General features: G+C 40.9%; 4 protein-coding genes across 4 annotated transcripts; all 4 read left to right on the plus strand.

Annotated features, from left to right (window-relative positions):
- The first annotated feature begins 3901 nt into the window (after positions 1-3901).
- LOC135474763 (uncharacterized) lies at positions 3902-35630 on the plus strand. The gene is made up of 31 exons (XM_064754352.1): positions 3902-3975; positions 6665-6880; positions 7373-7462; positions 7863-8528; positions 9735-9853; positions 10281-10615; positions 11424-12119; positions 13190-13305; positions 15367-15559; positions 15806-15941; positions 16307-16522; positions 17427-17737; positions 18407-18518; positions 18860-19033; positions 19527-19656; positions 20550-20716; positions 21563-21816; positions 23566-23729; positions 24006-24153; positions 24488-24722; positions 25499-25620; positions 26162-26328; positions 27180-27444; positions 28241-28405; positions 29222-29456; positions 30041-30106; positions 30329-30512; positions 31782-32057; positions 32898-33200; positions 34464-34708; positions 35379-35630. The coding sequence occupies exons 1-31, from the start codon at positions 3951-3953 to the stop codon at positions 35499-35501; spliced, it is 6654 nt and encodes a 2217-aa protein (XP_064610422.1). The 5' UTR covers positions 3902-3950; the 3' UTR covers positions 35502-35630.
- LOC135475705 (protocadherin-19-like) lies at positions 35567-37008 on the plus strand. The gene is made up of 2 exons (XM_064755637.1): positions 35567-35624; positions 35732-37008. The coding sequence occupies exons 1-2, from the start codon at positions 35567-35569 to the stop codon at positions 37006-37008; spliced, it is 1335 nt and encodes a 444-aa protein (XP_064611707.1).
- On the plus strand, positions 36901-50466 carry LOC135474764 (protocadherin Fat 4-like). Its single transcript, XM_064754353.1, has 9 exons — positions 36901-37807; positions 39067-39296; positions 39844-40143; positions 41613-41864; positions 43137-43500; positions 46260-46448; positions 48253-48374; positions 48769-48920; positions 50291-50466. Exons 1-9 carry the CDS (start codon positions 37372-37374, stop codon positions 50373-50375), a joined length of 2130 nt encoding a protein of 709 aa, XP_064610423.1. The 5' UTR covers positions 36901-37371; the 3' UTR covers positions 50376-50466.
- A 5033-nt stretch (positions 50467-55499) lies between these two features.
- On the plus strand, positions 55500-60505 carry LOC135475871 (cell death regulator Aven-like). Its single transcript, XM_064755817.1, has 6 exons — positions 55500-55739; positions 56151-56295; positions 57228-57409; positions 57751-58237; positions 58788-58865; positions 60127-60505. The coding sequence occupies exons 1-6, from the start codon at positions 55527-55529 to the stop codon at positions 60183-60185; spliced, it is 1164 nt and encodes a 387-aa protein (XP_064611887.1). The 5' UTR covers positions 55500-55526; the 3' UTR covers positions 60186-60505.
- The last annotated feature ends 443 nt before the right edge of the window (positions 60506-60948 follow it).

Below are 60948 nucleotides of genomic sequence, written 5' to 3' on the forward strand. Positions count from 1 at the left end.
CTAAACATTCACAGCACAGGCGCTTTACTGCCGTCCTCTCTTTACTGACATGTTGCTGGAGTCACCATTTGAACTGTGTTGTTGTCGACGCACAAAGCGAGCGATTGTTCGATTGACCTCACCATGACGTCATGATTCTCTGCAACATAGACCAACGTCAAGTTAGAAAGAATGGCAGACTCGAGAACGAGTTATACAGATGGTTGTTTTCTTCGTTTTCTTCTGTGACGTTGCAGTGCGTGTGTACTGCATATATGTTTTATGAGCACACGTACACCGATAATTGTGACATAATAAAGGAAAGAACAAATGCGTTCACAGCCTTGGGCCGTCTTGATACAGGCGGGTAGGAGTTTCACGAGTTCCCCATTTTGTTTACGACCTCATGGAAGGCCAATAATTTTTCTTATTCTTTCTCCTCATAATTACACAGCATAGATAAACTTAGCGTGGTTTAAAAGAGTAGTCGTCCTTGGGCTTGTAATTCAATTATGTACATGCTATAGTTAAAACAGACTGTTCTCACGCCTCCACAGCTGATATCAGCTGTTAAAAATGTGTAATTAACGTTCTACGTAGTGAAATCCTATTTACTTTGCATTAAAATGAAACGGGCATTAAGATTTAACAACAGGCCCCAGTCTTCCGGGACCTTGTTCTTGTGATTACATCGTTCAGCAAGGTTCGTGCAAAAGCATAAGAGTACCACAAGAAGCTGAACTTGGGACGTGATTTTAGTCATAATGAACTTGATCTGGCTTGAACAGTGTGACGTCACAGTGAGTGTGTATAACAATATACGTCATAGATGAAACTGTAGTACGCCATGGTTTACCCACTGTGGTGAGAGGAAAATCCGCTGGTACCCCATTGTGACGCTGCGACGTCACATAAAGCCTGAACCTGTGTAATCCATGCTGGCGTGGAACTTTGATTGACCTATTTAAAACAGTAATCTTCACTGTGTGACATCATTAAAAGGAGGCCTCTTTCCATCCATTGCCATTTCATTTTCCATTTCCAGCATACCATGAATTGTATTTTTGGTTGAGGGCTTCAGAAACACATTCTCGAGTGGCTCGAGTCTTTGTGCCTAGCTAAAATGGTGAGAGCATCGTAATGACCCAGGAGCCTCTCGCCCAATGCGGTCACTGTGAGTTCAAGTTCAGCTCATGCTGGCTTCCTCTCAGCAGCCTGCGGATGGTCGTGGGCTCTGCCCGGTTTCCTCCCACACAATGCTGGTCGCCGTCGTATAAGTGAAATATTCTTGAGTACGGCGTGAAACACCAATCAAATAAATAAATAAATAAATAAATACAATGGGTGAGACAGTGGTCGAATATTGGACTCAACGATATACTCGCTTAGGAGATGCCTAACCATCCAGAGGCATTACCTAACACGTGACAGAGAAAATCAGACTGACAACGTAGACCCGCATATATTGGCTGTGTTGAGCTTTCATTGGAAATGTGCCATATTTCACCCATGGATGCATATTGATTATGATATTCGAAAACGTGTTTAATAATTCTTCCCTTAACTCATGTTAACCACTAAAAATGTGAAGTCAGTACATGATACGAATTATTAATCAAACACCTTATCACATATGCCAATTCGATTGTAATCAGCGCATTTTATTTCCGGGCAAAATAAGCATGACAAGTCAAAACGACAAACCGTTATGGTGAACGCCCAGCTTCAATAACTTTGGAAAATATTTCTTTCATTTTTTTCAAATTCATGAAAAAAAAAATACTTGGAAGAGTTTACAAAACTCCATAGCTTCATATCAAATATGTATAAATATGTTTTGCTGTCGTAATTGTGGTTTTATTACAATTTGATTTCATAAACTAGGTCTTAAAAGGCTTTTGACCTTACATTTGACCTCTGATTGACAATTGTACTTTAGATTTACGTTTACCCTATTTCTGCAATGAAAAAAATTACCCCCCACTACTGCACCGCCCTTGGATATTTTCCTATCTATACAGTTACGAGAGGTTCTTCCACAACAAATTCATATAAGTCATATAAGCTAAAAATTTCGACATGAATGTGATAACCTTGATCCATCTTGATCCATGTATTTAAGTACAGAATTATATGTTCCCGCGTATTCATCGCTACAATAGTAGGATAGCTGCGCAGTGACATCGAACAGTCAGTCGAGCGAGAGACTCGGAGTGAGCTGGTTGCACGTCCATGTACTGTGAGGAACTCTAATGTATATGGGTCACAATATAATACGGGATCAGAAAACTTTATGATGTTTTCCCTCTGCATACTTTCCTATGTGCTATGACATGAGAACATATAATCGACATATAATGAACACACGGCAATCCCAGTAACATGACTTCACAAAATACATTCTTCTCGAGGATGATATTATTGCCCTTGCTCAGGTGTCGTTTTCCTTTTCATGTCAAACTATAAATACCCACAAGACAAAAGTCACGTTCTTGATAACGTTACACTTTATGTTGACATACATAGCTAGTGATGATTACTGTACCGAAATTCATATCTGAGAAATTTGATATGGTAAGGAAACAACGTAAATGGTAAGGTCTAGAAGGCCTGTTCTGTTCTCCACAGAGTGGCGGCGTGGTGAGTTCCAACGAAGGGACAGTACTCTGCTAAGCACTATTGCAAGGTAAAAAAATGCATTTGTACTGTATATTGCAACACGGGAGAATCATTTGATGCTGGATCATCACCAAAATGTAATGATCATAATTTGTGCTTTTCTCAGGGCCAAGTTGTGTAAAAAAATTCTTTCAACTTACTGACAGACTGCTAGACAAATGAAGCCTAGCTAACAACATAATAGCCTTCGTAATGAATAAATATCAACAAGTGGCCTCCATAGGCTCTAAGTCTGCTTAGCAAACCCTCACAACGTAACGCCATATGCATGCAAGTGTGCTGAACCACGTCTTCCAAATGAGTAAGATGTAGAAGTAATCAGTGTAAATTCTATCATAACTGGTCAATTTATAAAGAGCAAAAAGTGACTATGCTTTCTCGCTGAAAAACACTATCACACTAAGCCTGATTTCCCAGTTATTAGTAAACAGCTTTTCTACTGGAGCTTTCAGACACAGCTGTACAATTGGCTTCATTCAAATGGAATCTGTTTTATGATTTTTGCGCATTACAAAGGGGACAGTAGCTTTGATAATGTTGAGAGTAGGCTTCTAGCAAGTCGTTTTGACATTAACCTGTTTAGTAATCTGCTTAATAATAATAGGAAGTCTGTTGTCTCATTGATGCTAGAATGTGTTCTGTTATTATAACATAATATTCTGTCGTACTCAACATAGTGTCCTGTTAGTCTAATATAATCTTTATGTTGAATTAATAGAACATGTGTGTTATGTTTAACAGAACAATCTGTTGTTATAACGGAATACATTCTAGCATCACTCAGACAACAGACTGTCTGTTAAAATTAACAGAATAATTTTTTGAGTGTATACGTATGTGCAAAGCAATGGTGTATATTTCCAATTCTTTTTGTATTCTATTTTGTATATATACACAGCGAATAGTTACTCAAACGGCTTGATATATAGACTGGCCTCATTTGAAACAGGATGTTTAGTATCTCTTGCTCCTTATTTCGGGCTAAATGGAGAGGTCATGGAGATGAATTTGAAACCAAGTACCAAGTATCTGGTAAGCTGATACCTCCAGCGTAAGCTTTTGTGTGGTCATTATATTGGTACTGCTCCATTTCTTCGCTCGTAACCTCACATCACAAGCCACTAGACAACTTTATTTAGCGTGACCAGAACTGTTAAAGGTGCCTGAATACGGAACACTTCTCAAAATTTTGTTTTTTTTGCAGGGTGGGTTAGTTGTATTTCTTTGACGGGATTCGTATTATTTCTATTCACCACTGAAGTGAAATAGTTCAGTGTGGATTTGCCCTCACAATGGTGGCCTTGCTGTTTACTCTGGGTAAGTGTTATTCTTAGTTTAAAGTCTATTATTTCCTGAAGAATGCTTTTAGCAGCTTTGTAGGAATTCCACACAACACTCACGCTGCTCCACTCACACAACCGCCTGCTCCACCCCTGTGTAACGTTTCCGCTAGAGGCAACAAGTACAAATTTAGCTGATAATTACGATGTGATTGGTTTATTCTTTTCCTTGACCAATTTGTTGCTACACAAACGTAGGAAAAATCTAATGGTAGGCTACCAGTTGCGCGCGCGATGATGTAAATGGTACGGACACGTCTGTCTATGAAACGGGATGTAGATTTTGTTGAAAATAATCACTAAATCCACAAACAAAATGGTGCTCTCGTCCGGCATCTTTTCTCGTTGACTGGCATACATAGGAATGTTATAGGACTCTGTAGTATGCTACTATACCCCATTCGTTAAGAAACAGTGGCTTGCATCGCATGTAAACCCTAACTGACGTAGCTTGACAAAAATCTGATTCCAACAGGTCACAGATGAGGCTTCACTCGCCATTCTGCAGTCTTTTACATTAACACGAAGGCCTCGCTATTTAGAAATACTATGTCAGGATCTCCCAACGTTGTTTCTCAGGCTGCGCTTTTGATCTAAAATAACAACTTTTTTACTGGCACTCATTACCAGGGACCGATTCCACAAAGACATTTCTGACTTCAATCCGAATTTTAAAGATTATCACAATGCTTAGTTTTTGGTTTTAGAAGTTCTTGGAATTTCCACACATTCATCTTAACGTGACATTGATGAGGTGGCCAAAAGTTTAATTTACAAAGATTGAAAATAAGCTCTAAAATCATATTTCCAATTTTGACTTAAGTCAAAACTAGCTTTGTGGGATGCCTCCCTGATCCTGATATAATACCATTAATGCAGTACAATATACTGTTATCACATCATCTCTCGATCTGGTAGTTTAGTACTTTGTGCGTTGTCTTCTTGACATATATTACACCGTGTTACGTTTAGAGAATGTCCGTGTTAATAAGACACTGTATTTTTATTTTATCTGTTTCTGCTCAAGCCATGGTGATAGGGGGCGTGTAATTTGCTACTATTTAAGCATTTACACGAACAGTTAGAATAAAACCGTAACTGAGGTAAACTGACAAGAGACCGTATTTCACTGGTTACGTGTGACCATTTTCTAGATATCACGCTTTTGTAGCTGCTCTGGTTTTACTCTCCATGCTATACGTCTTTAAAATTATATAGCTTGTGTGTAAAGTTCCTTTCTGTGAGAGGATCTTGTGATTATATGGGAATATTCATCCAATAAGTAAAATCTAAGTAACTCTCTTTTGTACATAATACTTATTACATAAGGTAAGCCTAATACCTGCAGAACAAAAACAAAACGAATGTTCTTCAAGTGATGTACATTGTCAAAACTGAGCTCGAAAACAACAATAACGTGGCACTTCCATAATCCTGGAATTCTTGGTAGGTGTTTATACGCTTGAAACCAACTAGTTCCAGAACTCTTTTGAGTTAAGCAAGCGCAGATTCGATATATAAACACGTAGCTGCGACATCCCACAAAGTGTTACCATGCGCCCACTGAACACCTTATAACTGAATGACTGATACTAAAAGATAGTACATCACAATTTTTCCTACGGACTGACGGACGGACGGCATACCGACCGATCAACAAGCCGACAGATAGGCAAACCGGCCGATGGAGCAATTTATAGAGTTGCTTGTCCCAGCTAATAACAACTTTTTTGCTTCTGTAAACTTCTACTCAAAAATTATATCATAGTCTATTTCTTTTAACCAGGCGCCTATATCCAGCTGTGAGTAAAATCAGTCATTATCGCTACCAAATGGCATTTCCGTAGTGACACTTAACACCACACAGTTTACACACCGATATGTTGTACGCCTATATTATTACATGGAAGATGCATCTAGAATACTTTTCCTAATTCACAGCTTCATTTCCTGAGCAAGGATATGGGTTTCCAACATATCTCTGCGTAGAGCGTGTGTTGTTACGTGTCAATGACTAAAGACAATTTTAGTAGCGAGTATGACTGATTTTACACACAGTTGAATATAGGCGACTGGTGAAAGGAAATAGACTAGGTAAAACCATTTTGTCATACTTTTCATGTGGCAGTGACAAAGTAATATATGTATATGCAGTGCTCTAACGGTTGAGGGTCTTTCAGTAGGCATCTACATGGACTGGGTACCTCCTTCCCGCACTGGCGACTTTTATCCCTGCTGAGCTGACCACTCTTCTCTTGGCATGAATGGGTAATACATTACCAGTGTGCCCACAAAATGTCATCGCCAAGGCTGTAATGAGCACAAGACTACACAGTTTTTGACCGAAATATTTTAGGCCACAAAGTTTCCGCATTAGATGTTACAATAATAAAGTCGATCTGTTAATTTTAACAGAAAGTTTGTTGTTTGAGTGATGGTAGAAAATATTCTGTTCATACAACATAATGCCGTGTTATGTGCAACATAATATCCCATTATTTAATATAATCTCTATGTTGAATTAATAGAATATATGTGTTATATTTAACAGAATATATGTGTTATGTTTAACAGAATAATCTGTTACTATAGCAGAATACATTCTATCATCACCCAGCCAATAGACTTTCTGAGTGTAATATCCTATTCATACTTAATGTTATCAGCAGTCTTCCTCGGTAGAGCAGTCCGAGTGTGGTCGCAGGCTCAGGACATCCAGTTGTTGGGTGGGGATGTTTTAACTGGAATGAACTTCTTAAATGCTGAGGATGGAGCAATTGTCAGAGTTCTTGGCCCTGTCACAGTCGCCGACACCGGAAGTCTGACAATCGGACCAGGGATAGAGCTTCATTTTCCAAAGGCAGGGGAGATAACCGTTCTAGGTGAGATAACATTCTGCTTTCGGTGAATTTTAAAAATAGGATCAACGTGGCATCCATAAAACATGCAACAATTGCTTTCTTTACCTGGTGGGCAAATCTGACAGGTGGATTGTGGAATCCTTTATTTAGGTCGAAACACGGGACAAAAGAAACCGTTACATTTACGTTGTGAACTATCTCAAGACACATGGAAACGGTCGAGACGTATGAATTATTAGTGTAAAAGTCGCCGAGAGCCCAATGGCATATGCGCTGTACATTATTGTATTCTGAATTCGCAAGCACTAACGTGTGTGAATTGTTTATTCAACGTTGTTCAATCTAGCGATCTGTTGCCCAAATACTAACAGAGTTTAATATAAAAGATACAGAAAAAACCTCCTAAACAATCAATCAGTACAACCTCCAGCCAGTCAGTCAGTTGTGTTCTGTCAGCGTATCAGAGTAACTACAAGTAGTTGACCAGGCTTAGAGTCTTGTTCTCGTCATCAGGAACCTTAAGAGTAGAGGGTACAGAGGAGAACCCTGTGCTGTTTAAGACGGAAAAAGCCGGAGACGTATGGGAAGGAATACATGTAACAGGTAAACCATAAGTTAGCAAAACACACCAAACTACATGTTTTTTCTTGTTAACATCTGTTTTGTGTGTTCACCGGCTTGGATCTTTATTTTCATTGTGACAACATTAGTCCACCAAATATGTGCAAGTCTTGGACACTGCGTTTCATCGAAACCGTTGTTTATTCGCAATTCAAGATTTAAGAACTCTGTATTTCAACATTTCAAATAGTTTTCAAGGCTTTCAGATTCATTTTAAAATGTGTAAACTGATTGTATTGACAACGGCAGTCATGCAGATTTCGCTATACATACTTGACGTTAATGTCAGTATTGATTCTGCCACAGTGGTTTGTACATTGTCCAGTTACCGGTGAGTTAGGACAACACTGAATCGACGGCAATTCTCTTAATTGTGTTCTAGGCCCAGCTTCACGGCGATCCGTACTTCGATATTTAACCTTGGAAAACACAGACACAGGGGTAAAGGTCACAACGGGGGCAACGATGACGGCACGTAGAGTGACAGTTACGTCGCCGAAGACGTCAGGCATGGTTTTTGAAGAGAGCATTGACATAAAGATGTACGATATTAGTATCGTATCAGCGCCACAAACATCCTGCGCCATTTGTGTGATACTTGGGCGAAACTTTCTGTTGGATGGTTGTGACGTAGACCGAGGGGAGGGTCACGTAATCGGAATACAGGCTAGAAACACGAAGGATATCACAGTTAGCAATTGTAAGATCTCTGCTGGGAGTGCACGGGGCTTCGAATTCACAGACGTACACGGAAACGTTACCGTGACGTCATCAACGTTTACCACTAACTACGGCGGTTCTTTAATACAGACCAACGCGGATCGCAGGGCACGTGTCCGTGTGGAAAGTATTCGCTTCACCAGCGTGAGTTTCTCCGGTCACTGTGTGAAGATCGAGTGTCCGGGATTCCGACCAGGGGAGGTCATCGTGAGAAAAGCCGTAATATACGGCTGTGACAGAGCACTGGATATCACACTCAACAACCAGTCTCTTATTCTTGCGGACAGTCAGTTATACTTCAGTCACCAGGCTCTCAACTTAAAACTCAGTAAGTGCACGTCTTCTGGCAAACAGCATTTTATCATATTGTGTTGAGATTATGGTATTTGTTGATGAATAAATGCATGTGGGAGTTTCAAATATCCATATGCCTCTTGTGACGTAGCTCAGAAGCTGCAGATTTGAACCTGCGGTCTCTGGGTCGTGACTCCACGCTTCTACTACTACACACTAGACCAAAGGGAAATTCCCTGCAGACTGGAGGTAGACAGCTGTTATATATATCACCATGTTGTACTATTATTATATGAACAAACGGGTTGGAAAAGTTCGGGACTTTTATATATGAACACTGATATGTATCTAGAAGTTACTTTGTACAGGAATACCTTTGGTCAACCACAAACAGACTTTCAAATCTCTGTACCAATCGAGTGAACAGATATTCCCTTTTTAAGCTGAAAACTCCAACATCATTCATTTTAAGCAATTTGAATATACAAACAGTATCAGCAAACCAGTTTACTGGGGAAAAATCCAAAAAAGAATCCGTTTAATTTTTTGCGGAAGTATGTGAGTGATGCTAGAATGTTTTCTGTTATTGCAGCAGATTATTATGTTAAATATAACACACATAGTTTATTAATTCAAAATAAAGATTCTATTAGACTGACAGGATATGATGTTGAATATGACACAATATTATGTTCTAATAGCAGAATACATTCTAGCATCTTTGAGACAACAGAATCTCTCTTAAATTTTGAGTGAATATTAATCAGAACACAACACAATGGATCAACCAGGTAAATTTCTACCTCGTTGACGTGGGATAATCGTAGACCCAACGTTCTTATACAGCAGCCATTGCAGGCATTCCCACGATCATTGGCACACTGATCTATCAACCTGAATGTTGGAAACACCTTTCTTTGGCTTCCTTGAATCTCCGAAACTAATAGTTTGAACGATAAATGAATAATGAATTATCTCGGTTAATTCAGGCACTTTTATTGTCTCGTAAGCAGTTCCATTTCAACATTCCAAGCCAAAAAATATAAGGAAACAGAAGGTGTGTCCGCCAAACTCAGGAATGGTCAATAAAGTTTGGCCGATGAATTTCCTTGATCTTGTGTGTCGTGTATTCGGTCAACTCAACAACGATCAGCAAGACACAACAAACTGTGTTCACTGAGGATGTGTACATATAGGTGTAACGTTTGATCCGGCCTTTATGTCTTCCCTACTCTTCCAGGTCACCAAAACAGCCAAGCTATCCTCCAGGGAAATCTGTTCTACTACAATTCCAACTCGGACAGATTGCCAGCTGTGGGCATTACCATTGAACCCTCAGATTTTAACGGAGTTCTGCGGGTAACGTCTATTTAGACCTGTTTCAGACGAAGCGTTCTAGTTTTAGAGTTCTACTTCGCTTTCCAAGCTTGTTAACTTAGAGACGTTTTTTACGCTGTTGTAAAATGTTGGGCGGCTTTATATATGTGCGGAATTTCTATGGCAAACAGCTCTACAATGTCTTACTCAAGAATATTTCACTTATATTACTGCCGCCAGCATTATGGAGGGAGGAAACCGGGTCAACCTGGGGGAAACCTACGACCATCCACAGGTTGCTGCAAGACTTTCTCATGTACGGCCCAAAGGATTGAGCTCACCGATGTTGTGAAATTAAGATCAGATTAAGACAGTCTTAAAATATAGGTGATTCAAATAAGTATTCAACAGCAAAATTTGCGAAGCTGATTAACCATTCATTTCATCCAAAACTTTTATTCTCTTGCAGATATTCAACAACCTGTTCCAGCAGAACCTGTGCGCCTTTTCTCTACGCATTTTACACATGTCGCCAAGTAAAGCTAACGATGCCAAAGTTGAATTGTTTTGGAACCAGTTCCTCACAAATAACGTTAGCCAGAGCGGTGCAGGAGATAAGTCTGTAGTAATGCTGAAATTTTTCGATTTACCCGCACATTTTATATTTCAAAACAATTCCATGAACAACCCAGTAGTTGAGTATGACCTGGCCGTGGGCGCAACATCTTACGAAAGAGGATATGTCGTGGACGTTTCCAGAAACTCATGGGCATCAAAGAGGACTAGACTACAAATAGAAGGAAGGTAAGAACAAATGTTAACTGTTTTTTTTTCCATAAAGAGCAGCTGCAATCAGAAGTGAAGCGATTATTGGAAGATTTATACAAAACAGAATTTGCCAAAATACGCATCATGGTCAATTTTCATGAAACTTTCGAAATGCCATATACGCTATACATATGCTGCGTTGTATAGTCGCACACAACGAAGCCATTTACGGAGAAAGATATTGGCGCAAAGCTTTGTAAAAATGGCCGATGTATGCCAAAGAAATACATGTATATGGCATTGGACATCTTTTTAAAAACCTAATATTTCGGAATTTATTATACCTTGCTGTTATGATATGATAAATGTCAAAATGCTGTATCAGAATGAAGCTTTAAGGTATCAGTGAAAAGGCTCAGTTTATACTGTCCTGCTGCAGGATTACCCGATATGTAATGTTATTAATGTTATTACAGACGGTTGTACTGTGAAGCACAGCCGTTTTGTAAAGGATATCCGATACCTTATTTTGGCATACATATGGAGCCATTGTTTTTTCTTTTCTTCGCAAGGCCGATAATAGACAATCAAATACAATCGTTGTGTATTATGTAAAATTGATCAGTGGAAGTGCAAGTTTCTCGCAAACAACGCTCTAATGTGGATATGGATAGCTTTATCTGTATACGTAAGCGTTATTCGTGCTTCAGGTGTGGTATACTTTCACAATTATTTTCACATCATTCAGAGTAATACCTGCATATCAAAATTTGTGTATCTTTCATACGCAAAAGCTTCTGTCTGTTCCTTTGGTGTGCCTTCTATTATCTGTTCCGTCTTGTAGGATTTTGGCTCATCACTGGGATCCTGGCAGAGCCGAGGTTCTCATTGAGCCATTTGTGATTAGTTTTGAGCCATATGTCTTGTGCGAGGAGAAGGTATGTTATTGTCCATCTGGATACCAAGGCAGGCACTGTGAAGATCACAGCTGTCATGAACTGAACAATTGTACGGGTAATGGCAACTGTATGGGACCGAATGTGTGCCAGTGTCAAGACGGTTGGGAAGGGATTTCCTGTGACCAGCCGATTTGCCCACAAAACTGCTCACTGCGTGGGGACTGTCTAGCTCCCGACACGTGTAACTGCATGGAAGGTTTCACGGGAAAAATTTGTGACATTGTCGTATGCCCAGGCAATTGTTCGCGCCATGGAAATTGTATGGAGAACGGCGAGTGCCTGTGTGACGACGGCTGGTCTGGGGAAGCTTGCGACGTAAGTCTAGGAGGTGTGGGGAACAACTGTTCCGGGCACGGAACCGTCGTAAGTGAGAAGAAATGTAACTGTACGGACGACTGGACAGGTGACGATTGCTCTGTAGCAACATGTGCTTCATTGCAATACTGTAATGAGAGAGGGAATTGCAGCATTTCGGGTAGTTGTCTGTGCCTCGAGGGCTGGCATGGGGATAGATGCTCCCTGGCGAATTGTTCTGAAGTTAACGACTGTTCTAAACATGGGGAATGCACGCAGCCTAATGTGTGAGTTTTAATTTATGAGCTGTAGAGTATACCACTGTACACAAGAATATTTTCACTTATATTGACGACGTTTACCTTTATTGGAAGCCGGACAGAACCCAGCGAAACCACTACCATTTGACCTGGCAAACATCCTAACCTTTTACGGTAGCCATTCAGAGAGAGCTACAGCTTCAAACCCGCTACGTCATTTTACCAAGCTTGGGGAGTTGTGAACTTGTCAATGTTATACTCGGCAATTGGAGATGCACATTTAGTTACACATGTAATACGTACACAATTTTACGAACATTTACCCAAGGTACTAATGAACACTGTTTCGGACTTCCCTGCTGTAATATGAACTTCAGTTCCTGTTTTAGTGTTTTCTAAATGATTCCTATTTGATTGATAATTGTTTTTTCGCCATACTCACCCAGTTCTAAGGGTGGAAGAAATTATATCTTCATTATTTATTGTACATTCCACTGGGAACTTGTGTTTTTGGGTTATCATGGAAATAAAGCTTTCGGTTATCTACTTGGATCGTCCAGTCATGATTTAGAAGTTGTATATGAAGTCGGACGTGACGCTTTGATTCAGACCATCAGATGATCATAACGATGATAACAATCTGTCAGACTACTGTCATAAAATCGATCTTCCAGCTGAAACACATGAACGATTAGCACAATTCTAAAACTTTTTCTTCATATCACTTTAAAAAAAAAATAATATAGTAATCTGATAATTTTCACAGAAACTGTCTTTTCTGGGTGAAGCTAGAATGCATTCTGTTATTGCAGCAGATTATTCTATCATTCCAGCACCGGTAGATTATTCTGTTTCATATTTCACACATAATCTATTGATACATCGTAAAGATTGCAATAAACTAAAATGGTAGTATGTTATAGTATAGGACCCCGGATAATGCTCACTCAGACAACAGACAGGTTTTTATTGGTGTATAGATCTCGTGCATGTGTCGACCGCGTACTCCACAGCTTGGCTGGATAGGATTCAGCAATGCTGTGGATATTTTGGGTGACATCACTTGAGTATACATTTCCTGTACATTTACTTTGCAGATGTGCCTGTGACGTTGGTCGATCCGGGCCAAGCTGTGAGAACTGTTCTGTTGGTTTCTGGGGACGGGATTGTCTCCCTTGTCTTGACTGTGACCATGGAACCTGTAACGATAAAGGTAGATAGCATTTAGTCGCATACATGCGGTTATAGCTCTGAGATCAGATGGCAATCTTTCACATTAACCGCTCTGAATCGATATGTTTACGCACCTGGAACTGGGTCCTGTCGCCTGCGTATCCCGTGATCTTAAAGTAATTCTAAATTCATATCACCTCACTATATGGAAATAATGACGACCTTAAGGTCGCAATTAGCACAAATGTATTCGACGCACTCAATCGGACAGTTTCAAAACTTCGCAAACCGCCCTTTTCAAATCACGTAACTCCGTTGCTATGGTGTACTCCGCTACTCTTCCCAAACTTCCTTTCTGTTAATTATTATGTACCAATTAAAGCAAAGGCTCTCAATCTTTGTCAATCACCCTTTAAATGGTGTATTTCATTGGTTTCAATCCATTAATTATGTGAGTTGATCTTTTTCCCGAATTATGCCGAGTGCGGCCGACTCGGTTAGCAAAATTTGGATTGCTGTCGATGCGCCAGGTGCATTTGTTATAATTGTGACACTATTGTCTTTATTATACACAAATAACTAGATGCTATGAAGTCAGAATTGCTACAAGATTAGAGATCACATGTCTTTGTAGCGTACAGCTTTGGCATATTGAGGACAATAATGAGGAGTTCTAGTGGCTCTACTCTACTAATATGACCATGTACTTGCATGCTGAACCATACGGACCAGAACTGTGTCATTCGGAAGCAGACATACGGGTTTTAAACACTGTTATTTTGCTCTGGCTCATTAAACTGGTTCATATATGAACACACGACGCAAGGAATGCTTCCAAACCAAAACGCACAGAGCCCACACCAATATCTACAGTGAAACCGAACGATATCGGCACGATCTGCCTAGCTTCACTTGATCGGGTTGATTTCCCACCGCCACGTGACCTGTCGATTCTGTCTGGAAATATCTAGATTTCTGGATTTCGTGTCAAACATGCCGGAATCACACAGACACGAAAGGGCTTTCCTCACAAAAGTGGATGTAATCTAAATGTTTCCCGGAAGATACAAACTGAAGGCGCATGAACCTGCTGACAATGATTATCTGATCATCTATTCATAAATCTACCTGGTAAGGGTGATAGTTAAGATTTTGTGATCTTCCTGCCAGTTTATTCTGACTCATACCAGGGTTGAGTCAATCTATGTGTTGGAACAGACATTCGTATTCCAGCCATCAATCGGAATGGACGTTTCAGGTCAATAATTACAAGGCCAATTACCAAAACGACGATTAACACGAACCAAAAAGAGCTAAGAAATTATATAAAATGAGACGGAATCATGCATAGAGAAGCAGCCAATAGTTTTCATTGTTATTGGGAAGACTCAAAGTATGTCATAGGCGAGTGACTGAAATCCGTATTCACATCCTGTAACATGCTAGTATATAGGTTATCGATGACAAAATATGTATCTCACTTGCGCTTTGATTGCAACTATATATCTAGCGTGGCGATTTATTTCAATACGATGAAAACACAGCCCCTAGGCCCGGGTTCAACGGAATTAGACACGATCATGAAGTGGAGTACAGAATGAAACTGACTAGCTTTGTGCGCTAGTATATTGCTCTGTCGAGTGTCAGCTTTACTGGTGGAACTAGATAACACTAAACAAATTACTACAAAAAAGGTAAATTGTCAGGGGCTTTGCAGTTTAACTTGGTTTGTCTTTATCCTTCTAAAAGAGGGCAAAAGAAAATTTCTCCTTCATCGATTAAGCCCATCGGCATTCTCAGAGTAAAACATCAGCCTTCAGAAGTAGTTATGTACCGGTATGTATTGCTGGTGGCGTGCAAATTATTTCCAGTGAACTTCTGTACTACAGCCTAACCTGTGGTTGTTGGAATCCAACACAGGGCTCTGTTACCAATGGACATAACCACAAAAAGAGGCAGTGAAGTCCTGAAACATTTTTTAAAGGCTGATTCTTTTCGGTGTGGCGAGAACGGGCTGGGCAGACGATCCTCAGGTCGAAGTTCACTTTTATTAATCCTGGATCTTTCACGTGAAATGCTTGTTTCGATTTTCCTCATCCAGGTGCCTGTACCTGTCATAATCTTAGATGGACGGGATCGCTGTGTGATCGCTGTGCTGTGGGGTATTACGGTGACAATTGTCTCCCCTTACCAACTGTGAACCGCGTTCTGCCGGATGGAGGCCCCGGTGCCGGGGGTACAGTAGTTCACATACAGGGTCATAACCTAAAGAATGTTTCGGATTACATTTGCAGGTAAGGTCTACACATACATTCACTACAGATAAAGCTGACCACTTAGTGTTAATAACATCATTAAAATTCTTTGGATTCTTGAAACAAATATCTAAAAAGAGTTTGATTTTGAAAAGTAACAGTGAGCACGATTTTGAAGTGAAAGGTATTTCACCACGATTCTCTTAATAGTATAGCAGGTATATTTTCTATTTTCTGTTATTAAAATAGTTTTCCGTGCTGTTTAGATGATTGGATTGTTGTCAGGTTTGGAGAAGTTGAGGTACCCGGGATACTAATCATAGACAATGAGATAGAATGCAAGTCTCCACCTGGAGAGTCTCTGACTATACCAGTCAGCGTAAAACCGGATATACCGGGAGAAGTCTTCGCCGACAGCCTCGTAAGTTTGGTGTTCATCCGTTCACACGAAGTAGCTCTCTAAAACGGAAGTCAACATTATGGCTGTTAGGGGGACATTTCCATTAAATGTACTCCATCTCAGTGAAATGAAACACGGTTCCAGTAACAACTATGGAAAAATTTTATTGCAATATGACAAAACATCAAACATGTGTTAGAGTTACACCAACAAACAGGAAATGGAAATCTTTCATAACATAACAAATATTTTAAATATTGTTTTTTACAACACATATTCGCTTCTGTGTGTTTGGTGTGATTAATATTGTCAATGAAAACGGGTTAAAAGTTTGGGGTACTGTATTTGTGACATAGCTTACTAGGACAGTTTCTTTGTCTTTACAGTCAAACTTTACCTATTATCATGAATGTCCGGAAAGTTCGTGTGGCGAGAAAAAGACCCCGTCACGTGGAAGTTGTGTTCTTGGCGCATGCTCCTGTAACCCACCATGGTCAGGTGACCAGTGTTCGACTCTCCGCTTGGCCCCAGACGTTGCTAAAATTCCAGCCCAAGAAATTCATGAATTTAATGATTTTCATCTCGAGCCAACGTTGATCGAGGTACTGTTGTATTGTTTGTGTTTAAGATGGAGGAATCTCTGTTTTGTCTGGCTTGGATAGAGTAAACTCTTTTGGAGTTACAACACAGCTGTATATTTCGATACATTCCAGTTTTACTATTGTTGACACTTTCACAAATAACGGCTTTCTCGTCTTTTCGTGGCACTCCATAACTTGGTTCCCAGAATTTTGTGAAATTTTTAATGACAATGCGGCATATTGAGTAATTCTAGACCAGTGACGACTAATAATCTGAAACTAACACCAATGCATTTTTTTTCACTTAACTCTGCTTAGCCATGCATGGTGCTAGGGGTGTCTAATTTGCTACTATTTAAGCATTTACATGGACAGTTAGAATGAAACCCCAACTGAGGTAAATTGACAATAGGCCGAATTTCACCGGTTACGTGTGATCACACTGTCGTCGCTGCTCTGGTTTTACTCTCTATATGCTGTAAGTCTTTTGTCAAACCCTAACAACATGAAAAATGGAGTGAAAAATGGATGGTTAGGGTCATACTCCTTACAACAAATGCGTCGCTCTCTACCTTTCGCTTTACATCACTGTCACCAACAGACAAGCTTGACCTTTGGAGCCTGTGAGACGTACGTGGGCTTGATTAGATTTAGCCTCATCACTTGTATCATGCCGTGGAACTATTTAATCAGTATTTATCAATAAAATTGTTTTAGGTGTTGGTTAGAATAGCGTTGTTCAAGATTTCTGTACAAAATTTGCTATTGGTGGCAGAGATGTAAAGCGAAAGGTAGAGAGCGACACATGCGCTGTAAGGAGTATGACCCTAACCATCCATTTTTCACTTTTCTCGACCGGAGCAATCCAGTTCAAAACACTTCAGCTCACGATTCAACATTACATTTTGTTTTCATGTTGTTTTAGGGCACAGAACCCATATCATGGACATTGGAAAGTAATGTGAATGGTATGAAGATTGACGTAGTAACAGGATTTGTCACGTGGTCTGACGTCACTGCCAGTCCCGAAGATGTAACATTTACCATTTTTTGTCACAATGACTTGGGCTCCGACAACGAGACAGTTCGTTTGACAATATTACCTGGGTACCACGTGACCTCATTGCAGCTGGATCCAGAGGGACCATTTACAGTTCCCGTCCCCGTGACGTTGTCTGGGCAGGTGAAGCTCAGTACGGAGAAAAACATATCTGGTTCACTTCCAATTCATATCAGGTAAATAGGCACATATTTATGGTTGCGTGACAAAAGAGAGGTGCTCTTGTGAAGTGCAAATTACTTCATTTTTGCTTCTTTTAAAAACTGACATAAGCAAATAAAGAAAATTGATGAGAAAAAAACGTTAAGTTTGTGACTGTAGGTTTAGGTTGCCCTACATTTAAGGCATTTTGAAACCTCCAGCCGAGTGTAATTTGTAAAAACAATCCATAATCAGCTTATTTGTATTCTCATCAATAGCATCACGTTTTTGAGACTCCTATGCATCATTTTACAAAGGGCGTACAGGATCTGCTAATTAGACCACCCTTACCACGGATGACTGTTATGCACAGAAGCATTTAGCAAGTAATAGCTAAGTCATTCAAGATCATATAGTGGAAAAGCCTGACCCGTGATATGAAGCAGTCGTTTTGATGAAATCCCACGCTCCTCATTACAGTGAAGTAGACGTCACATAAGTAAATGTACACGTCGATGTAGCGTAGCGACTGGTTTGAAAGACAAGCCTTCAAACGACGATACGATCAATATGACATCAGTTAAGATTTTCAAAGATGTGCTTGAACCGTTCATTTAGTGTGAACATGTCGCATCTTCGTTATATGCAACCTGTCATTTGGAGAAAAGGGATGTTTAGTTATCAGTAATTTCATTTTGTTGTAGAATAAAACACGGTAACGACACAAGGCTGCTTGAAACGAACGCTGACAATGCATCTCTGACGTTTGAGGAGAACTTTTATCCGGCGAAATCAGATGTTGGTTTATTTCATGCTGTAAGTGTCAGTTTTACTGTGCATTTAGTTCTTTCTTGTTTCAAGTCATTCAAGTTGCATATGTTGCCTATTTGTTGATTGAATTATTGTTGATGTTGTCACTGCTTCGACACGTGAGTATGGAGGTGACCGATTTGTTTGCTTGTTGGGTTAATAGAAAACCACATGTTGTCTTAAGGGTCGCTGTAATACCAAAATTCACACATGTAAAAATATGACAGTGATGCACCAAATAAACTAGCTATTTTCACGTATTTATTAGTAAATGGTTGTGTAAAAGATGTAAAAAACGTTAAAAAGAGAACAACATTATAACTTTCTGTCTTCACTTACCTCTGCAGGACGCTCGACATCCTGCCGACTCTGACTTTGAATCACGGGTCACGTGGTCTGTAGTGGGATTACGGACAACTCCTCAGTCAATCACTTGTAAAGGTCTCGTTGGGAATGAGATCACGCAATCGATTGTTATAGAAAACCACGCTTATGAACCGCTCACGGACTTACGATATGCGGTATGTTACGTTCATAAGCAAAAGATTTAGGAGTCTACGAGAAGGCGTAAAACAGTACGTTCAAAAACAATCTAGTTATGTTCAACTATACTTAGCTGCACCTCGTCCATTGACCTCGTCTGGGGAAAGACCCCAAGGGAGTAAGTAAATACATGGTTGCGTAAGTTTGTATGGGCAAAGTCAGAACTCAAGGGTACGAACTTGATCGTTTCCTTACCCTGATATTTCCCAACATTTCTTAATATTCTCTACTCATCGATGACCTAAAGTTTTGATTATGTCACTGATTCGTGAGATGATCTTCAGATGATCATTTGTGACAATTTAATTTGAATCCTTGAGACCAATCCTAGTGTCCTTGCACGATTTCAGAGATGTGTGATCAAGTCTAAAATAGTGTAGCGTTAAATAACGACCAAATAAATAAATATATAAATAAATAAATAAATAAATATATCGAGATTTACGACCATTTGTATTATGTTTTATACAGATTGATGGTGACACAGAAAACATCATCCTCAAACTGCAGACTGGCAACAGGAGAAACGTACCTCAAGGTGACGTCATAGTTACGGAACTTGTTAGCCAACAGCCATTTCCTGTCAACATTACCATGTTAGGTGAGCAGGTTAACATGTCGAACAACATATGGTAAGACAGATGCAGATCTATTACCGATTGTGTAATTCAAAGACTACTAATTGCTTGACCCCTTGGTAAATATATTTACAAATAGAGAAAACAACATACAGGGTATAAATGGTATACCTGGTGTTTTTCCACAAAACACACACAAACTGCATAGTCTATAAACAGAAGCACCTAGTTTCCTTTGTAATGCAGAATTTATTGACACATTTGCTTTTGGTGTCCCTTTCGGAAATTATTGGTTAAATATGAAACTTAAAGTCCTAAAGCATAAAATCCCCACAAGATTACATCCCATTGACAACACAGATGCTGTGTTCTGGGTTACTAAATTTAAAAGTATACAGGGATCTGCCCTGTGGACGACACCCTCCTGGAATTGTCAGGATTATTAACCGTAATTTTGTGTCCCAGCTACAGAGAAAACCGGCCGATGAAATCTGCTGAAACTTTTACACAGGTGCTTGTCTTTTGTCTGAAGTAGTACATGTAAAAAGTATGTTGCCCTATGTCACATGACCTGGTTGCCATATGTTGGATTTATATGAAAAGTGTTTAAGCATCTTCTTCAAGCTCTAAAATCACAAAATCAATTTTTTTTTCAAATTTGGCACACGTGCCTTTAGTTGGGTGGCAAAAACTCCTTAATGTGAATCCTTCCGTTTGAAAGTTAAGTTTGGAGAGGCCAATGAAAATAGCTCAATAATTAGGTCAACTGTAAAAACTGCACAACTGGCTGAAAGAAAAACATTTCTCAGGATAATTGATTTCAAAGAATTATTCCCGTTTAAGTTTTGGCAGTTATATTTCCTTGTTGTTTTTTTTACTTCTGCCTTTGATGATGTCTATCTCTCTTGAATCGTAGCTGACGTTGCCGTATCCACTGGCTTACAGATAACGTTTATGAGTGCCGAGTTGGCAAACGTTACAGTGGAGGTCAGCGTTGACATTGGGGCATCGGGGCCGGTTCTTGTCATGAATCCCAACGAGTTAAACATTACTATCTTCAGGGGAAAGGAACGCACATTCGAGGTGCGTCACTTTTAAATGTGTTTAAAACTGGCATGTGGCTTCATCGAGAATAGCGACATGCCACTCTCCAGTTTCGCGCTGCTCTGGTTCATGTTCGATTTTGTTCACACTTAGCCTTTGAAAAAAGAGCAACAATTAATACAACATTAGTTATTTCGGAAGAGGTGAAGAGAGACCTAGATGTAAACGACCAGAGCCATTTTGTTCTTAAGGTGCATGGTAACTCAAATCAAATCAAATTTTAATCTGGAGTTTTTAGGAAGCCATGGCATACACCAGGAAAGAGAAACTGTAAACACGAGGTCGTCTCACTTGTACCCCGCTGTTTGGCTGAAACAAAAAAGAAGTGTTACAGAAATAACTCTCACCTGACAATTAAAATTTATAGCATGGCATAACTTGACATAGTTTGGACTGCGAGGTTTTGATTATGCAACATCTGCCAGCAGACTGTGTTGTCTTTTGTTTCCTCCAGTCTGTGTCCGGTTCCCTACCACCATAATGCAGGCTGTTAAGGTATATGAAGTGAAACATTCTTAATTACGGCGTAAAACACCACTCAACTAAATAAATGAATGAATATCACTCCTAAAAAGGCTTCTGTCTATAAACCATATGTTAGGGAAACAGTAAGAGGAACCTCGTGACCTAGAGGTTAAATGAATGTCACTTCTAAAAGAGCCCCTGTCTTTATTAGCCATGTATTAGACTCAGTACTGGATAGTGTTGATGTCTACCGTTGCTACAGCATAAGATTGAGATAGAATATCTCCTTGTTTCTTTGTCTCAATCAAGGTCTTTTATGTATCATATGGACGACAAACATTTGCTTGTGTGTTTTTGCAGGTAATTTTGAAAAACACGGGGACTGCAACTGCGTTGAACTTGGAATTACAGCCCCCGACTTCTGAGGATTTATTCGTTTTGTCGTTCGACAAGCTTGATGTAACAGATCTCGACTACCCGTTCCTCGATATACATCCTGAGGAATCCGCCATGCTCAATGTTCTGGTGGCGCCCCCTGCTGAGGCAGATATCGGCTATAAGCAAGGCAGCATTGTAGTGACGTCACAGGACATCGAGTCTACGCTTTGGGTGAAGTAATTTTTGTTTCGTTTACCTGATGTTTTTTTTTCACTTTACAGTCTAAATCTTGGCTTTTATAGCGTTGAGTATTTAACATATTGAATGTGCTAATGGTCAAACAATCCTCATTGCAAAGATTATAACCTGGTTAAACGGTATACTGTGGAAAGGGGTTTTGAGAAACGCAATAATAAAGACGTTAAATCCTCTGAAAACAAGAGGTATTGCTCTAGATTGTCTACAGCCGCCCATCCCGTACCTCAGCGATAACGTCACTGCTGATCACTGGCAGGGCCTTTGAATCTGGGAATTCCTGTCAATATGATGTCATTTTCGAGATGGATTTTTGCTATACAGAAGCAAATATACTGCCATATGAATTTGAACCAATAATAAACGATTAGCCAAGAAGAAACCACGCTGATGTTCCATTTTATGCCAGGGACAGCAATGAACAAACTTCAGGTTCTGAGTTTTCAGGCGATGGATTTTACGCTTGTTCAGTCATTCCAGCGCAGTGCCTCTGGCGGTAGGGTTTGGTAGGTTATGGTTTGTCCTGTTTTACATTGACATCGTTTTTGTGCGAATTCCCAGGTTAAAAGACAACCGAGCTTTGCGCATGGTCAGCTGTGCTCTCAACGCTGTTGTATCGAAGACCGACAGGAGATCGGCTTGAGCAGTAAATCTATTGTTTTAAGAGGACCTTAAATGCGTTTCTCAGAGGCCTATAGTGTATTGTTTAAATAGGTGACAGGTAAAAACTTTGTAATTTGTAACGGAGAAAGAGTTTGCATTTAGGACCTTTAGCTAAATATGGACACTAATCGTTTAAGTTAAACAAGCTGAACGCTGGATTAGTAGCATGCAGAATTTCGAACGGCTGTCTGTTGATGGAGGTGTACGTAAAGGACTCCATTCAAAGTAATTCTGAAAGTGTCAAGTGTAGTTATGGCTAAGAGAGCTTAGTTATATGTTGGTTATATGATGGTTGGATAGGTGCGTGTGTAAATAAATTACTTAATTTATTAACTTATTTATTTAATTGATGTTTTACGCCGTACTCAAGAAAATTTCACTTATGAGTTCTCATCCACGGCTCATATTTATGCATAGTTAAATGTAAAGCAAAAGCAACCTAATGCATAATTTATTTATTTGATTGGTGTTTTACGCCGTACTCAAAAATATTTCACTTATACGACTGCGGCCCTTCATTATGGTGGGAGGAAACCGGGCAGAGCCCGGGGGAAACCCACAACAATCTGCAGGTTGCTGGAAGACCTTCCCACGTACAGCCGGAGAGGAAGCCAGCATGAGCTGGACTTCAGCTCACAGCAACCACATTGGTGAGAGGCTCGTGGGTCATTACGCTGCTCTAGCGCGCTAACCGACTGAGCCACGGAGGCCCTCGTAACACATTCCCCGGCTTAGCCCAACTGAAAAATCGGTAGTGATGTCCTGGAATTCTTGCTGCGAATGGTTTGGGTTAATTTAGCTCAGTACGCATGCGTCAGAGTGCGCATCCTGTTAAGTCTTCTTTTTCCAGCTGGTTTGAATTGAAGACAAGGATGGGGCATGTTAGAAGCAGGTTTGAACACAATGACTAGCTTACAGTGCATTTTTCTCTATCGATCCCATCTTATTGAGCTCAGTATAAAACCTTTATCATTAAGACATTAATCCAATCTTCCTTGAAAACCGTGTCAACTATCAAATCACACCCACACTTTCGACCCCAAATGACGCAGTACTCTTGGTTACAGTCTGTATATCTTGTCTGAAGAAACTGTCAACGTCACAGTTCTAGTAGAGGACGAACGCGCATGCATGACACATGGTAGGCCTACAGCCGGCCTGTCGTCAGCAGTTGTGGAACTATCAAACGATAACAGGGGGTTCAGAGTCCAAACACCCACGGATGATTTGGGTAAGTTTGATTTTTCATTGAAAAGCTAACCAAAGGTTGGACAGCCCTATTTGTTCCACTTGTACCTATAGTAATGAATTAATTTTGGCTTGTGTAACTGTTCAGCCCATGAGCCTTTAGGTGGCTGAATTGTACATAGCATTGCATTGTGAGGTTTGTCAGGTACATGAGTATTCAAACCTGACTGTAGAAATAAAAGAAAAATATTTTTGGAAAATACATCAAACTCCGTTGAAATATAAATGAATGCCAGTTTTATACTCGTGAATTTTGAAGGCGTGGCCACATTTACGGGACTCCACGAAGATTACTACGAACTATCGGTGACATCTGTCAGTCACAAACCACAATCCTCGTTCATCTTTGTGACTGCCGGGAAGGAACAGTTCAAGGTCACCTTGGAGAAGATTGCCGTGAACCTGTCGTAAGTTATCTAGTGATAACTTTTCCCTTCACTTTCCAAGGAGGACTAAAATACTCATGTGACAAAGACCCGATTAAGCATACAGAGATAGCCGTATAAATAAAATCGTGATTTTTGATATAATGTGATGGTACTCTATACAGTGAATATCAACGTATAATAAAAACGTTTCTTCTACTTCCACACCGACATCCAGGTGTGGCGTCCGACTATGAGCAAGGTCATTCATAAGTACTTTTCCAAGAAGACTTTGTACTAAACTGTGACTAGAACTTGATTCTTGTTAGCCGTCAGTAAAATTCACAGAACAGCGTTTGTGAATGTTTGGCTTCAGATGGGTACAATCAGATGACCTTAAGAGTAGGGATGGAGTAGCACTTCAGGCAGACATCTCCACAGACGCTCCAGCTCCTGTTATAATCGTCACACCCTTAACACTGGATCTGAATGCTATCGAGCAAGGCAACATCAACAACATCAACATGCGGTTGGAAAACCGCGGAGGAGTTACTGCATACAATGTAACGATCCAACTGCCAGAGGACCATCCATTCCTGCGATTTGAGGTGGTAGGTGATGATGCGTAGTAAACATTTAAAATGACGGAATGAGTGATTAGGGCCACACTGATATCTAGTTTAGACGTACCGTAGATAAACGTTTACTTACGGTCCTCTTTAATCAAACTGAATTTATATAATAGCAACAATCTTATATTTATTTGTTTATTTATTTGATTGGTGTTTTACGCCGTACTGAAGAATATTTGACTTATACGATGGCGGCCAGCATTATGGTGGGAGGAAACCGGGCAGAGCACGAAAAAACCCACGACCATCCGCAGGTTTTTGGGTCATTACGCTGCTCTAGCGCGCTAACCAAATGAGCCTCGGAGGCCCCAAACAATCTTATAAAAATGATAGTTCATTATTGTGTTGTGTTAAATGTGGTGGAAATATGACATTTTCCTAGACCTATAACGTCATTGCATATATTGTTACCTAATTCTGCTTAAGCCTCGTAGCTAGGGAGCTAATATCTAAGCATTTACATAAACGGTTAAAATAAAACCTTAACTGAGGTACAATGATAACAGTCCATATGTCATCGGTTGCGTGTGACCATTTGCCAACAATCACACTGTCGTCTCTAGTCTAGATTTGCTCTCCATGCTGTTGTCTTTTACATTAGAAATAGAGATTATATCTGCACCAGTCCTACCATAGACTTGTCGTACCCTGCGTGGAACATGTACATTAAAATATAACCCGTGTGGTAATGTAGCTGGTACAGTCACAGAACTATCTAATACGTTCATTTTGAGAACATGTTTGTTGTTGTGAAGGACTCGACCCAAGTTGGTGACATTCCAGTGAATGGGACAGTTATGGTGCTTGTGACGGTACGTTTTCTGACCACAAATCCCGATGTTAACGTCACCATGGCTGCGGAAACAGAAACTTTCAGGTAAGAAGTTTTTTTAGAGAATTTATCGATGCAGAGGATATGCACAATAGGTTTCGCTCCTTTCCATATAAGAGGTCAAGTCATCTTTTCAATTTTTTATATAGAACGACACTTTTTACCACCATGCTGTGTAACTTCCACTAAAAAGTCAAATAAAATAGTAATATGTATTGACATTCATTAATTTGGTGTTATTTGGTACGTCTTACTGGAATAATGGTAGTTACTGTGGTTTATTCTGTCTTTGGGTACACGCTGATGAGGAAAGGACGGGAGAATGTAGGAGAGTTGTTTTAAATGGCGATGTCAAGAGCCATGTGTAGCTCAAAGTTAATATAAGCACGTGCAACCGCCATATGTGTACTGTTTTCTGTATGGTTTACATTGACTTCAATGTTATGGGCTAAAGGCGACTCTGTATGGTCAATTGTATTACAATCGACACGATCGTTATAATCGATATAATGGAAAAGTTACAGACTGCTTGTTAGGAGATCCGGATAAATGGCCCTTGTAAGGTAGTAGTTTTTCTTTGTTTCAGACAGAGGACAATTTCTGATATCCCTCACCTCTTACTGAAAGTTTTGTATAATGGCGCTTGTGGGACAAACCTACCTAAAGAAGTTCATGTTATCATGATGCGAGGCGGGAAACCAAACGCAACAAGCGAGGCTGGTCCCCCCAGTGACGTGGAACTTCCGGATTTAGGTGAGATCCAGTCGTGATACCCAAGGTGTGTTCAAAGCCTTTCTTGGTATATTGGGCAAGACTTTTATTTATTTTATGCCTGTATAATGCCATACACTTCGTGTCATGCCAAAATCACGATTTTCAATGTGATTTTTTTCTCAATGTGATAAGAGTGAGTGAGTGCTTGGGATTTAACGTCGTACGTAACAATTTTCCAATCATATCATGACGAAGGAGTCCTTACAGTGCATCTAATGTGCCTCCTTGTTTCAGGGCGGATTTCCACCGCTCTTTTATCTAGTGCTACTTCACTGAGACGCCTTTCCGAAGGCAGGTAAGCCGCCCCGCCCGAGCCATTATACTGATACGGGTCAACAATGTCGTTGCACTATCCCTTCAAAGTTACAACTTCCTCTTTTAAGGTCTTAGGTGTGACACGACCCAGGATTGACCCTGGATCTACCATTCCTGAATCGGACGCTCTACCAACTATGCTATCGGGGCCGGTACCAAAGTGATAAGACTAACACATGCGTATATGATAACATAATAATCTCGCCCTAAAGCGTGTTAAAGCCCAACATGAATTACAGGCCCATTTCTTGATGGACTTAATAAACCAACGGGGTAATAAACCAACAACAGGTTGTAGAAGAATCATAATGGTTTTCATTGACCTTGACCTGTTTTTTCAAGGTCTTTAGGCCTGTGCCTCTATGGCTTTGTGAACACATTGTCTCTTGCAACTGTGTATATAGCTGAGTGATACATTGTGTATTGCGCATTAGTTTTATGATCTTTGTTTTGATTTTCCAAACCTAAACGTGAAGTGAAACTGTCTGTTTCCGTCTGTTTATTGTTCCATGCAGACTATAACATTCCCCTGGAACAGTCTGTATTTTGTGAGCCCTGCTTGCTGACGGTGTCAGAATGCACGCGTTCCATCAAAATTCCTCGAGAGTGGGCAAAGTGCGCTGCGGGAACGTTCCGCACCATGATGGATGAACGGACGCTCTATGGGACCTTTTTGGGCGGCTTCATCGCTATGCTTGAACTGTTCGTCTCGTGCGGACAAGTGCCAGGATATTCACGGGCGCTGAACACAAACTCATCGGACTCTAATGTATCTCGAAGGTGAGAAATTAGATTTATTTTATACAGGCATACATTAATTTAAAAGCCAAAATCCGGGAAAGAAGTTATCATTATTGCCTGAGGACCAGTATATAGATGTCGGTATATTCAAAGAATCTTGTGAAATAATACAAAATAATCGAATAAAAGTTTTATTTATAAAGAAAACGCGTTAACATGCAATTATATGATTATGTTGACAATTAATACCTTATAATAACTGTTATTTACATTGAACTTGTTAGTTATTTGATTGATGTTTTCCCCTGTAATCATCAGTATTTTATTTTCAGACTCTCATTACACTTCGCCTGACTCCTCTATTACTCTGACTCATGAGGTCGGGTATCTGATATCTGTCTCTGGCCCGGGGATCATGAAACATCTTAGACTTAAGTCAAAATTTCAAATGACTTTAAAATTCTTGTTTCTTATGCTATAAGGTCAAAATTTTGCTTCACAACGTAAAATAACTGAAAGGAACTTACCAGATTTTATGATTTAAGTGCTGTCTTACGTCTAAGATCGCTTCGTGCTCCCGGGGCCTGGCTATTTTGACGTCGGCTGTTGAACGCAAAGGTAGTCTGGTAAGACGCACGTGGCAAAACATGTTGGTTTCTTCTGGCTTGTTACATCACTTAGAAACCCATGTTTAAAAATATTTTTCAACAATTTTCTCAGTAACGAGTATAATTGTGAAATGAACTGCATTCATGTCCCTGTAAGAGAAAGGTTTAACAGCAGTTATGTTCATTTTTGTTCATTTACTTTCTTCTTCTGACGTTATCATCTACAGGACATGTGTTGATGATCTGAAAAACAGCTGCGAAGAGAAATATTCATTCCCAGGTGAAGAAAGCAGTGGGAATTCGGGAAGGGGCAGAGCGCCATCAGTGGCTGAGAGCAGACTTGTCGTCCAGGCGATTTATAACATACGTGATGCGCTTTTACCCAGTAGCTGGTGAGTTCAGTAATATTTGTAGGGTGTCAGATCATCATAATTTAGGTACATGTACAGCCATGACCGAGTAGGCCCATACTGTACTAAATAGGTCACGTGAAACAGACACCCCCCCTCCCCCCCCCAAAAAAAAACAAATCATGATTATTATTTTAGTCCATGTAAAAATGTCAAGTGCCTCATAAGTAACGTAGGGAAAAATGCCGATTATTATACTGTGATTGCTATCTACCTTTGACTCATTTTACCGTGCTTCATTTTGTTTCTGTTTTGGCACATATGCTCTGACTGGTCCTTTGTATTTGTGTAAGTATGTATAGGTGATATACCACATGACGAAATGCGTAGACAGACCATTTTACGCTTATTTTTGTATCGTGCTCAAACGTAAAAAATACGATTTGTGGGCTAATTGTTCTTGAATATGAAATCTTTGCAAAGCGGTTTAGGTTGATACTGTTTTATTGCACTGAGAAAAGCCCACAATAACGCTTCCCAATTAATATGGCTTCTTTTGCAGCGAAAAATAAATGGTTTGGTAGTAGTGCGAAAAAAAATGTCCAGACAATGAGTCACTTAAATATCAAAGGTTGTATTTTGATTATTGACTTTTGGCCTAACCATATTGAGCCCACATATTTTCACCCGAATGTGGCAATTTTTTCTTCTTTCTCACCTACAATCAACCAGTTTTAGAAGAAAGTACACAGGGTTTTCTTACTTCATATAATACTATTTTCCCCAAGCTTGTTTTAATATTTACAAGCACTCTTATTTTTAAGTTTCCATGATTTCCGTGGGCTTGTCTGTTACCAGGGACACATTTGTAGACCCTGTCTGGTTCACCCAGACTGCCAAGCCCATCCTTGGGAACTCCTCAGCCAGCAGTCTCCCGTTAAGTGAACTTACGGGACAATTAGCTACCCATTTACCCCGTTCCTTGGAGCCGGAACAGGCAGAGGAATTTTTTTCCAAACTCCGCCATTTTTCTCCTTCTACCATGTCAAACCTGCTTGGTCCTTTCATGAAAGGACTAGATCTGATGACTGAGGTAAGAGTTTTATATATTATTTATATTGTTAATTAACCTAAGTTAAACAAATTAAAACTATCCTAAAATTCGGCAGGTAGTAAGTAAACCTGACTACACTGAATGGGTCCAGCAAGGGATGATAATTAAGAAAAAGATGATCAAATGAGGTTATTGTCAGTTGACAGATGGTACTGTGTTGTTCACAGAACACATATCTAAGTGAATTTGATTTTGTTGTAACAACTTCTAAAATTCAACAAGGTGGAAATATCTGTGAACTGTTGTTCGATTTTAGCCACATGCATAAATCGTATGAGATATATACGATTTGTCCTGTTTTCATTTGACTAGATGAACCCCGGAAGTCCATATTATACATAGCACCGGATCAACGGGACTTAAAAATACTCATTCAGCGTCATCAATTGGGTAGCAGAGATGTGGGTAGTCTGTACAATGAGGACATTAACCGGCGCGATTTTAGAAAGTGGTTAGCAACTAAGACCATCATGATTGCGTTTGTAAACAATCATGATGGGCTTTGTTATCATGGTGTTTTTGATTTATTTTATTTTATTTTATTTTTGCTTTGTTCATTGCAGAGAGGACATTCTGACCCGCTGACGTGGTATAACGAAGAACTGAAGTCATTTAGTCAGTCGCCGAAGGTAAGTCGTTAGTTCTCTTTTAAAGCCGGCTTTAGTGTTTACAGAAGGCTTAACAGATGACTGTTACAGAATTTCAGTCAACCAATCTTTCAGACAGTCAATACATTCGAATGAATTTAGGAAAAACATTCCCCGTCGTAAATAACAATGTATATTACTAACATCTGTTTGTTGATTTCTTGCTTCCTATATAACATAGAATGTGGTTGTTGCTGTTATCAGGACAAACATTTGTGTGCCAAGGCTAAACTGAGACTCAATCAGAAGCGGACAGACGTGAACAGTCACGTGATCGTCACCATGGACACAGAAAATGGCGAACTGACAAGTTTGTTGGATGTACTGGTCAACATTTCCATTGTTCGTCTGAACGACAGCGAGGATTCTTCTCATTTGTTCACAATAGGTTGACTACGTATTATTATTCCAGTGTATATGTTAAAGGTTATAAGATTTATGCATGATTATTTTTTATTTATTTAAAAATTGAACTTTCGTAATGAAACTCGGCCTTTTCGAGTGTGCTGTCTTCCAAAATGCCAAAAAGCTGTTCGCTACAAACCAATGTTTTCTCTAACCCTACCGTAATCCTAACTTCATATCACCTAATTATTTTTGAATAATAAAAGCATAAACGTGACAATTATAAGAAATGTACCTGGCATATCGGCGGCAAGCCAAAATTCGATAACCGTGATTTCCAATTCTAGACGGTAGTACTCGGCATAGTCCAGAATGAGATAAACTCGTGCAATGATTGAATTGATATCAATGAGATATGCACCATTTAAAGGGCGATTGCCAAATTGTTGGAGTCTTAATTTCTGTATTAACAATGAACAGAAAGGAACTATAATCAACTATTGAGACGGAGCCCACCATTGCAATCAGTCACGTGATTCGAAGCGGTTTTCGAAGTACTGATGCTGTCTTAGTGGATGCGTCGGTTACCTTTGTGTTAATTGCAATACTATGGTCTTTATTATTCTCGCTTAATGAGGTGATATGAATTCAGAATTGCTTTAAGATCACGGAACATCTTTTTGTGGCGTACAACGTTTGGGACAATGCAGGCAGCAGAACAAAATTCCATGTCAGTGAGTGTAACGATTCAGAGCGGTTAACGTGGTAGTTAAGCTGTGAACTTGGTCAACCAGACTCAGAACTAAGAAGGAGCAAGAAGTTAGAGACGAAAAACAGACATAATTATCCTTCAGAACAATAAAAAAAGAGTGAGATAGAGTCGTTATTACGAAATTTAAAAATCTTCTACAACCTCACGACTGGTAGAGTTGATTAAATCTTACCCGATATCTTTGCCTTATCTGTCATACCTCAAACGGTTTCCTCAAACCACAATGCTGGTCGTCATCGTATTAGTGAAATGATACTTGAGAGCGGAGGTAAAGCTTAAATGAAATAAATAAATTTTCCTGGACAACGCGAGGAAACCCCTTCTAGATGACAATAGCTGGTAATAATACAACAATTCATTTTAGAAGAGCAATTTGTAAAATCAACCTTAAGTGCTTCCGACTGTCATCCCGATTTCGTCCCAAATAAATGAATACATAAATTGTATATAGTGGTGTAAGACTTTATCGTGATAAATAACTAACTCTTGTTGTTCAGTGACTTTTCGATTACTACCGACCATGTTTTTTATTCCATGCAGAACTTTACAGTACTCCAGGATTCGAGACGGAAAATACTGGGTTGGCTTTACCTTTGGGGGCCTCAGGGAGCCATCAATGGCGGATAACTCCATTGGATATGGCGGCCACAGAAGAAAGAGTCAAATATAAGATATCCGCTGTGATCCATCACACTTTTAGGGGCAAGCAACTGGAGGTTCTTATTCGAGGAGACATCCTAACAGTCTTAGCATCACCACATCTACAAATTCATATTTTCTATCCTCGCTTTTCACCGGATGAACAACTCAGGCAAGGTATCGTTTGCGTTGTTTTCTCATAATAGGGAGCTCTTGAAACTCTTTCCTGTCTGTATCAAGACAGTCCAAAACTGTGAACTCATTTGTTGTTTCCTTTATTACGTCACAATTATAGGTGTATGTGTGTTCATAAAAACATGTATGAAGTACACATGCACTGCGACGTCAGGAAAACATTTGGACCGGCTGTGTAGCTCGAGTCTCCCATTCAAGCAGCTGGACAGAATGCCCCACTGGTAAACTTTGCACCGTAATATAAGTTAAGCGCTATAGAGTTAAGTTTGACCTAATTTAAAAGCCAACAGGTTATACAGTGCATATGGCATTCAAGGCCAACTACTTTATATAGGTGATTCACACATTAACGCATTTCTTTCCGAAGAACAATCAATTGTCAACAATCTGTGCCGGAAGATAAAAAGTGAGGAAGTTAACTGGTGATTGATATCTAGCATAAGTGTTGAGGTACGGTGACATGACGTTTCAATTTTACACCATACAAGGGTATATTCAAACTGTTCTTAACAATGCTAAAATTGTACATCCTCCGAATCTCTTACCTTGAGACGACTTTTTAATTTAAAGCAATTTAAGAAAATGACTAAATTAAACGTAGCATGTTAGAGACTGAACTCTCGGACGTAAATTAAAAATTTTCTTTTCAAGTAAGCCATTCTTTAGTTTCTTCAGAAATTTTATACAATTCAAGCCCCATACGTTATCATCGTTTTGTTGTAAAACCTTTTTAAATGAATGAATTAAATATATGTTACGCAGGTCTGTTTACATATGGTTAGATTTCTACTTGTGTCATGTACATTAATGACTTCGTTGCAGAAAATGGAACCGACGTGCCCCTTTCCCTTAAGATGGTTATAATGAATAATGGGACTGGAGCCGTAAATGGGCTGAAGGTAGAGGCTGCTAAGTTGTCTCTACGCAGCTGGTCTACCGGTAAGGGTATTCGCTGCCTCATCCATGACGTGGTAACTGATGGCGAAATTCAGTCGAAGACGTTTGAACTTCATTTGGGGACCATAGCGGCGTCGCGAACAGTACTTGTCCAGTGGGTTCTGCTGTGTCCGGAAGCTGCAGTGTTTGACAATTTGACCTTATCTTTCGTCCAACTGAACAGTAAAGGTTTGCATATTTAAGGTTTTACGTCGTACTTAACAATTTTTCTTTCATTTGACAACGGCAAGTCTTTCCTGTGTGCATGTACTGTGTCTTCTTGTAGTATGGCGAGTCCATGCCGCCAACCAGTTCTGTTTCCTTGCTCTAATCCTTCAGAGCTGGGCGCCAAGCCAGGCAGCAATAAATAACATTTTAAAGTGATCGGTGTGAAGGCTAATGGAATCGTGGAACGATTTACAGTTCTTCGATTTCCCAAACGAACTACATGTTAATTTTTAAACACTCTGCCTTCATACTGACCACCTACTGACCATATTAACATACCCCCATCTTGTTATTCAGTCATCTTGTTATTCAACTATCCTGTTATTCACCATCCTGTTATTCACCCATTTTATTATTTACCCATCCTGTTATTCACCCATCCTATTATTTACCCATCCTGTTATTCACCCATCCTATTATTCATCCATCCTGTTATTCACCCACCCTATTATTTACCCATCCTGTTATTCACCCATCCTAGTATTTACCCATCCTGTTATTCACCCATCCTATTATTCATCCATCCTGTTATTCACCCATCCTATTATTTACCCATCCTGTTATTCACCCATCCTAGTATTTACCCATCCTATTATTCACCCATCCTGTTATTCACCCATCCTATTATTCACCCATCCTATTATTTACCTATCATGTTATTATTCCATTCTGTTATTCTCCTTAATCATAAACATTCTTATTACTCCTCTAGGGAACTCACTGGCAAATAAAGCTGATGCCCTAGGTGGCAGAAGAGGTCGCGTGTTCGAATCCAGCTTTCGCTGGTTCGGCTGCGGCTTTAAGTCGTGAGGTTTTCTCGAAGAGTTACGGTTTCCTCTATCCATAAATCTGGCCGCTGTCATATAAATGGAAAAGTCTTCAGTCGAATAACTAAATTGATATTATTCACTCATCTATCTCAACATTTAGCCATCCTGTTATTCACCATTTGGAGCTCGACAGTTGAAAGGAGTAAAGTTTTGTGTAAAGTTTCATAGGTTAATGGTTCAAATCTAGCTCTCGCCTTTCGGCTGCGGTTTTATGTCATAACTCTTGACAAGGCTTTCACCTGCTCCTTAGGGCCCTGCTCCTTACCAAGGTAAGACCCAATCAAATATGTAAATAGGTGTAAATACATAATGGACAGCCTTGTTTCGCCTAAAGGACTCTGTATGTTGTGTAAAAAAAATAGCAGCCCCCTAAACTTACTTACTCTATTTGCAGATGAGTCCATTCTGAGCACACATGAGATGGTAATGTATCACGAGGTTTTCCACGAAGTCCGCGTCCACGTGCCGGCATACGATGATGAAGAGGTGGACCCGTTGGTATCTTTCAACAGACAGGAGTCTCAGCGGCCAGATACAGTGTTCAGAACGGACACCGGGTTTACAACAGCTGACGTCTTTACCACAGACAACATCGATGTTTACGAAATTCTGTCTGATGATGGAAAGACCGAACTACAGGTACCATCATTGCTGATATTTTGGGATCAGGTATTATCATCACAAATGTTTTGGTATCAAGCACTGCTATTACTGATATTTTGTGGTCAGCGTGCCAGCACGACGAAATGACCCAGGAGCCTCTCACCAGTGTGCTCCATCTCATGCTGGCTTCCTCTCCGGCCGTACGTTGGAAGATCTGCGGATGTGGGTTTCCTCCCACCATAATGCTGGCCGCCGTAGTGTACGTGAAATATTCTTGACCACGACGTAAAACACCGTTCAGATAAATCAAGTAAATTCGTAAACCATCACGCTATCATCGCTTTACACCATGTGGTTGCGCGTTCGTATCCCGTCAAGTATTTACAAGTTTGTCTTTGGTCCGGTTTCCTTCACGCGACACGTCCCTTGGTGTGTGATTTCATGACTCTTCCAATTTATTGTGTTTCCAAACACAATGAGTGTTTATATGAAAGGTCAAGAAATGGCAGAATTCTGTGTAGCACATTGATTGATTGGAAAGCTCCTTCAGTAGTTTAGACGTGCTAGTGAGAGGCATCAAGCATTATATGAACGACCAACGCAAGTGGAGTCAGCCATTGTTTTTGTTTTAAACCAGACTCTTGAAAGTTTTATCCGACTATGACATATTAAAAGTTGCATTCTTGCTTTTTGTGCCATTAAACAGATTCTGGTCGAAGATACTAAAGAGGGATGGTATTGGCTCGAAATTCCTTTTGATTTCCCTGACAACCAGGAGCTCAAAGTATGCAGGCGTCAAGATGCAAAAAAAATTGCTAATCGAACATAACGTCTGGCTGGGCAAAGGCCAAGACGGTGATAAAGCGATATACATATTTGACTGGTTCTCTCTGTATGACTGGGGCGTGCGCAGAAAAAGAGAGGCGACCGCATTCAATTCATATTTCATTGAGTTAGGCGTGGCAAACACACCACCGGTATTCCCTAAGAAGAAGTACGAAACAAGCGTTCTAGAAAACACCGATTTCCTTACGATATTTTATAACTGCACCGCGACAGACGCTGATAACGCCGTGACGTATTACGACCTGGAGAGTGCGGAGGGAGACGCTGTGCCTTTCAGCGTAACAGACTCCGGCGATATTCTCGTATTTGGCGTCATTGACCGTGAACTTACGGATGTCTACCGTCTGAATATCTTCGCTTTTGACAACGGTAACCCTGTTCGGTCCGCAAGTACACAATTAGGGATAAATGTTTTGGACGAAAACGACAACGTTGCCGTGTTTACGGAACCAAGGTACTCGGCTCTGGTGAGAGCCAACATTTCCCTTGGAGCTGAGTTTCTGAGAGTTAAGGCTAACGACCGTGATTTTGGTGAAAATGGGCGTGTGCTTTATTTCATTGGTGGGGCGAACAGTCATCCGTTCGACATCGACTCACACACAGGAGGTATTTCTACATCTGGTTTTCTTACAGAGCAAAGGTATAGTTTCCCAGTCAGTGCAAAAAATCCAAATTCGTCTACCATCTCCTCTGCGGAAGTGATTATTTCTGTGATAAGAGAAGAGGAATTGGCCGCTATTTTCGAAACCGACATTGTCACAGCTGAGATAAGAGAAGGTCAACCGATTGGTTCTTTAGTTATCAATGTCTTGAGCGATATTGCCGTATTAACTGGAGATATAACTTTTGAAATTCTCAGCGATGTTCCTTTTAGCTTTAATAAATTCACGGGTAACATTTATACACGTGCCGTGTTAGATCGAGAAGCAAGAGACTTGTACAATTTCACCCTCAGAGCTCTGGATGATACTCCGTCGGGCAACCAGGTGGCTCCCCCTGAAGAAGTCATTGTGCTGGTCAATGTGTCCGACATTAACGATAATCCTCCGTCGTTCGCCTTCCCAGAAATAAAACTGCAAGTTTCAGAAGACACAGCCGTCGGAAAAATTTTTTATACAATAACAGCCAAAGATCCAGACTTACTGACAAATGGCGATGTGGTCAGGTACGAATTACTCAACAGCACAGAAGACGGCTGTCCTTTTGGCCTGAACCAGACGCAAGATGGAGCACAACTGTACCTTGTCAAACCCTTGGATCGTGAAAATCTCGCGAGATATTATCTAACTGTGAAAGCCACAGATGGAGGTCTACCTCCCCAGACCGGAAGTGCCATGCTATGTATCACTGTTGGAGACACCAACGACAACCCGCCATGGTTCGAAACACAATCCTCCACTGTGAACATATCCAAGCTACTTCCGGTCAACTCTGTAGTTTTTACAGCACATGCCGTGGATAACGACCTTGAAGGTAAGTTTGATTTATAGGGGAACATGATCGTGCAGGTAAAAGGCGGGAGAAGGGGTCATGACCGTGCAGGTAAGACGTTTGTTTCTCAACCAGTTGGACACACGAGGACATCGAATGTTCCCCCGGCATCAGATTTTAGTGACTTGTGGACCGTTTAGGCGATACCTTTGGGTATCATTTCATTTATTTGTTTATTTAGGCCTATTTGATTGATGTTTAGCTACGTGTTAAAGACTTCGTCATTTTAATTTTATAGCGTTCAGGTGTATACTGGTTGAGAAAACCGCAATACCGAAGTAAACCACCACTCTTCACCAGATTCGACGTCGCTCTTGATTGTTTCTTATTACCGAAATTAGGAAGTAGACTTGTCTTCCTGTATGGGTTTATATGTAATTATGTTTTCTCCATACACACAGTTTTATTATGTGAATACCTCTGAGTATTCCTTACTTACAGCTGTTCTCCACTACGACATAATTGATCCATCGAGAAGGTTCAGGATTAACTCCGATACTGGGATTTTAACATTGAAGATATCACTGAAAAATGCCGACGATCTGGAGTTCAGCGTAGTGATTGTAGTCAGCGATGGCCTGATGGAGAGCAATATGACCCTGGTGATAAGTGTTTCCCAGAAAAACTTCTCCCCACCAGCGTTCAAACCAGATGTGTACACCGTGGAGGTCAAAGAAACCGTGCCTCCAGGAACATTCGTTGAAATTGTTTTCGCCGATGACGACGAAGGTGATTGGATAACGTACTATATCGAAGAAGGAAACGTCGATGGTATGTTCCATATCGACAGTGTGACTGGTAAGTTCTATGCGTTTGGTTCACCGGCGCCGATAGCTTTTAAGTGACAAGGTAGAAATAGAGAGGTAGCAGAGTGATAGCAGAGAGCTAGCAGAGTGGTAGCAGAGGTAGCAGAGTTGTAGCAGGGTGGTAGCAGAGTTGTAGCAGATGTAGCAGAGTGGTAGCAGAGGCAGCAAAGTGGTATCATAGTGGTAGGAAAGAGGTAACAGATTGGTAGCAAAGGCAGCAGAGTGGTATCAGAGTGGTAGAAGAGAAGTAACAGATTGGTAGCAGAGGCAGCAGAGTGGTACCAGAGGGGTAGGAGAGACGTAGCAGAATGATAGCAGAGTGGTAGCAGAGGCAGCAGAGAGGTAACAGAGTGGTAGGAGAGGCATCAGAGTAGTACCAGTGTGGTAGTAGAGAGGTAGCAGAGTGATAGCAGAGGCAGCAGAGAGGTAACAGAGGTATTAGAGGCAGTAGAGTGGTATCAGAGTGGTAACGTTTACTATATATTTACACGTAGATATTTGGATTAAAACCCGGTCTATAGAGAACTCTAGCCATTTGTACTGCTTGGGGCATCCATTTTTAAACGTCACATTTATGACACCCGACACATATTTGTGTGTGTCTTTGCCCACTTAGCTTGAATTTCATCTCGCCTGGGCTTCTCTTTCTAGTTTATGTTAATACGAGACACATTTGACAAGTGGGAAAGTCCAACCTCAGTTGCTTGCCAAAGGGCGGCGATTTTATCTCGCGCCCGCCAGCATATGAGTTCGGCAAGTAAGGTGTTATTCAGATGAAAAAACGAAAGCTAACTTTTCTTTATTTACACATATTATGGAGCTTGTCACTTTAGGTGGTTAAGTGGTTCTTCTTAGAATAATTTTCCAAAAACGAAGAAATCTTCAGCGTGTAAACTATACGCAGTTAAACATATACATGACACTGTTCATGCTGTAAAGATTTTAATGGGCTTGACATAGGCTGTTCAGGCATAATTTTGGTATCAAAATACTAAAAGTCGTTCCCAGATTAGTGACTTTTATAATCTTGTACCCAGGGAATAAATCGATTTTTAAAAAATAAACCTGATGTCAAGCGACTTTGAGAGAGACGAGGCTGGGTGAGAGCTGTGACATTTTGTTTCATTTAGTTGTCATAATGCATTGCATACAACATGACCAGCATTGACTCCTCTCGCGAGCTGTGGTGCTGATCTGAATTCAAAATGTTGAAACACATGGGAATGTTTGTCCTGTATTTATACACTCCAGGTGAAATAATGACCCGCTACCACTTGGACGTACAACTCAATGCAAACTTTACTCTTAAAATCGTTGCAAAGGATGACCATGATGATGATATGACTTCAATGACTGGAAGGGCAACCGTTTACATCACTGTTCTCCCCGTTAATCAGCATGCGCCGTCTTTCACTGAAGGGGAGATAATCCACGCGAGTATTTTGGAGGATGCAGCCAAAGGAACTGTGGTTCAGCTGCCGGTAGGCGAATGTCATTTGTATATACTTTGCTGTACCTCTAGTTAAAGTTTCTTTGTGTGTGATAAGGTTTAAGTTCTACATTCGTAAAAAACAGTCCATGCAACTCTGTTTTTTTAACATCCTGTTGTTTGCTGGCTTCTTTCGCGGGAATTAAATTGCTCCCATATCTCTGGACATTGCAAGACCATCGTTCGATTTTCCTCTCGATCGATGATCAGAGAAATATCATTCAGAACAACTTGTTAGATTCATTGTATCTTTCGCAAAATTTTTCAGGGGGAATGAGTCAAGGCTAGTTGAATGTACATATACAGAAATAACAATATCTCCTTCACGTTGTACTGTCAGGACATTTTGTCTTCTAGTTATTTCATCAAAAGCTAAAAAAACGTAATACATAAAATCCTTTTGAAAGCAGTTTGCTGTGTTGTGGGTGCTTCAGTTAAGCATACACAAGACCAAATGGATGACATATCCAAGAATTGATGTCGGTACGCTTATGCAAAATTGATTACGACTCTGTCTTTTGATTGATGCATCTTTGCAGGATGCCTATGATGAGGACGGTGACAACATACAGTATTCATTACTTGGTAGCAGTGATTTATTTAGTGTAAATCCACACGATTCTGACCTCCACTTGCTCGAAGTCATCGACAGGGAGACAACTCCAACCGTAGCCTTGACACTGGTTGCCAGTGACAATGGAAACCCGCCCAAAAGTTCGCATACTTCAGTAGTAATAGACGTCTTGGATGTGAATGACAACCCACCTATTCTTCAACATTTAGATGATATTATAAAAGTCACCCAGTCGGCCATACGTCTCAAAATACCAGTACATAAGGTTGGTGAGACATGCGTTGTGTTTCTTGATCATACTTACATATATACATAAATTAGTTTATGGCGACTCCATTCCATGGAATGATTTGCGCCGAGGCAATGAGATGTGTTTCAGGGATTTAGGCTGGTCTAATCATCACTAGTCAAATTATAGAGACCTATTGCCAGAATGCTGTGGCCTAAAATCTGTAGATCCTACATAAATAATTCCCCATAGATTTAATAACTAAACTTGCAGTTTTCGGTGGACAAAGCACACTCCTCAGAGTTGAGTTAACAGTTCCAACGTCTACAAGGTCAGAAAAGAAGATTTGTCATGATGGATGGTCTCCTCAGCCTGACAAACATTTCATAGATCGGAATCTCTTACCTTGAATCTTTTTAAGTAGCTATTAACTGGGAGATGTCCTGGCCGAAGTCGGAAACACAAGATTTCTGCTTTTCTGCTAGAAAAGGAAAAAGGGAGGTTGTTATGTCGTCAGGGTTAAATGAGTGATAAAAACTACAGTTCTCTGAATCGTTCCGCTAAGTTTGCCGTAGTTTAAATGATAATGACTTTACCTCATTGAGGGCCTCGGATATGGTCAGTTTGAGATTAGAGGTGACATCACACAGACTTAGGGATTGTTTGGCTAGCCTATCTGCTCGTTCATTACCAGGCACCCCAGAATGTCCAGGAACCCAGGCGAAGCAAATGTCAAGGTCAGCAAAGAATAGTGAGGACGACAGAAAAACTACCTCGTACAGAACAGGGTAGCATTTTGTCCACTTAAATGACGTCATTGATTGTAAAGCACCAAGAAAATCTGTGAATATAACACCTCTTAACGGTCTTAAATCCAAAAGAAAGAACAGAGCATTCAGAGTTCGGCTGAATATACAGACAGGTTATCCGACAATCTAAGAACTTTTTCATATCGCAATTCCGGTACGCACTTAGCGGCATCGGTATAAATTTGCATGTATGCAGACCATTTGCTGCTTACGTATTTCGTGGGAAATCACAGAAATATAGTGAGGACTGTCTGCTTTCTGGACCTGAGAGTGCAGGTCCATGGATACAGATGGTGGTTGGGCCTTCCAGGGGTGAGATGGCGGGACACATTCCTTCTGTAAACGTCCGATATTGACCCCAGCACTCTGCAAAATATCCTGAGCACGATCATTGTGACTTTTTGTTGGCATTATGGAGAGAATCAAAACAAGCTGATGAAAACACTGAACTGGCTGAATTATGTAGAGAGCTTTCTTTTGATCATACTTTATGTTGATGGTTATATGCATATAACAGAACAGAGATCCTTCCGCGGACTATTATGGAAGACGACTTACTTCGCCCTATGTTGAGGTCGCGTTTTCACAGATTTCACAGTACACATTATACATTTAACCTTCATGGTTTCACCTTCCTCACTTTTACCATTGGATGGTAAGCATATAAAATACTGATTTGTGTGTCTTGTGTTGAAGGTTATAGCTATTGATCCTGACTCTGGGAACAACGCCGCTCTGACGTATTCTCTGACGATGGACACCCCTCTTCTTCGTATTGACGACAGTGGAGCCATCTACTGTAAGGCTGAATGTCTGACGTTAAATGCTAGTATCACTTTACCTATTGTAATAAACGTGCAGGATAAAGGGCATCCTCCACAGGGGACAAGTAACACCACAACACTTCACGTCATTGTCTCTCCAGGAACATCTGATGTCAATGTGACGGTAAGTTAAAGGCCTCCTCATGTCAGATATTTGCAATTTGTTTTCGACCATGTTGAGATATTTGCAGTTTGTTTTAGACCATATTTTGATTTATTACCGTACATAGCACAAAAAATGGTCGTTCTCAAAAAAGCTGATATACACATATTTTATATGAAACGATGCCATTGACTAAAACTTGCAGATCATGTGAATTATCACATAGCACAATGTAGACGTATCCATCTATGGTAACCCATGTGTGTTTTTTTGAAAAGTAAGCTTAAATGTTGGATTTTAGTATACTGGTATTGCGTTTGTAGCGAAGTCTGGAGATCTGGAATCAAATCCCGGTCGGGTGATACCGAAGGCTTTAAACATGGTACTTGTTGCTGTCTAGCTTGGTGCTCAGCACTGAAAGTTAGATGAAAGAAACAGACCTGGTTTGCCCGATGACTGGCTGTCATGTCTGGTGTCTTTGGTATGATACTTCAGCAGCGGCAGAAATTTGGCGGCATGGACTTACCCTGCCACAAGAATGGTCCACAGTGTCTGAAGACACATCTAATGACTCCTCGTCGTAGTATGACTAATACTTGTTAAGTACGACATAAAACCACAAGCATACGAAAGTTCGCCATGTCAGTGGTTTACAAGATAACACAGAATTAAACAGGTTTAGACGATACCAACTAAATAATGCAGACCGGACGTTGCCCCTTTTTGAAGATATTGCTGTTGCTGAGAATTTCAAATGAAATGCCATTGCAATAGTAGATGACTATTGACTAGTATCATGGGATGAACATTGAAGAGATGAGGAGTGATGGTGACTTACAGTCTGATCCACAGCATCACTTCTGATGGAGATGTGCAGTTTTATTGCAATTCATTCTCATACATATACCACAAAAACAGTCAGGACAAAAACTGAAAAAGTTTCAGGCTTACAGATATTTTAACCTAAGGTGTTATTCTTCCATCAGCGTAATGACCCAGGAGCCTGTTACCAATGCGGTCGCTGTGAGTTCAAGTCCAGCTCATGCTGGCTTCCTCTCTGGCCGTACGTGGGAAGGTCTTTCAACAACCTGCGCATGGTCATGGGTTTCCCCCGGGCTCCAGCCGGTTTCCTCTCACCATAATGCTGGCCGCCGTCATATGAGTGAAATATTCTTGAGTACGGCAATAAAACACCAGTCAAATAAATAAATAAATATTCTTACCTACTTATGAACCAAATCACTTAATGAAAAGCATTGCTGCACTTATAGATAACTTTGTCATTTGCAAAAGGAGGAAGATGCCTATTCCTTGGAGCCATCCCCAAGCGTTGCCTTTCAACGTGCGTTGTCTGGGCACATCCCGTTTTCTGAGGAAACTCCGATGCATAGATTTACAGCAGCTGAGTTGGACTTTACAGAGGTTATATCTTCTTTTGCTACCCCTATGGAAGAATTGACTCAAACAGCCGTCAGTCCAACAGCGTCCTTACCTCTCTTGTTTCAAACAACGTCGGCAATCATGGACCAGCCCACTGCAATGCCATCCGAGTCAACGTCTACTCAGTTAACATCCACCAGGGCCTTGCCCACAGCGGCTTTACCACTATCCAGTTATAAAGAGATTTGTCAAAGACCCATCGACGCTGTCATACGGGGTAAGGTATTGTGATCGAGGGTATGCACGAAAGGGAAGTAATTATAAAGGAAATTCGATGAAAAAATGAGTTATAACGTTAAAGAAACATTTAGTTATATAAACTAGTGCTCAAAAGAAAGTATACAGCTGTTTGATCAGACATCAAATAAAAACGGAAAGAAATATATTTGAAATTATTTTTAATTCCATAAGAATATTCCATTTCACCTGGAACGTCCATACATACAGTTCATTAAATGGTGAAGGTTTGGTTTGATGGTCAGTCAAAGAGATGTGGTGTCAACAGAACATTTACACATTTGCAAAATTCAAATGAAGCATTTTTCCCTCTGGAAATGTCATTCAAATCATGCTCAGTAGCGAGTGTGGCCTCCATTGGCATTGATGCAGGCCACAACACGTCGCCGCATTGATGACGTCAGGCGTCGAATGACGTTAGGTGTGATTCGTTGCCATTCTTGTTGGAGACACTCTTCCAGCTGTTGAACGGTCACAGGTGGCACTGGCAGTCTTCTGACTTGTCTGCCCAGGTGGTCCCACAAGTGCTCAGTTGGATTGAGGTCGGGTGAACATACCGGCCATGGTAAGAGATCGATGTTGGCGTTCTGTAGAAAGTTGTTCGTCAATCATGCAGTATGAGGTCTTGCATTATCATGCTGGTACAAAATTCCTCTTTGCTGTTGGTGGATGAATGGCACTACAACCGGTCGTAAAACTTCATCGGTGTATCTGCGAGCATTGAGGTTCCCATGAATCACCACCAGCCTCGTCTTCAGATCGCCGCAGATGCCTCCCCACACCATCACACTACCACCTCCAAACGCTCGAACTTGCTGAACGCAATTTGGCACCAAACGTTCTCCTACACGCCTGTATTACCCTAGCCCGGCCTTCATTTTTGTACACACAAAACCTGCTCTCGTCGGAGAACATTACCCGTGCCCATTCACGCCTCTGCCTGCGTAGAACGCGCCTGGCCCATATCAGCCGACGGCGTTGATTTTGAGGCGTCAGATAAACTCCACAATACGGTCGACGTGCCCTAATACCGTGTTGACGTAGTCGACGGTAGACTGTGTGTCGACTAATCGGGTGCCCTAGTGCCGTCGCCGCCGTTGACGTTGCCGTTACGTTCCGATTGCGGAGGTGAATGGTCCGGATGTGTCGATCTTCAGCGGGGGTGGTGACGCGTGTTCGACCGCTCCTAGGCCTGTCGGATGTAACGCCTGTCTGCCGGAGTCGCTGCATAAGTCTGACGATAGTTGCTCTTGTGCAACCAAAGGTTCTGGCAATGGCGGCGTTGGTCGCTCCTTGCTGGGCCATGCCGACAGCTCTCTCTCGCTCAACTTGGCTCAAACGTGGCATACCTGGTGTTTTTCTGACGACTGTGTTCCTAACGTTTCCCGTCGACTCATTTATACCGCCAAAATGCACGTTCATGTCGTGTTACACGTGGAAGGGCCATTTTTCGATTTTATGCTAAGTTTAGGCAAATCTTGCTTTGTTGGGCCAGTTTGTTCCCTGGATGGATCGGCGTTTACACTGCTAATAGGGCTCATCATGGATAATTTCTCAAGTTTTTACTTTGCGCGGTTTTTATGTATTTGTTTTGGTGTATACTTTCTTTTGAGCACTAGTTTATAATGATTGTCGAAAAAGTTGCATGTTAGTATGACAATTCAAAGTTCAGTAGAACTGCAAAATTACTTAATAAGTCTCAAAAACAGATATTGATCTCGTCTTATAGGTGCGAAAAACTAGTGTTTATTTCAATGGTTTTAGGGGTCTCAGTGGCCAAGAGCTAGGTCTGCCAACAATCTGCGGATAGTTATGGGTATTTCAAGGGGTTTGCCAGGCTCCTCGCACCATAATACTGGTCGCCATTGTATAAGTCAAATATTCTTGAATACGGCATGAGCACGGATCAACAAATTAAATCAAATGTGACGGCATGGTGTTCAAATTACCCAAGCGCACCAACGGGACATCCGGGGCATCCGTGGCTCAGTTGGTTAGCGCGCTAGCGCAGCGTAATGACCCAAGAACCTCTTACCAATACGGTCGCTGTGAGTTCAAGTCCAGCTCATGATGGCTTCCTCTCCGGCTGAACATGGGAAGGTACAGCAACCTGTGGATGGTCGTGGGTTTCCTCCGGGCTCTGCCGTGTTTCCACCCACCATAATGCTGGCCGCCGTTGTAAAAGTGAAATATACTTGAGTACGGAGTAAAACACTAATCAAATAATTAAATCAAATGAAACGGACAGATGTCAAAGGGACATCCTTTTTTGACGTCACCAAATAGTTTTGCGTGTGGCATTTTTGAGTATTTGCATTATGTGAACGGTTATTTACCGTTCACATAAGTCACAAGCGCGACTGAGATACTTGTTTAATTGTTATTTGACATGGAACTCATTCACGAACTACAAATGTGAACTTTATATGGAATTCATGCCTGGAATATTCATTGTCTGCCCGGCATCATTGAAAACTGATGACCGCTTCTCTCTTGTGTGTTACCAGCTTTATTTCTTATTTGTATAATTTCTTACATACCTTTGTCTTTGGGAGTTAGTGTTAAACGTTGATTTGGAGATGGATCTTGCGATTATCGACCTGGAACGCCCTTTACGGTCTACGAATGGTATAGGAATGTCGGACTTGACGCTTATATTTACCTACTACTAAATGGTTTTAAGAGGCTATCATCTCTTCAACCAGGTACTCCTTTGACTTTAATGATTCTAACTTTCAGATACCGCTGGAGTATTTTTCTTTCAGGACAATTACATATATCGTGTGTTCGAGGGTAGACGGCTAGTGGTTAGAGGTTATCCCAAGTCAATCCGTCGGATATTCTCTGGTTGGCGGAAGCAGAAAATCAGTGGACCAATCAACGCAGCCGTACACTCAGAGGCTTCCGGGTACACATATTTATTTAAGGGTGAGTATTCATAAAAGTGACGCTGAGCACCTGAGCACCTGAACAACAGCTTAAACGCCTGAAGTCAATCAACATCAACAGCTTATTGTGAAACAAAGTTAAGTAGATTCCCGCTTATTCATTCCCGCTTATAAGATTTGCCCAAATCCTTCAAATCAACTTTGCAGATTTATTTGTCATTGTTCATAGCCTGGTAAATATGAGTGCTACTCAATTTCCCAGGAGTACACTAGCACAGGACCTTAAAAAGAAAGTTGGGGATGTCCACAGCGTAACTGAATTACCTGGTGGTGACCTAAAACTCCGCTTCAAGGACATAAACCAGTTAATATCAAGCCACATATAAAGCGCTGAGAACAGTGCAAAGGAGTGACATATGGCATTGACCGAAATACCAAAATGGAAGACCTCATGACAAGACCGAAAGAACAACGAGTTATATTTGCAAAAGGCCTCAGTAAGGATAACACACCAACAACCAGCGTTACGCTCGTTTTTAAGGCTTAAAATGACCAGAAACCGTCCAGCTTTCACTACACAGAATTATTATAAAGCCTTTCCACGAAACACCCAGACAACGTTACCACTGCCATACATTTGGCCACACCAAGAAACTACGAGAAATAGATTCCAGTGGTTAGAAGTGCACGACTTTACCTAAATATCAGTGAAGAGACAAGAATAGGCTTGGGTGCAGGCCACACTTCAGCCATAGACCTCACTATGATTACTCCTGATCTCGCCTCTAAAGCATACTGGAATGTTATACCAGACATTTCTGGGAGTGACCACTTCGTTATTCTAACTGAACTTCGTATGTAGCCTCAAATGGAAACAAACACTAACGACCCTAAATTTTTATGTCATAAAGCTAACTGGGAGAATTTTATGAAAGATTGCTAAAAAATATCTATTGACGACGATTGCCTCTCGGACTGAATGTAAAATGTAACTGATGCTGTACTCAACGTTGCGGAAAAACACATCCCTATTCCATCAGAATATAAAAGGCCTCCAGATCCTGTTCCCTGGTGGAATAGCGAATGCATGGAAATTAAAAGAACCACATTACATATAGACCAGGAAAAAATACAAATTATTAAAACCTGATGCTGAAAAATCAGTCACTCGCGCAAATGTCAAATACTGGGAGGGCTGTTTGTTATACGATAGATACAAATGACAACTCAAAACAGGTAAACAGTCAGCTAAACCCCAGCTCCAGATCGTGAACACAAAACCAATGGTGAAAAAACTGAATACTTTGCAAAATCCTTCACGGACAATAGCAGCTACCGAAATCTTAATCCGTCTTTCAAACAAATCAAGGATAACACAGTTTTACAAATAGATCCCGACGATCACGCCGAGCTTTGTCTGAACAAAGACTTCACCCTTCAGGAATATCACAAAGACATCACTGCTAAAAGGAAACCCCGCCGGGTGAAGACAGATTAGGCCACAAAATTCTAAACATTTAGCACAAAAAACTCAAAACATAGTATCGAAAATGATAAATACAAGTTGGAGAGAAAAACAGCTGCCACAAACCTGGAAATCGTCCAGTGTTATACCTATTCCAAAACCCACTGAAAATCCATCAGACAGTAACCAGTCCATTTCGCTCACCTCTTGCTTATGTAAACTTCATCCCTTTATTTATTGATGGGACTGTTGTTGAAGGCCATACTCAGGAACTGATCACCAACAATTGGCGTAGCATAATGCATCAGACCAATTCGATTTGTGTGAGTAACTGAATGAAATTTGTTTGTAGATACATTCTCGTTGTTCTTTATTTTAGAGGCTAAAATTTGGGTGTTTTTGATGTCCCGGTTGGTGGAAATCGCAGAGCTGGAATCACCTGTGGACCTTGTACTAGACGCCGCCATAGATTTACCAGGTGTTGGCATATTACTCATCAAAGTAAATATTGCTCTGTATTTCTTATATTGCTCTGAAGATTTTATTTATCATCTGGTACACTTGAGTATTGACTTGTTTCGACTGACAGTTGATTTTATTTGCTTATTAGAATAATATAGTTCACATGCAGTTATTATCTCAGTTAAGCTGTCGCCTTAAACGTTCAGTGCCCCTACCGTAGAATGAACTTATCACAATATACGGTTGAATAAATTTATCATTGGAATGGAATAAAATGACCTCAAAATTGAAAGCCAGCTGATCAGACTCATTTTTTTAAAAATCATCCTACTTATATCTACATTTATTAATTTTAGATAAGTGAAAGAAATTAAATTCTTCGAAGTTGACGTATTTTTGTTCACCTGTGTACCTCTATAACCGTTATGCACAGGGTTCCGATGTGTACAGATTAACTGATGAGGAAAAATTTACACTCAGCGGACCGGAACCACTAGAATCTCTACTTCCGGGTGCCCCTTTGCCGCTAGACGGTGCTTTCGTCAGTACAGACCAAAAGACAATTCACCTTTTTTCAGGAGATTTGTAAGTTTAAAAAAACACTATACAAACTACACATTATAAGATAGTAAAACGACAGCATCAAAGAAATTCGGCAAACCTTTAGAAAGGTAGGTTTTAATTCCAACTGTTCCTGCTTCAATACTATCAACTCACAGGCCTCAAGTTACACAACAGGCCTCTAAGTCACATCGTTTTGATTGATTGATTTATTTATTTGATTGGTGTTTTACGCCGTACTCAAGAATATTTCGCTTATACGACGGCGGCCAGCTTCATGGTGGGTGGAAACCGGGCACAGCCCGGGGGAAACCCACGACCATCTGCAGGTTGCTGGCAAACCTTCCCACGTACGGCCGTAGAGGAAGCCAGCATGAGCTGGACTCACAGCCACCGCACACATGGTTTTGTGCTTTAACATGTAGTGCTTGTGTACTATCGAAATGCTTTATGAGTACACATACACCGAAAACTGTGACGTACTTGAGAAAAAGACAAAAGAGTACATGGCTTTGGCCCGCTTTGTCGGGAAAGCGTTTTACGAACTTCCCCATTTGGTTGCTTGGGCAAATTTAACTTTCGCCCGGTGAGGAGGATTGTCAAGTACCAGGTAAAGGATGGTATGCTTTTCAGGGCTCGGCCCGGTTTCTCGTAATTTTGTACTATTTATGCATTAATATGAACTAATATTAGAATGAAACCCTAACTGAGATAAATTGACAAGAGGCAATATTTCACCGGTTACCTGTGACCATTTGCCAGCTATCACTGTCGTCGCATCTCTGATTTTTCTCTCTATGCTTTACGTTTTAATTATATCCTTAACCCATTAACCTCACTGAAAAATTCTTGAAAGAGGCGTTTCCTTCGAATCATTTCTTCTGGGGGCTTGGTGACAATAACCGGTCGACGACGCTCGTGTAGCTGCGCTGTCCATAAACTTAGTTGATGACCAATTGTCTTCTAACAATGTTGTGCGCATATCTGCGCCTCACCTGTGGGAAAGTTCATAGAAAAAATGGTCATTTTAATACTTCTACATGTGATGTGTCAACATTTTATGATGGTGTACGAACCTAAGCTTAGTGGGGCCTGCGTGGCTCAGTCGGTTAGCGCGCTAGCGCAGCGTAATGACCCAGGAGCCTCTCACCAATGCGGTCGCTGTGAGTTCAAGTCCAGCTCATGCTGGCTTTCTCTCGGGCCGTAAGTGGGAAGGTCTGCCAGCAACCTGCGGATGGTCGTGGGTTTCCCCCGGGCTGTGCCCGGTTTCCACCCACCATAATGCTGGCCGCCATCATATAAGTGAAATATTCTTGAGTACGGCATAAAACACCAATCAAAAAAAAAAAAAAAAAAAAACCTAAGCTTAGTGTAACGTATTTCTTTTCTTGCAGAGCTTATGACTGGAATGTTGAGGATAAAACCCTATCTGAAGAATCCCCCATCCATATAACTGAATGGATGGACTGTGAACTGTAGGGAATCTGTCTGGATAACGTGCGAGAGTTTTCGGCGACCGTTATATCTCTCCTATGATTCATTCCGAAGTCAGTAAAAACTGATAAAACACAAAAAAATACTATGTTGTTATCTGTTTTTAATTTGAGTAATGCCTGCTGTAGGACTTATTGCCATGAATGCAAGTAATTTTTGCCTCTAAAATGTTAATTGATAAAGTGCTGTATATAAGAAAATGAATTTCTTTATTTGGCTTGTCGTGTAAGCCGAGAGTAGCTACCACAGGTAACATTGGGACATTCACATTCGCCCGAAACCATAAGCTCACAGCAGCTGATCGTCTATTCCCCCTTAAAAGATATCTCCTGTACGAAAAGCTACAGACAGCTATAACACACTCCGACCTTGGTGGGCAGACCAAGCACATGTACATGTAGGCCAGGGTTAGCTCAGACCCTTAAGTCCTCTCAGAGCCAGGTGGACACAAACCGGTAAATCCTCGCAGACGTGCGTGGGCAGAGGCCAATTAAGTCCTAAAACGAGTTTCGGCTAGCAAGCCAGAGTGAGTCTTTTACGAGCATATTGCGAGGTATATACTCGTATGGCGTGAGAACAAGGCTCGCAGTTGGTCTCAGGCGGTAGCAGAATGTATTTAATGTAGAAATATAAGGCAGGGCCAAAAATCCGCTTGTCGAAACTGTCTTCGTGTGAAACCCGCTTTAGACCTTCTTGCATACAGACCTTTCCACCATAACACACTCAGACCTGTGTGGACAGACAGAGCCTTTAGTCCTACCAGCCTCAGACCTGTGTGGACAGACAGAGTCTTCCACACTAACAGCCTCAGACCTGTGTTGACAGACAGAGCCTTCCATCCTAACAGCCTCAGACCTGTGTGGACAGACAGAGACTTCCATCCTAACAGCCTAACACACTCAGAACTGTGTGGACAGACAGAGTCTTCAGTTCTATCACACTCAGAACTGTGTGGACAGACAGAGCCTTCAGTCCTAACACACTCAGATCCGTGTGGACAGACAGAGCCTTCCTCCCTAACACACTCAAACGTATGTGGACAGACAGAGGCTTCAGTCCTAACAGCCTCAGAACTGTGTGGACAGACAGAGCCTTCAGTCCTAACACACTCAGATCCGTGTGGACAGACCAGACAGGGCCTTCAGCCCTAACAAACTCAAACGTATGTTGACAGACAGAGGCTTCAGTCCTATCAGCCTCAGACCTGTGTGAGCAGACAGAGCCTTCAGTCCTAACAGCCTCAGACCTATATAGACAGACAGAGCCTTCAGTCCTAACACACTCAGACCTGTGTGGACAGACAGGGACTTCTATCCTAACAGCTTCAGACCTGTGTGGACAGACAGGGACTTCAGTCCTAACAGCCTCAGACTTGTGTGGACAGACAGGGACTTCAGTCCTTACAGCCTTAGACTTGTGTGGACAGACAGAGCCTTCCATCCTTACAGCCTCAGACTTGTGTGGACAGACAGAGCCTTCCATCCTAACAGCCTCAGACCTGTGTGGACAGACAGAGCCTTCCATCCTAACAGCCTCAGACCTGTGTGGACAGACAGAGCCTTCACTCCTAACACACTCAGGCCTATGTGGACAGACAGAGCCTTCAGTCCTAACACACTCAGACTTGTGTGGACAGACAGAGCCTTCCATCCTAACAGCCTCAGACCTGTGTGGACAGACAGAGCCTTCCACCCTAACAGCCTCAGACTTGTGTGGACAGACAGAGCCTTGAGTCTTTACAGCCTCAGACTTGTGTGGACAGACAGAGCCTTCCATCCTTACAGCCTCAGACTTGTGTGGACAGACAGAGCCTTCCATCCTTACAGCCTCAGACTTGTGTGGACAGACAGAGCCTTCCATCCTAACAGCCTCAGACCTGTGTGGACAGACAGAGCCTTCAGTCCTAACACACTCAGGCCTATGTGGACAGACAGAGCCTTCAGTCCTAACACACTCAGACTTGTGTGGACAGACAGAGCCTTCCATCCTAACAGCCTCAGACCTGTGTGGACAGACAGAGCCTTCCACCCTAACAGCCTCAGACCTGTGTGGACAGACAGAGCCTTCAGTCCCAACACACTTAGATCCGTGTGGACAGACAGAGCCTTCAGTCCTAACACACTCAGACCTGTGTGGACAGACAGAGCCTTCCATCCTTACAGCCTCAGACTTGTGTGGACAGACAGAGCCTTCCATCCTAACAGCCTCAGACCTGTGTGGACAGACAGAGCCTTCAGTCCTAACACACTCAGGCCTATGTGGACAGACAGAGCCTTCAGTCCTAACACACTCAGACTTGTGTGGACAGACAGAGCCTTCCATCCTAACAGCCTCAGACCTGTGTGGACAGACAGAGCCTTCCACCCTAACAGCCTCAGACCTGTGTGGACAGACAGAGCCTTCAGTCCCAACACACTTAGATCCGTGTGGACAGACAGAGCCTTCAGTCCTAACACACTCAGACCTGTGTGGACAGACAGAGCCTTCAGTCCTAACACACTCAAGTCCGTGTGGACAGACAGAGCCTTTTATCCTAGCAGCCTAAGTCCTAAACACACTCAGGCCTATGTGGACAGACAGAGCCTTCAATCCTTACAGCCTCAGACGTGTGGGGACAGACAGAGCCTTCCGTCCTAACACACTCAGACCTGTGTGGACAGACAGAGACTTCCATCCTAATAGCCTCAGGCCTATGTGGACAGACAAAGCCTTCGACAGACTGACAGACTCAAACCTGGGTGAACACAGACTTTTTAGTCCTAACAGCCTGAGACCTGGACAGACAGAGCGTTCAGTCAGATCTGGAGGGGTTTCCTCCCACCATAATGCTGATCGCCGTCGTGTAAGTGAAATATTCTTACGCACGGCCTAAAACACTAAGATTGACATTATGACGGAATAAATTTGCACCTAATCACAGAATCAAACCAGCTAAGAATTGTTTTTCCTTAGGTGGTTTGTTAGGTATATTGATGTTAAAAGTTGTCTGTGTGTTTATAAAAACGGTTCTGTATGTCACTGCATAATTCTTGAGAATGATATCAAGCTAGGCTATAATGGCGAAATATTGAATACCAAAATGAAGATTTTTTTATTGTTACTTTTGTACTCAACACTTGAATTTAATCGATGAGTCTCATTCTAAAGCAGTACCATGTAATAAATGATTTAAAGTGCTACTGATAGCTAACCTAGATCTTCTGGTCAGGTTTCGTGACAACAACCAGTTCGTCATATGATCCTGTCTGAACCACAGCGTTCAATATTTCGTTCCCAGTACCACATATGCTTGGCTATTAAGGGAAGGTATACGGGACAAGCATGTGGACATAAATTCCTCCAAACGGAAACGTGCCTCCGTGTTCTTTGGGATTAGCGTACCAGTGTGGGGCAATGATCCAGGATCCTCTCACCAGTGCGGTCCCTGTGAGTTCAAGTCTAGTCATGTTGGTTTCTAGAGCCTCTCCGGTCGTACGTAGGAAGGTCGGGCGTTTCCCCCTGCCTTTGCGCGGATGTATAAGTGAAATATTCTTGAGTACGGCCTAAAACAGCATTCAAATAAATAAAATCCAAACGGAAACCCCACGCTTGCATAACTGCAATCTACAGTACAACCTGTCTCCCAAATGTCGGTCAACGAATGTGAAACCAACACATCGGTAAGTCATGACAACAAGTAAAACCCTTTAATGAGAGAATGCTACAATAACCAAGGTACTACAATCAATACCAAAGTAGTACGGGGATACCGGTAGGGTTCGATGTGGTTTTTCTAGAGAAAATGTCCGCGTGGAAGCATATATATGACTGAAGCTGGGCGTTACGGTACACACGTATCCCTGGACTACCAGCACCGCCACTTTCATCCATGATCGGTGAAGTGTGGTTATGTAGAAAATATTCAAATTTCTAGTCATTCAATACAACATAAACATTTCATAAATATTTGCAAAGAATAGTTTCCTATTTCATAACTATTGCAGGATAAAACCGGTACCCGCGTGTTAAGAAGGATCCAATATGCCCATGTCTGGATTCACACCCTAAGTGTGCAACATTAATATTTCCATGATATATCCTATTCCCCATGATATATCCTATTCCCCATGATATATCCTATTCAACTCGAGAATAATTTATAACACCTCTGCGGTCAAGACGTTTATTTATGTATCGGTATTTATTTCAGTTCACTGTAATGTTATTGTGAGGCTTCATGATACAAAAACTAAGCGGAGAGAGTGCTATAACTAACCTTGATCTGCCACAGCAAAATGAAGGTCAGGTAGGCCTTCAAATTCCCTCAACCCCACAGACAACCAGACCGTACTCTGCATTTCTGTTCCATTCCTTAACAGTAGACCTAAACTTCTATTTAAAAAAATGAACCACCAAAAAAACCAAACAACAACAACAACAACAACAAAAAAACCAAAAAAAAAACAAACAAGAAATTGTTTAACTGGTTTTTGCCTGTAGTGATCGAGGGAATTTCTACCTGGCCTACATACTGCTCTGGCGGAGGTTAAGCACTCTCTCCGCTTAGTTTTCATATCATGAAGCTTAGGTGCATGTGCACAAATTTTTTCCCCAAGTTTCATTCATTTCATTTTTGCCATAAAGTTACTGACAGATAGAAGAAAGATAACCTTCTGATGGAGGTAAATTAATGTTCAAGAGGCATGTCTACTTAAGGCTTGATTTGTAATGGTACAAAATTACCGGTTTAAAATTATTGGAGATGCTGTAAAATTAATACAAAATAAAAATGCATACAGTTTTACCAGAAAAAGGGCCATGTATATCACAAAGAGATCTTCTGACGGGGGGAACGGCTGAAAAAAATGTGGAGAAAATGATGCCGAGATTTAACAGATAGTACCGTTGGCCTAGGCCTATGTGCGTTCGATAGACTTCCTTAATTTCAGCATGAATGGTGCTGTCGCCTAAGTCAAGTTCTTAATGGGATATCTGATGTGTCTGTAATTGTGTTTAAGTCTGCATCTAGATGGGCCCATCATCTTCGACAAGTCCGTGGGCGGATTCATCAGCAATTCCTGCTTTTCATAGAAATCCTTTTTAAATACTGTGTTCTTTCGAAATCGAAACTCGGACATCGTGGCATTTCTGTGAACAATGAGGCCAGATGAACACAAAAAGAAGCGCAGTGCTCAGTACAACAAGAAAAAAGGGAACAAAGGCGCAAAGCCAGAGAACAAAGGAGCTGAAGGCGTTGGAAGGGAAAACCCCAAAAGTAGGCCAGCGCAGGACGAACGGCAACAACAACAACATACTCCAGCCCGAAATGTGCCAAATCAAAACTCAGCAACATCGTCTTCGGATGAGGAGGTCATTGTCAACTTTAGGTTTTTATGTTACCTCCTGAAGTAAATATAAGTGATTGCCTTACGGTTGGTCAAATCATGGAGACATTGACATTTTACCTAATAACTGGTGGTATTGAATGGTTTTCTTTTTTTATATTTAAAATTAATCTACGGTACATAAATCAGTACGCTAAAGGCCTCAGTAGATTTTTTTCGTTTGAAGCACGTTGGCGTCTGTTGTCGACAGTTTCTAACTGAAAACTGGTCAGTTGTTTTGCTTCCCATCTGCAGAGTCGGCAGAGGGTTACAACAGGCTTTTAACACATGGACAAAAAAGAATTGAAAACCAAGGTTTCTTGTCCTTTCTCAGATTGTGGAACTCGGGTACAATATTTACAGAGAGAACCTGTTCTTTCTTTTATTCTTTTATCAGCATAATATCAGCAGCCATCGAAAGACGTTTAAAAGACGAGAGATTGTTAGCAACTGGAATCGCTATGAAGTGACAGACACAGAATCAGTGGGAGAAAAATCTGTACCAACAGCTGTGGATTATGCTAAGCTGCTAAACGTGACCGGTAACATTTTATGAAACCTCCTATGGGAGAGATCTTTTCAAAAGGACACAAGTAAACACAAGTATAACTGTGTACTTAGCTGGTTATGTTCTCAAAATAAATGACTATAAATGACACACACAACACAGTCTATGTGCAATTATTGTCTTGCATTGCACTCCTTGATTTTTTAGTACGCTGTCATTGATGATCAAAGATTTGTCCGGTGTATGATTATGGTTATGTGGTTATCTGTAATCTACCTCATAGACAGCTCGTTGCACCTTTAGCTTTCTTTGAGTGGGACTACGTCTGGATTGACACGTAGAATGAGGAAGGTTTGAGTATTACTGAGCAAATATCAGGGATGGTTCGGTGACGGGTGTATGTCATGCGTACAATGTGGCCCTGTGTGTATTTGCAGGGTGAAGCCTGTCCCTAAACTCACGTGCTCACAGAGCTACTTCTCCCAGCTTTCTATGATTTTGTTCTTCCCTGAATCAACTGTGAATGAAGAATGCCTCATTCTAAACAGAAGTTGTTTATTTATTTATTTATTTGATTGGTGTGTTACGCCGTACTCAAGAATATTTCACTTATATGACGGCCACCAGCATTATGATGGGAGGAAACCGAACAGAGGTTGTTGGCAGACCTTCGCATGTACAGCCGGAGAGAAAGCTAGCATGAGCTGGACTTGAACTCACAGCAACCGCATTGGTGAGAGGCTCCTGGGTCATTACGCTCCACTAGCGGGCTAACGAACTGAGCCACGGAGGGCTCACAAAAGTTGTACTCTACAAACTTCTTCAATCAGTGTGTATGTGTTGGTCAACAAAGGGTTTATGCAAGTGATTTAAAATTAAGCGTGGGGTAACATTTCATCATGAAAGTGTATTTAAGTTTTGTTTTGTCATATATTTTATATATTTTTGTTTTCATTTTCTCCTCAGGGAATGCATCTTCTCACTTCCGTTTTAAACATGAGGCTGATTGGGAGGAGGAGTTATCAAGTTTCCATGGAAACCAGAATCCGATAACCCATGTGTTAGGAATAGACTGCGCTAATCTTGGTTCTTCTCTTCAGTGTTTACCTTTGTTTGAACGCCTTGGGCTGTCTGCAGATCTCTTCCCTGTAAGCAACTAAGCATGACACTCTCTGGAATTTGGAATATACTCCGTAAATAAGGCTAATTGAAACACTTCTTTAGTTGGTTTTCTTTTGTTCCTGAGATTACTTCTGCATTGAACATTTGTCTGTAGAATGTTCTGTTAAATTGTCTGGGTTATTTGATTGAATAACTTCCCAAACATCAGCAAATGGAAATGTGTAGCAAGCATATGGTTTTAATTCAGTGCTACAAACTGAATAGAACAGAACACAGACTGAGCCACACCAAGGACGTGTGGAATAATGGTCTTTTATTTAAGTTCTTGCAAAATATTTTATTATAACAATTTATGCTCTTTTTGCAGGCAGAGCAAAGGGAGTTGCTAAAGCAAGACGCCACTAAACATAGACAGCAATACTCTAAAATACGTGAACAAACATGCAAGTCAGGGGAGTTAACTCCTACAGGTCAAACTCTTTGGGTGGATAATGAAAGCACTGTGGAGGAAGAAAATGATGGACAGATTCACAGAAAGTTAAATGAATTATCAGCGTCATTAATTGGACATGAGGATAAACAGTTATCAGGGAATCAAATTCGTGATCCAAAACCGAAAGAACAAAATCAGCATACTGAAACAAAGAATCTGGGTGATAATGGATTGGGTAATGTGAGTGGAGCAGACAGAAGAGGGGATGATACCCTCACTAAAGACAAAGGGGCTGACCAAGTAGAAGTGTCTGCCAGACTCGAAGAAGAGTTAGACATATTACTCTCCATGGACTCAGCATTAGCAAGTGTTACTCTTCAAAGTGTGGAGAGCACAGAGTCAGTGGCTAAGAACACAGAAGGTATGTCAACATTGTTTATGTACTTGTTAAAGCAGTGGAATCAGATTAGATTTAGCTTCCTGGAATGTAAATTGGCAGGTTTCTTCAGCAAGACACTTTAGTAGTTTACACTGTATATACATGTAGGATAGGCCTCCATGGCCGAGTTGTTAGCATGCTACTCCAGCACAATGACCCAGGAGCCTCTCACTATTGCGACCGCTGTGAGTTCTTGTCCAAGTTTATGCTGGCTTCCTCTTCGGTCATAGGTGAAGGGTCTCCCACCAACCTGAGTATGGTCGTGGACACTGGTGAAGATTAACTCCCATGTGCTCATTAAGCTGCATAAAAATCCACAAATTGATTCAGGGTAGCGAGGATCTTAACATGAAATGTCCTTCATTTGATTCAGTGTAGGGAGGATCTTAATATGAAATGTCCTTCAAGGATTAAAAAATTTGAACTATCTGTCATAACAATATGTTGTACAGAGTCAGTCGCGTACTGAATATATTACATGTACGGAAAACTAAACAGATTGTCACACCATTTTTTTGTATGTGTGATGCAGATGTTTACAAAAAAGAGCAGAAATCTCCTAATGCTGGTAAGATGTCTGTACCTAAGGAAGACAAGGATGAAGAGCCAGGTTAGTAAAGTAACACAGTTTTAATATCCAGGCTTATTTAAAGGAGACGAAAACATAAAAATGATGCCAAAATCAGATGAAAGAGCGTCAAAACTTATTTGCAAATATGATCTTTAATATTTTTGCGCATTTTTTTTTCAAGAGAAAAGGGTATTTGAAAATATTTTTATATCTTTATTCAAAACATTATTATGCAACAATGATAAATACCAAAGTTGGTCCAACCAACTTTGGGACCAACTTTGGTATTTATCATTGTTGCATAATAATGTTTTGAATAAAGATGTGATCTAATAAATTTATTTGAATGTAAATTTGTTGCTTATATCGAAACATATGCATTTAACCTAAATTATGATAATATTTATGAACATATTTGAAATATAAATATGATCCAAATTGGAGTTTAATACATTTGTTAGCTGAAAAGAATAAATTCTAGTGCAAAAATATTTATTAAACCTGTGTTACATCCTCATTTATGATATTTATTAAACCTGTGTTACATCCTCATTAATGACATTATTAAACAAAGACTATAAATACCAAAAGGTGGTCCCAAATACACACCAAACAAAAATTATTTTCAAATGTCTTTTTCTCCTTAAAAAAATATTGAAGGCCATATTTAGGAATAACTTTTCGCACTCTTTCATCTAAACCTTATGTCATTTTTATGTTTTCTCCACCTTTAAACTTCAGGTCTCTCTGGGGGTTAGCTTGCTGTGGTATAGAAAGTTCTTTGGCTATGAGTCCCAGGAGTTAACTTCAAGTTATTGAATTTTGTGACTTGTGTCTTTATCATCGGCACAGAAGCGTATGAGCAAAATCATAGAGCATTTCCCATCTACACAACCCGGTTCCAAGGTGCTTATAAACATTACCCTGCAGTTTTTTCGTGCTACCGTTTTCGGCTTTGTGGGCTCATTACAGAAACGGGACACATTACAGAAAATTCAAAAAGTGTTCACTGCTTGGACAGACTTGTATTACATGGGTTCTGTTCCTCAATGAAAACCTGTGGCTTTATCATTTAGAGTTATGTGGCACCCCAGTGGCAGTATTTCAGCCTGATTATGGCGAGAACATGTTCCAGACAGGAGGCAGTGAATGGTTTCCGATGTAGTATGGCATGAAGCCATCAAAAGAGTGAAAAAAAAAACATCACGAAAATGGAGATTTCTCACATTAGACCACACAGAGAAGCTAAATAAGTTAACAATAAAAGGATAATTTGCCCTTCTTTTGCTTTTGAGTATAGGAATGACGTCTGAGAAGGACAACTTGGAAGATTGGCTGGACAGTATTCTGGATGATTGAAGGAGGCTTCGGCAGGAGTAACATCACACAGACATCCTGGACCGTCACTTAACCGGAATGGAACTGCATATTTTATCGGGATGATCCTAACAAAGTCTGTCCGATTTCAGAGACATTAGTGTTTTATCAAGGACAGGAAATCGTCAAACAATTTTGAGGCAAAACACTGTTTCAGTGAACCTCATTAAATGTACTATTAATCCCTGTATCTGAAAAAGACACTTGCTAGTTTGTGGCGTCAGCGTTTCGGTTTGAGTGAGTTAGTGGGTGAGTGCTTAGGGTTTAATATCCTATTGAACAAGTTTTCAGTCATATGACGACGAAGGAGTCATCAGAGTGCATGTAATGTGCCTCCTTGTTGCAGGACGGATTTCCACGGCTCCTTTTATCTAGTGCTGCTTCACTGAGATGACTTACTGAAGGCAAGTATTAAGCTGCCCCATCCGAGCCATTATACTGATACAGCTCAACCAGTCGTTGCACTGTCCCATTGATGCTCAACGCCAAGCGAGGAAGCTGCAACTTCCTCTTTTAAAGTCGGAAGTGTGACCGGACCCTGGATTGACCTTGGATCTACCAACTGAGCCATCGGGGCCGGTGTTTCTGTTTGAGAATGCGAACGCTATATGTTTTACATGGCCTTGAGCATTTCACCCTTGTTTGTTTATATCATTCGGGGCCACTAATTCCCGTACCATGTATGTGTGGAGCGCAATAACCAAAGAGCCTCTCACCAATCAGTCCCTGGGAGTTCAAGTTCCGA

The sequence above is a fragment of the Liolophura sinensis genome, chromosome 9 (assembly GCF_032854445.1).
Source record: "Liolophura sinensis isolate JHLJ2023 chromosome 9, CUHK_Ljap_v2, whole genome shotgun sequence".
Lineage (NCBI taxonomy): Eukaryota > Metazoa > Mollusca > Polyplacophora > Chitonida > Chitonidae > Liolophura > Liolophura sinensis.

Excerpts from the sequence above, each read along its gene's own strand:
- LOC135475871 (XM_064755817.1), top strand. The coding sequence starts at position 55,527 with ATGAGGCCAGATGAACACAAAAAGAAGCGCAGTGCTCAGTACAACAAG. Across the intron at positions 58,238-58,787 it reads AGTGGCTAAGAACACAGAAG|ATGTTTACAAAAAAGAGCAG; the intron begins GTATGTCAACAT and ends TGTGTGATGCAG. Across the intron at positions 58,866-60,126 it reads AGACAAGGATGAAGAGCCAG|GAATGACGTCTGAGAAGGAC; the intron begins GTTAGTAAAGTA and ends TTTTGAGTATAG.
- LOC135474764 (XM_064754353.1), top strand. The coding sequence starts at position 37,372 with ATGGGTTTATATGTAATTATGTTTTCTCCATACACACAGTTTTATTAT. Across the intron at positions 46,449-48,252 it reads GTACACATATTTATTTAAGG|AGGCTAAAATTTGGGTGTTT; the intron begins GTGAGTATTCAT and ends TCTTTATTTTAG. Across the intron at positions 48,921-50,290 it reads CACCTTTTTTCAGGAGATTT|AGCTTATGACTGGAATGTTG; the intron begins GTAAGTTTAAAA and ends CTTTTCTTGCAG.
- LOC135475705 (XM_064755637.1), top strand. The coding sequence starts at position 35,567 with ATGACTGGGGCGTGCGCAGAAAAAGAGAGGCGACCGCATTCAATTCAT. Across the intron at positions 35,625-35,731 it reads TTCAATTCATATTTCATTGA|ACGCTGATAACGCCGTGACG; the intron begins GTTAGGCGTGGC and ends GCACCGCGACAG.
- LOC135474763 (XM_064754352.1), top strand. The coding sequence starts at position 3,951 with ATGGTGGCCTTGCTGTTTACTCTGG. Across the intron at positions 15,942-16,306 it reads AAGTCTTCGCCGACAGCCTC|TCAAACTTTACCTATTATCA; the intron begins GTAAGTTTGGTG and ends TTGTCTTTACAG. Across the intron at positions 19,657-20,549 it reads TGTCAACATTACCATGTTAG|CTGACGTTGCCGTATCCACT; the intron begins GTGAGCAGGTTA and ends CTTGAATCGTAG.